Source organism: Tenebrio molitor, chromosome 4, assembly GCF_963966145.1.
Source record: "Tenebrio molitor chromosome 4, icTenMoli1.1, whole genome shotgun sequence".
Taxonomy (NCBI): Eukaryota; Metazoa; Arthropoda; class Insecta; order Coleoptera; family Tenebrionidae; genus Tenebrio; species Tenebrio molitor.
This window is the reverse complement of record NC_091049.1, coordinates 9,439,684-9,511,772: the sequence shown is the minus strand read 5'-3', so window position 1 is coordinate 9,511,772 and position 72,089 is coordinate 9,439,684. Positions and strand designations below refer to the sequence as shown.

The 72,089-nt window shown below is 36.6% G+C and overlaps 4 protein-coding genes, 1 long non-coding RNA gene and 1 pseudogene across 6 annotated transcripts; 1 reads left to right on the top strand and 5 right to left on the bottom strand.

Annotated features, from left to right (window-relative positions):
* Positions 1-1,198, top strand: part of LOC138129791 (uncharacterized) — a 4,713-nt pseudogene extending 3,515 nt beyond the window's left edge.
* Positions 1,199-11,790: 10,592 nt separating this feature from the next.
* LOC138129792 (uncharacterized) lies at positions 11,791-18,089 on the bottom strand. Its single transcript, XM_069046092.1, has 7 exons — positions 16,365-18,089; positions 15,782-16,233; positions 15,458-15,714; positions 15,145-15,341; positions 14,840-14,996; positions 14,641-14,780; positions 11,791-14,588 (listed from the first exon to the last, which is right to left on the bottom strand). The coding sequence occupies exons 1-7, from the start codon at positions 16,515-16,517 to the stop codon at positions 14,244-14,246; spliced, it is 1,701 nt and encodes a 566-aa protein (XP_068902193.1). The 5' UTR covers positions 16,518-18,089; the 3' UTR covers positions 11,791-14,243.
* Positions 18,090-22,302: 4,213 nt separating this feature from the next.
* Positions 22,303-23,030, bottom strand: LOC138129796 (uncharacterized). The gene is made up of 2 exons (XM_069046098.1): positions 22,730-23,030; positions 22,303-22,670 (listed from the first exon to the last, which is right to left on the bottom strand). The coding sequence occupies exons 1-2, from the start codon at positions 22,987-22,989 to the stop codon at positions 22,436-22,438; spliced, it is 495 nt and encodes a 164-aa protein (XP_068902199.1). The 5' UTR covers positions 22,990-23,030; the 3' UTR covers positions 22,303-22,435.
* A 5,464-nt stretch (positions 23,031-28,494) lies between these two features.
* LOC138128279 (luciferin 4-monooxygenase-like) lies at positions 28,495-29,963 on the bottom strand. The gene is made up of 3 exons (XM_069044469.1): positions 29,653-29,963; positions 29,291-29,608; positions 28,495-29,083 (listed from the first exon to the last, which is right to left on the bottom strand). Exons 1-3 carry the CDS (start codon positions 29,961-29,963, stop codon positions 28,495-28,497), a joined length of 1,218 nt encoding a protein of 405 aa, XP_068900570.1.
* A 51-nt stretch (positions 29,964-30,014) lies between these two features.
* LOC138129798 (uncharacterized) lies at positions 30,015-34,339 on the bottom strand. Its single transcript, XR_011159387.1, has 3 exons — positions 31,759-34,339; positions 30,183-30,308; positions 30,015-30,133 (listed from the first exon to the last, which is right to left on the bottom strand). It is a non-coding gene; the product is annotated as an uncharacterized lncRNA (long non-coding RNA).
* An 816-nt stretch (positions 34,340-35,155) lies between these two features.
* Positions 35,156-67,238, bottom strand: LOC138129794 (uncharacterized). Of its 2 annotated transcripts, none has more exons than XM_069046095.1 (6): positions 67,104-67,238; positions 37,043-37,168; positions 36,786-36,993; positions 36,418-36,736; positions 36,051-36,368; positions 35,156-35,905 (listed from the first exon to the last, which is right to left on the bottom strand). In XM_069046095.1, the coding sequence occupies exons 2-6, from the start codon at positions 37,151-37,153 to the stop codon at positions 35,263-35,265; spliced, it is 1,599 nt and encodes a 532-aa protein (XP_068902196.1). In that variant the 5' UTR covers positions 37,154-37,168; positions 67,104-67,238; the 3' UTR covers positions 35,156-35,262. The 2 variants fall into 2 exon arrangements, with proteins under 2 accessions (XP_068902196.1, XP_068902197.1); XM_069046096.1 differs by lacking the exon at positions 67,104-67,238 and adding an exon at positions 52,866-53,241.
* Positions 67,239-72,089: the final 4,851 nt, after the last annotated feature.

Sequence of the window (72,089 nt, the reverse complement as noted above, 5' to 3'; positions counted from 1 at the left end):
ATCTTGGTCCTGTACTGTGTGTGGATGGCACTTGGTCCAGACCTGCTCCTAATTGTGTTGCAGGTTAGTTAGTCTTAAAAAAATGTGTTGAAGAGAAACACTTTCAGCACTGATAAAGGGAATTTGTAAAGAATTATTTTTTAGTATGTGGTCAAAAATCCAATCTTAGTGCCGTATCAATCGCAACCGGAAAAACAGCATTTGAAGGAGAATTTCCTTGGTAAGTAGCTATTTATCTAACACGAGAAGAACCAGAAACAAACCTATTAATTTGCAGTGGAAGTTTAATAAGTGAAAGGATTACTTTGACAGGTGACTTTTTCAAATCTATCGATTATCAAGTCAATAGTAAAATTTTTTTAGCTGCGCACTGTGTCACACCTTATAGGGGGGGTAAAGTATTTCCCTTGCAGTTGGAAAATATTACCGCAATTTTTCCGATCCTCGGGACGTCCATCAAGCGCAGTTCTCTGAGGTTGAATTCTGTTAAACAATTTAAAAAAGTTCACTTTTGCATTTTTTGTTTTAGGTGGAAGATATTTTCGTTCCTGAGCAGTACAGTGGTAAGATCAAACATTATTTGGGAGATATTGCAATAATGGTGTCAAAAACAATCTTCAAGTTTTTACTCACGGTTCAACCAGTTTGTATTGACTGGACGATAACTTCGGACGACTTTTTGTACTTGAAAAAAGAATTTGGATATGTAAGTTCCATGCTTTTAATATTCAAATCAATGATCTTTTATAAATCTGCGTTGTTATAGGTTAACGGCTGGGGTTACACCGAGAAAGATGAAAAACTGTCAGATGTTCTAAAAACTACTACACTTCGTCGGGTTAGCCGCCAAAGTTGCGTTTCGCATCTTCCAAAAGGTTTTGAAATATATTTAACATATGACAAGCTGTGTGCTCTCTACAGAAATGGTAATAATAAATGCAAATAATAATTTTCGAATATTAACCAAATATATTTTAGAAACCTCTATCTCCCTCGGCGTTACTGGAGGAGGACTTGTCTTTCAACATGCCGACAACAGATTTTATATTGTTGGAATTTTGTCTCTTTTTACAAGAGGACCAACAGCCTTGTATACTAACATTAAAGTTTACCTTGACAACTTCCTGTTAGAAAAAATCGCTCGATATAACATTTTATAATTAGAATAATAATTTGAAATAAATAATGTTTTCTACGACCGCTAGTGTAAATAGCGAAAATCGCACCAACAACCCCTCTAGTAAACACTTCCTTACGTACAGTCGTTGACCAAAATAAAATAGGACAAAGTGTTATAGTCCATTCATTTTAAATCTTGGGTTTAGTCATAAAACTTGCCTGCTTTGACACTTGTCCGAAACTCAGTGAATCTAAAACTGTGTTCAGTACCGAGTGTCAACTACCAAACCTGACCATAGGAATTTAACATGAAAAATAGTTTTTGCGTGATTTCAGGTACATACTTCATTAAGAAATTGATTAAATTTAACATTTGTTAAATGGTCAAGTTATTAGAAACATTTTTATTCACATTTATCAAAATGTCGAAATATGTTTCTGTTTAAATTTACTACTAAAATCGCCCAATAATTTGATTATTAAAAATACCATCCCAAACATTAAATTTCTGAGGGCATTGCATTCTTGTAGTTAAATGTATCCGGGGATTTTCTTGAGACAAATATCGAGTGTTCTGGGTGGCTCATTATTTAACATACATTTGCATTCGTCGGTAAAACATCTGTTTTTAGGTACTATAAATATGTTCTGCTTACCTTATCTATACGACGGGTGCAGGTAATAATAAGACATCCCAAGCGTAGACAGAAAGTACATAATAATGGGGTTTTCCCGAATTTTAAAAATACAGGACCGGCCGGCCCTAAGCCACTAAACAATTACAGTCTTAGTTGTACCGTTCAAGAAATAACTTGTGTTGTGTAAAGTGAATTCAGTGCGTTAATTTTACTCAATATGTAATATTTGTTGCCAATACTGGTGAATCATCTAATGAATTTGATTCAAATGACGATTAATTTTCCATTTGTTTATGTAAGTATTTTATTATTTTATTTATTAATTTACTTTAAAGTATACATGTAATGGATACTTTATTAATTACTCTTATTTCTTTATTTAGTAAACTTATTTCTCAAATACAAAGTTTCCCAATACAAAATCAACAATCTCTTAACATTTTTTTGGTCACTGATCGCAAAATGTGTTTTAATTTTTTTTTATTTGCGGATACTTTAAGGTCTCTTTCTTTTGCTCGTCGATAAGATGGTGAAAGTACGACGTGGTACCAATTTTATGTGAACAGAGGGATTACTACTTTACAGTACCCACACAATGAAAACTTGCCGCTTTCGTAATTTACGGCGTTTTGAGTTTACAACTTTACCCAAGATTTAAAATGAATGGACTATACCTTAGACAGTTTCACAATTCAAAGATTTGTGTAGTGCACCGCCGTCTTGATCATTGACATATTTCACTATACATCTGTCTGGGCGAAGCTTTAGTGCCTGTGATCTCCACGGCGCCACTTTAGGGGGGAATGTCACTAAATAATCATAACCTCACAAACAAATGTTATGAATTCAGTGAAGTTGTCAAAATGCATTGTCAAAGACTCAAAGAGTGTCGCAGTTTAAAAGTAGCTTTAATAACAACAATTTTATTGATTTTGTTGATGCTAGTTCTGTGTGGTGTTTCTGGTTTTTAGCATTTTGCTGTTAGTGTTTATGAACTGGCTTTTTTATCATATTAGAACAACAACAAATTCCTATTTCTAGATTAATATTAAAATTATAATCTCATTCTTGGATTTGCAGTACCTACATTATTTCCTAAGCGGGTCATTTCAGATAAAGATGGGCCCACAACAAAACAATTACCTATATTTGCTTAATTAATCCGTGCCATTCTTGGTGGAAATGAGTGGAAAGGATATTTTACGTTTTGTACAGTTTTGAATATAATATCATTTTGGGCAAATTATTATTCTATGAATTTGCACTCGCCACTGACCGAGATATTTTCAAAAAACGCGGCGCCGAAACTTTGTCCCTCCCGCACAACCGAACCAGTGCGCAACATTTTGCTTTTGCCATTTAGAATATCCAAACTGTAATTACAATTAAAGTAATGTATCATTTATCACTGGACAACTACGCATGACTGCATGCATCATGCAGATACATGTGTGTGGACTGCATCTTGGACTGCATGTCAAAATTGTCACGATGCACATGACGATGTGATAGCATGACAGTTAGTTGCTAACAGCAACCCCCGAAATCAACCCTAAACGTCAGAATCATGAGAACATAGGATTTTTCGGTCTACGCCCAGGCCGCTATAGACACTCTGACTATCTAGCAGGTCGTGGTGTAGTGTAACTGGGACGTATGTGTCTCAGATTACAACTTGATTTAACTTGACAATTGATCTACAAAAAGTTAGGTTGTGTTTTTAGCACTGTATTTTTATTTATGTTTAATTTGGCAGCAATTGCACGTACTGATACCCCATCCCTTAATCTTGTGGTGATTACCGCTTTCTGTTCTGGCGTTAAGTTCGGTAAGATCAAAAGAGAACACGAGTGGAAGCATCGCGCTCAATCTGTACCCGTTCTGAAGAAGATGCAGACTTTTTGCGCCGCGTTGTGACCAGGGTTGAAAGTTGGGTCCATTTTTACAACCCAGAAACAAAACAGCAGTCGATGGAATGGACGCATCGTGGTTCTCCAAGACCAAAGAAATTTCGAGCGCAAAAATCAGCTAGAAAAGTTCTTGCTTCAGTTTTTTGGGATTTCCGTGGAGTAATTATGATAGATTATCAAGAAAAGGGCCAGACAATAACTGGACCATTACTAGCCAGCTTACGAGAGAAAATCGTGGAAAAAAGACGAGGCATGTTACCAAAAGGTGTGTTGTTTTTGCAGATTAATGCACCTGCACACACATTGCCATGAAATCAATTCGGAATCTAGGGTTCTAATTACTGGAACACCCACCCTGTTCTCCAGATCTAGCCCCTTCGGACTATCATCTGTTCGCTCAATTGAAAAAAGTCTAAAAGGACCTACATTTTTTTGCAAGGAAGACGTAATAGAAGCTGTGGAGGTATAGTTTGCAGAGCAAGAGAAAATATTTTTTTTAAAGGGTTAAAGGTATCAAAGGCTCGCTGTACTAAGTATATTAATTTAAGAGGAGACAACGTTCAATTATAAAATATTTTGCGTTTAAAATTTTTGTTGCTTCTATAGTAGGCTAAGAACATAATCGTATCAATACGCCCTCGTATTCCCGTTGCTGAAATTATAAGTGGTAAAATCGAAATTTTTTCCAAACACCAAATATTTCTGGCGTCTCTAGTGTTAAACGAATAAAAACTAGTATAAAGTTTGATATAAAGTTAAAAAATGAGTGATATAGTCCATTTTTTTTATTATAGTCCGATGAGCTTAGTCCGAATCAAGAAGTCGACATGACCTGCGTCTGATTTCGACATTTGACAGCATTGCATGGTGCTACCAATATTTGATATAGTATATAACGGTATTAGGCCGATATGGGTTATATAACAGACATGGTTGAGGTATTGTAAAATCGAGGCGGAGCCGAGGTTTTATAATCAACCGAGTCTGTTATATCCATATCGGCCGTATGTTGTTTTATAGTTTTCTTTATACCAATAATACTTAACATTTAACGATGATTTATTTGTAAGACTGACATTTCTCTTTACTTCAAAAATTAAATTTAGTTGTCATCTATGCCGTAACCGTAGCAACGGTAGCAAAAATAACGGCCTCGGTCTGATAATTTTGAATAACGGCCTAGTCTGTTATAGGTATCATATCAATCAAGCATTGAGTACTGATAAATCCTAATAACAGTATGGTATAAAGAAAACTGTTTATCAACTAATAGGTAAAATATATTAAAAGTTGTTGAAAACGACACTAAACAACTAGGTTTGAACTATCTTTCTTTCTTCCTAGATTTGTTTCGGCAATGCCACGTAAGATCAATGCCCTTACACGCTAATAAAAATTTGTTAATGTATTTTACACGGGAACGAGATAATAATGGTCCGCTTCTGCCAGTGGGTGCTGTTCAAGAAAGAGTTGCATAGCCTTTCCTTGTCATCATACGGCGGAAATTTCAAGCAAAATTAAACAAAATTATCACAAATGTAGTTACGACCTAACCTAAAAATTTGACGTCGCTAGTGGAATAAACGTACAATTCGCATCTTGCTCTAATCGCACATGTCAAAGCGAGGTGCATAGTGGGACGGACTTAATAAAATACGTACAAAAATCCAATAGCTTGTTTTACATTATGTTGAAAAGAGATATACTTTGTCCAGCGAGAGATTGGGTGATTTTAAATTGTATTAAATTAACCCAACACTACAAAATGCACTAGAATACATTAATTAAGGCATAATTTCAGGGCAAAAATGTTACTGCTTGAAGGATATATTTCAAATTTCACGTGCACTAGGTACTACTTCCTCTACGTAGAATTTAATGGTTTTTATGTCAACCAATAATCTCTCGTTGGACAAACTTTAGCAATATAACAGTTGCTCTGCTTATTAATTGATCCATCGGACTATAATTAAAAAATGGACTATAGTGATGCTGAACAATTACCGGATGAAATTTAAGAAGAGGCAAGGAGTGGGGAATTGAATTTATTGCCTGAGAAGTCTCGGAAACTTTATCAACAAGCCTACAGAAAATTCCTCGTTTTTGTGAAAAGCAGAAAGTCAAGCTATATTCAGAAGTTTTGCTGGTTGATTTTGCGGAACTATAAAAAAAAATGAGGTAATTGTTCACTTTAACTACTTCTGGAATTTTCGCGTTTTTTATGGCTAGACAGCCTCAGGACGTCCTCCTACATCGTTTCCCACAAGTCAAACCTTGTGCAAATGAAAATTTTCCTTACCCTTTAGTTATATTAAGACTTGGCGCGACCTTGACGCGACTTTGAAACACAACAAGACAGAAAAAAAAGGCATTTGCACAAGGTTTGAATGGTGGGACACGATCTAGGAGGACGCCCTGAGGCTGTCTAGCCAGAAAAAACGCGAAAATTTCAGAAGTAGTTAAAGTGAACAATTACCAAAAATGAAACCTTCTACTTCTACAAATGTCCAAAAACAAAAGTCAATGAAAAAGCGCAGAGAGAGAGAGAGAGCAATAAACCTTGGGCTGTCACTATCCACAAGTTTTTTTGAATTGACAGTAAAATAACTGACGAAAGTCCGTGGCCGTAACTGTACCTGGTGTTACAAGGAACGCCTCAACTTCGAAAACACTCTGTACACAGGGTGAAGGTTATGTAGATATTTGAACCTGTGATAGAACCCCACAAAAAGTAACGATTGACCCACTAATGTCTTATACAAATGTTGATATTTTTCGGAGAAAAAGGAACTCAAAGTTTTTCAAAAAAAGTTTGGAAGCCACTGAATTTTATGAAAAAATAGGTCAAAAACAATCACAGTAGACTTTTTTGGTTGTCATTTAATGCAAAATTAAGTCACTTTGACAAGAACATCAATCTTAACCTCGATTTATAATTAATTTGGTCGAGTCTGGAACCATTAAAGTCAAAAATGAAGTGACATCCTTCGAAATAACTTCCCTGCGGCCACTCGTGGATTCATTCCCAAGCACAATTGATAATTCGTGACCAGTTTGAAAAATAATCACTTATAATATCCCTAGTGCATTGATTATTTCCGGAAATTTTTTCGAATGCATTTCTAAAACGTATTAATTAGCCCGAGTGGAACACGAGTGCTAATTACGTTTTGGAAATGCATGAGAATAAAATTTCCGGATATTAATCAATGCACGAGGGCATATTCGGTAAGAAAATCGCAACGACACGGACATTATGCTTCTTAAATTATAAATTTTTAAATTGTACGACACTCATTAAAGACCAATAGAAAAATTAGTTCACGAGCCATAACCAAGACAACAATAAAATAAATGATTTTTATTGGCTGAAAAAATTTCCACTTATTAATTTCATGTTGGGTTAGCTAGGTGCAAAAAATTTTCAGGAAATCTCAATGTTGTTATAGAAACGACACCGAATTCTGTTTTTCTATTGGCTATTTTTAAGTGTCGTGCTATTTTCGACATAATTTGGACTACTCGTGGAATTATAAATGATAATAATTTTTCGATAATTTTAGGACCATGCTAAATTATCGGTGTAATTCGTTCCTAATTGGTCCAATGATTCAAAATACTACAAACTGATTGGTTGAAATTTTCTGAGTGGAATTGTCATTTATAGTGCCACGAGTAGTCCAAATTATGTCGATTATTTTTCAAACTGGTCACGAATTATCAATTGTGCTTGGGAATGAATCCACGAGTGCGTCAGCACGAGTGAGATTCCCAAGCACAATTGAATGAGTGAAAGGAGTTTGAAAAATAGTCTACATAATTTGGACTACGAGTTGTATTCGGAGGACTATTCCATGAACCAACTTTGGCAATTTGGCAGCAAATCGGAAGAAGAAATTAACGCAGAAATCGAAGAAAATGTTTCCAACAACTCAAAAAAGACACGTGAGTCCATTTGGAAGCAATTCCCAAGGCTGCATTCATTTGTTAAAAATTATCGCTGGGATCACTAGTGGTAGAGGTATTTTCATATTTGGTGGCGGAAACAAAAGATTGAGAAATGTCACAAAAATGTATTGTCAGTGTCAAATTTCTCATAAACGCCGTAAAAAGGAATGTCTAGGTAAATTTAAATTTTCGCTAAATAGATTGAAAAAACAAATTCTAAGGAAACCAATTTTTGTCAGTGCTTCAAAAGGAAAAGTTATTCTCATATAATCAAACGTATTACAAATTATTTCTCTAGTTCGACGATGAATAACTTTCTTATTGCCAATTTGCTGCATTTCTGTCGAAATCACGAACGTCTTTGAGAAATTTGACACTGACAATACAAATTTGTGACATTTCTCAGTCTTTTGTTTCCGCCACCAAATATGAAAATATCTCTATTACCGATACTATTTCCACGAGTGGGAATCTTGAGTGCAATTTTTTGAAACCATGGTAACAAATGTGTAAAATTGTGTTTTTATTGGTCTATTTTTAACAAATGACAGGTGAATGGAATAGTCGCTGTAATCATCTCCTACTTCCTCGAATTATCGGTTGTAATTCCACGAGAGCTCTGAAATGATCGATTTTTAACGCGAAAGATCTCCTAGGTAACAACGAGTGTCACTTTGACAGTATTCATTATTATGTCAAAGTGACACGAGTTATTACCTTTTGAGAGCTTGAGTGTTAAAACAGATCATTTCAAGATTACGATTGGTCGAAAACTATGATGAATGAAATAATCGCTGTAATTTTCTTCTCCTTCCTCGAATTTTGATAAACTCATTTTTGATCCACAGTAAAGTTTTTGTTGTTTGCAACTAAGTTACGGAGGTTGAGGCGTTACACAACAATAATGAAATAAATCTATTTTTTTTTTAATACACTCACCGGCACAAAAAAACGACTCATTATGATTTCTTTAATAAATGATCTTGAAATTATATTTGTGCTTATTTTTCTTTATTATACTTAAATTGGGATATTTTCAATCATCGGGAGTGCCATGGTCACCATGGCAACCGAATTGTTTTGTTTAAATAAATTGTGTTTTTGTCGGTTGATTTACGTGTTAAACGATTTAATGTAACAATACGAGATACTACATAATTCAAAATGCTGTTCAAATTTTGGTAATTTTTTATAACATAATTTTTTTTCTGAAAAATTACTTTTTTTCATTAAAATTTTATTTGCTGTGTTTAATGTTTTGTTTGTCGGATATTCTTTGGCAAAGAATAACTTAAATAACACTTATCAATACTACATGATATCAAAAAATGTTTCTAAGAGTAAGAATTATTTAATTACGTTAATAAAATTCAAAGTGAGTCGTTTTTTGTGCCGGTCAGTGTAGATTGTTTCATTACACAAAGGTCATTAGGAAGCTTATTAAGTAATAAATGCAATACTTAAAACTGTTACATGTAATCTTATGGAAAATATGTACACTCTACATGTTGAATGACAAATATTTTTTTCTATAACAAATGAACAAATAATGTCAGCAGTACAAATATTAAATTTGTTAGACATTGATATTTCCCGATTATTTTAAAGTTTCTTCCAATTCGGTTAGGAAGCTTTTAATTAACAAAAAAAAAAATTAAACATGACTACGTTTATTTGAGTTATAGGCTATGATTTTTTAATACCGGTTGTTGTCGGTTGTCGAAATTTTATATACCTAACTAATTATTGATAAGGTATATTTGAGAATTTAAAAAAATTTTTTTGTTAATAAATAAGGGCGTAACAGTTTTATTAGTTTTCTGAAATTAACTGTTAATTTACCTATAAAGTTTTTGCACTAAATGAATCTGTATCTGCTAGCGCATCAAACCCTGGTGGCACAATTACAAATTTTGACTTGGTTAGCTAAATAATTCGCATTTTTATTTAAACGCAAACCAGACGGGTGATTTATGGCCCAAATGCTATAATTTGCCAACAAAAGGGCCATTCACTAGTAGCAGCCCATTTTGACCGTCTTACTTACAGCTTTGCTATAAAAATGACAGTTTCCATTGTCACCTAAATTTACGACAGCACAAGTACAAGGTCATAAATAAAAATGATTTTGAAAGTTTAAATGTAAAACTGCGTTTAATTCAAAATCTAATTGATGTTTTTTTCGCTGATTTCGTAAATCATTATAGGAAGTGAATCTGGGTAGGTCAGTATAAAAATCAGAATTTGACTTTTTGGTTGAAATTTACATTTTATTTTTTTTTTTGCTTTGTTTGTAAATGAAAAATTATCAAAAAATTATGACATGTACCTTACTAATAGCCAGGTAAGTGTGAAAAATTTCGACAATTTTATTTAATTAGAAGTCCCGATTTCTCGCGTGCGCGTATACGATGCCCCACCCGGTATACAGGGTGTTTCTGAAATAAGTACATTAATTTTAACTGGTAATAGAACTCATCAAAAGGAACAACTTTTCTCTCTGACATTTTGGCGAAAAACGTTGCGTAGTGGCTTAAAAAAATAGGAAAGATTTTCCTAAAACCGTTCATATCTCCAAAACTAAGCTACCTAAAAACGTGAAACAACCAGATTCTTACGAAGTGGATTTTTTGCTATACGGGCAGATTTCTTTGAATTTCGATTTCTGCGTTAAAACACGTTTTCTGGATGAAAATGGACGTTTTTTTCATATTAGCGCTGATCTCAATTAGCCATTGCAGTATTTAGTGGCCTAGGGCTATTTTAGTGAAAAATCGCTCCAATTTTTTTTTGGAATTAAACATCGTTTTTCGACAAAATGGTAGATAGAAAAGTTGTTCCTTTTGACGAGTTCTATTACCAGTTAAAATTAATGTACTTATTTCTGTTACACGTTGTATGTATTAAACTACACAGTTTAGATGTTCTAAGATTTTTTTTTACGAGTAGTAACATCTTACAAGGACTATATCATTCATTACCTTATAAATCAATAAGAATCTTTGATTTTCTTTAGTTACCATATATTGCAGCGATTATTTTAGTAACCAGGACGATTTAGAATATACGAACCTTTGTACTCGTATATCCGAATATACCAACCTTCCTATTTTCGCTTCCCGCCTTAACTTAACAAAATTTTTTGCGCTAGCCATCACATTAACGTCACATCAAATTGCTCTGCTACTGAATGCGCCCAGTCGGTTTCGGGAACCTGTTACTTATTTTTTTATTTATTAATTTTTTTATTCATGATATAGTCTACACACAGAGAACAGTTTATTTCAAATAAATAAAATTAATTATTCACCAATAAATGATTTCTTTACCGGCGGCGAATTAAACTTTTATTTATAGGAACTAAACCATTTAATTGCATTACATTTGCTATTGACCACAAACGCTTAATTACAAATTTGGAGTTTTGCTTATTTGGAGTCACTTAAATTTGTTTGTGAGAATTAAAACATTGCGAACAAATTTCGATAGTTTTATTAGCCTCCAGTTGGCTTTACTGCGCACAACAAATGTATATTTTAATTTTCTTACCTTCTTTATTTATAAGAAGTTACAATTTATTTCTAGAAACTGCAAGTTTATTAGCATGTACTATCGCGGCCAAAATACTTTGGTCGTCAATGTGACATAAATGACATTCAATTGTAAAGCAAACTTTAGGATGTTTAACCTTATTTTTTACTACTGTCAAAATTATTTTAATCTATCAGTGTCATACGGGTGGGGTAAATCCCAGCTGCGGAGGCAGGGTTCAAAAGCAAAAGATCAACATGGTCACGGTTTAGACAACCTTCAGAAGCAAGTAAGTCGATTCTATATTTATCAAAAACTGAAGGTGCCATATTTTTGACAAGAATAATTTGAAATTGTCATGTATATTGACATTAATACTTGATTTACATTTGAAGTGTCAAAAAGTGACGACCAAAGTATTTTGGCCGCGATAGTACTCCAGCTTTACAGTTGCAGCAAAATGTGTGGATAGAACGTTCTATAGTTGTTTATTTCAGAGTATCAAAATAGTCTTCTGAAAAATTAATTATCGGCTGTTAGTTGTGAAGGATTTATTAATGGCAAATTTATTGTTTATTCTTGAAATTTACATATTTTATCTATAGGTGGTATGTAGGTACATATTTGGAAATTAAAAAAATATATTTTGCAAATATTTTTTTATTTAAGAAATACTTACGTACTGGTTTATGTATACATGGTAACATTGCAGTTCTAACTAAACTACTTAACTAACTATTCTAACTAGACTACTTAACTAAATTACGAACGGAAAAGCTTATAAAATTGCCGAAAAACCTTTACTGAATAATTTTTGCAATCATATGTGTTCCATCAATTCCTATATGAATGGATCGAGGAATAATTAAATGTTGTGGATTAAGTTTTATAATTCTTTTTCTATTTTGTTTAGTTGAAATCTCGATTTCAAATGCTGCCATGTGACTGTTAAAACCCACAGTGACACAACTGTCATAAACAATGTAAACGCTACCGCTCCAGTCTGTGACAACATTTCGAATTACACCAAAAATTGGTTCACTTACGTCATTTGTTTTATCGTGAAAAGCATAACCGATTTTATAGAATATTCCATTAATTTTAGCCCAACTAACTACATACAAGTCACTGATGCAGTCTGTAGGAAATGCATCGTTTAAGTTATAATTCTGTAAAGTACCAAGGAATTTGCCAGTTTCAAACGAATTTTCGATTCCCTTATTACTCAAAAGTCTATATGCCAATCGCAATTGTAACTTTAGTGATAACGTATATGGTAAATTTATTCTAGAGTTAACAATGTGGGCATTAACTTTCGACAATTTATGCATAGCCTCATAACGAATGGACGATAGATGTTTTAGAGGACCAACACATAGCATAGTTGAAGGATAGTGAACTAAAAAATGATACTTGGGTTTCAAGCCTTCTTGGAATAATTCTTGATAAAGACTGTTATGCTCGGCAATTAAACATTTTAAAAGGCTCAAATTAGAAGTTGTAATTGCAGGACTCGTAATTATGTCGACTATATCATATAACAACAAATATAGCCTCCAATGTTCGTCTCCTTCTGGGATTTTGTCACCTATTATTATTCCAAAGTAAGTTACAAGAGCAGCCATTTCTGAAGCCGACATTATTAAACAACCCTTAGTTAGATGATGGTCAGAAATTGCTGGTATAGGATTGCCTATGTCAACATTGCTGTTATATTGGAAGTATTTCAATCGGTGATTTAAGCAATTTAGTGAGATATATTTTTTTGATATCAGTTGTTTTATAATTTTCGCCATATCATATCTACAAATACCCTCATAAATGTCATGCATTAAGTCAAATGTGATATTTTCAACATTGTGATAGTTTTTTAAACTGTTAAAAATACAGGAACCTTGAACCCCAAATTCTTTGTTAACGACGTCAAGCTTATAATTTTGTTGATTCCTCAAAGTGGAATAATTTTCAAAAATGGCCACCTGAGTTTCAGCTTTGCTGCTTCGACATTTACGACAAAAATAATGGCTGCTAAAAGATTCAGTAAATCCGAGCAAAGAGTTAAGTCCCAGATTATCTCCTAATACAGCAAATAAACAAAAGTAAACTCGCAAATTACCTTCTGGAAGTTGTAAAGTAACACCATTCGATTCTAGAAACTGTAATTCCTCAAGTAATGAATTAAATGCCTTTCTATTTCCAAACATTGACCTATCAGAGCTGTACATTAATTGACAAAGAAAAATATTATTTAACGTTGAAGAAAAAGAAGGTGGAATGCCAGCAATTGTATAGTATAAGGCACCTATTTTATGTATACCAGCTTTAGAACCTAAAGGATTATTCGATTCAAAATCGTCATAGTACAGTAAAATCGGCAAAACAATTTTTTCACCAAAAGTGTGTTGTAGATTTTTCCACAAGCTCCCACAAAAAATGCTAGACAATTCCTGATCCTTATTTGATTCACTGACAATAAATGATTGAATGACGGTAAAAACGCCAGGAAGTTCCAAAAATTTTTTTAAGCATTTTCGCATAGGAATTACTTGCGCCTCACATTTTCTTGAGCTCATGATAATTGTATTTTCCGGATTTCTACGACTGTCCGGCATTTCACCAATAACAACAGACTTTGGCTGTATTAGGTATTTTTCAGATTCCATGTATTTAAAACGTTTATATTCTGTTTTAAAGTTTTCAAATACACTGAAGTTAAATATAAATATAAGGTTCCAATAAATTTTAAGAGACATCGAGTCAGATCTGTGTCTGTAAGTTGAACTGGTATATCTTTAGTGTTTATTTCATCAAAATCAGAAATGGCAGCATTATCATCTTTGTCATTTTGGGATACATTACTTCGATTACTTAAGTCACTGTCCACGCAAACGTTCCTTGTCTTAATATGGTTTGAGGCTACAACCAAATGATTACTGCTGTTCATATGTTTCTTCAAACTGAATACATTGGAAAATTTACGTAAACAATATTGATAACCACATAAATAATTTTGCTGCAAAGGATGTTGTACTTTCAGATGAAAAATAAAAATATTGCATTTCAAAAAGGTTTTTCGACATTTCGCAACATTGTGATCCTATACTGATTTTTGATTTTTAATTTGATTGTGGAGTTGGAAGATCTGGGGCAGTTTTTTATCACTTTTTAAATGAATATCGTAAATGATCCACTGGATAAGAAACCATATATGTTCAGCCTCCAACGGATATTGTAAGTCAAAAACTATAAAAGACTTGAAACATACGTCAACGGCTTTCAGCAGAGTTGGCACTGTATATAAAATGTCATGGATGTAGAGATGAACAGTCTGGATGTCGTAAAATGTTGGGCCGACGATGATGATGTATGGTTGGACGGTCATCCCAAAGCTGGCCATTTTAGTCCTTTTCGCCTCAATGGCATCGTGAATGTTACTTGGAGCCTGCAATTGCTATTACTAATATACTTGTTTCAATATAAACAGAATGATATACCTTAACGTGAAGAATGAAACCCTCCTGGGATTCTGCCACCGTAGGTTTCCAATAAGTTTTTCCTCCTTTCTTTACCACTTTGCTAGCATTGTTCGAAACTGTTTCGAACAACACTAAAAACTTAATGACATCTTCGGAATCTACAGAAATCATATCGCACTTTATTTATATAGAACGCGCCAAGATAATTATGAATTACCCTTTTTAAGCTTTCCGCCATTCAGCAATTCAAACAGTATGCCGTTGGTCGGCTTCTTGTTTTTTGATACTTCTAACACGCTTTCAAATGTTGATGGCCAATGTTCGAAAAGCATGCAAACTTTGTCTGTATATAGTTCTTCGAAATCACTTTCTATCTGAAAAAAACAAGGGAACCTAATTATGAAAACGTGTGTAGGGGTGCCCCATAATTATTCGTTTAAAAAATTTCAACGTTAGGTTTTGTTGCGCAAACTTGTGAAATAATGGGTTCCCTACCAGTTATTTTATAATTTAAAGCATTACCAGTAAATATCCCGTGGATAATTTTAAAATAGGCCAGTCGTCATAAATCGATGATATCGTAATGGGGTCGTTATTGGGGTTAGGAGAAGAAAACTTTTTTCTTAGTTGGAATGATTTTTTCCAGTGCGCTAAAACACTTTCAAATGGCTCGCAATTGTTTTTGAGCCAATCTGCGCTTCTCATTACATCATCCAAATCTACAATGTAATTCGTTTTATAAATATAGATAATGTTACCCCATTTCCACTCATTATGGTATAAGCCCCTTCCCCACGCGGAAATGGAGGTACCTAATATGCATAGGTCTACATACCAACATGAGATTCATCTCCACTTCCTCCATTATCGTCTTCAGAGGTATCCTTTTTGGATAGCATTTTGCATTTTCTTAAAAATTGTAACATGTTTCGATTTTTGTCTACCAGTTTACCTCTTGCTATGCCAGCTGTATTGGTTTTGGAGTACCTTTTAGGAACTGGAGCAGAGAAGTACACTTCTTTGCATTCTTTTGGAAATAATTCCACTATCGCATTGGCGACTTGTGACAATATGTCATTCGTGAGGCGGACGCTGGTGGAGAAAAATAATCATTGTAACACACCCACTGTTTACCACTTACGTAATTATAAGTACTAACTTTATATCGATATCAAAAAAGTTACAGATGACTATGTTCGTTAAATACCCTTGGCACTTAGGACTCAACCCTCTGTCATTGTATGACGCCATTATGGCTTGGCCAGTAACAGTTTTAGCAAGTAATTTCTTTAGGTCAAAATCCACCATGCACTGATGGAAAGTATTATCTCCAAGCTTCATTTTTTTAGGGAGAGGTTGATCTGATTGTTCATGTTCATTATTACTTTCTAGTATTAATATCTCAGCATTCAATATTGTGTTCGAGAGAGGTTGATTTGTTGCCGATTGAACATTTTCGGTATCGTTGTCAAATTCTATTTCAGCGTTCAATCTGTCATTGACATACTCGTAACTGTTTGCAGATAAATTTGATGTTGATGGTATGGTGATGGTGGAAACTTCTGAATCTGTAATGTCAGGTGTATCCTCTGACGGTCGCTGATAATCGCCCTGTTGAACAGGAACGTATTATTCTATAGTGCACGTGATCATGTGATTCACAAGAAAGATAAACACACAAAAATAGTAAGCATAATAAGTATACTCATTTAAACCAAAAAAATGAAACGAAATAAGCTTACATGTAACGGTTGTGCATTATGTATATTATGATGCCAATGTCTCTTTATTCTTAATCGTTCACCTATTGACGGTACAATTGTCGAAAATAATTCATCATTTCGTGTTAGTTGTTCCAACTCCTCTAGAGTAATTTGGTTTTCTACAATGAACATTTTTTATAATAATAAATTTTACATTAATAATGCTACGAGGTATCTACATATTTTCACATTTACTTAGTTCCTATATACAGAACATTCACACAGAAAGTGCATAAGGATAGATAAAGAGAGAATGATTAGTTCTTTATATTGAAAGTAAAAACTGTGCAAATAGACTCACTAATATACAATAACCATCAAAATTTTATAGAATATTATTGATGAGATAAAGAAGGAGAATTGATTATTCAATCCAGTATTTTTTTAATTCATAAATTTAGAAATTTAGAATGAGGTAATGTGTGTAATTAATACTTATTTATGTATAGTAAGATTACTCAATAATGGACCCAGTTATTTCAAAAAGTTTGCGACAATTAGTGGAAGTAACCAACTGGATATTAAATTTTTGGCAGAAATTAACTCTAATAAAATAAAATCTCACATGCTTAGCTTGGGGTTAACCATGTTTTAAAAGAGTGTGGAAATTACCCAGTTTAGTGACATTATGGAACAATTAGATATTTTGTTTATTTATTTTTAAAAAATTTCAAAAACTTTTGAACATGCAATGACCATTATAAAAATTGGATAACTTAGTCCTCAGAAATTAATATCAACAATGCGCGCCAAATTACACCCTGAACCTACATTTTTAGATAACTTCTGTGGCGCGAACGCCATAGTGCACAGACTTAGAGCGAGGAACAAAAATATGAAATTCATCTGTAGGAACGGGATGGGTGAGAACTGATAAGTGATAACTCTATCAGGATCAGGTGGTTACAAGCTGCTGCCCATTACTAAAGCTAAAAACGTGAAAATATGATAAAAATACTAAAATCCATTAGCCTTTGTGATTTAGTCTATTTTAATTTAGTACTGCCTTAGAAACAATCCTGCTGCAAGGTTCGATATGTAATGTTGCGCAATAATAGGTAAAGGTAGGTACTCACCTGTGAAGACTTGCACCAAATGTTCTAGGTTACACTTTTCAATAAGGAATCTAGCTAGGTCCCAATATTGCTTTTCCATTTTGATTATTTTTACTAAATTCCACAATTCACAAGAACACACTCACATTAGACGTTGGCACAGTCGAAATGCCAATATGCTAAATGCATTGTCATCCTTACAAAAATTTACTACAAAAGCACGTTCGTCGATACCCGATATCGGAAGAACGTAATTCTATTCTTATGAATAAAATTTAATAATGGTAACTAAATTGTTCTTTCATTTATATCCTTTTTGATTTGTTTGAAACAAAATCATTCCTCAGCTCATTCCCATAAAAAAATGTTATTAAACGCAAACAAATGTCTTACAGCATTCAAACAAATCTTTTTGATTTTCTTCACACAAGGAAGTATTAGTTGTGTATAATAACGATATTGCAAATAAATGGTTTGGTTGCAGGAAATTGTCGTAATTTTTTCTCATTTCTTCTAAGGAGTAAAGCTGTGTTCCGTATAAATTTTCTTAATATAGAGTAACAAATGGATGTGTGTGCAACTAAATAATACACCACAAGTAAAAACAGGAACGTTTATTAACGTAAAGCAGAAAATTTTTCTGTGTGTACCCGTTATCAACTCGAGGATGGAAAATTCTCATATACATACAGTATGAGTCAATTGTGGGGTATTTCTGAAATGGTTTTTGATGCATCCAAAAATACTAATTCCAGCATTCACTAGATATGTAATTAAAAAAAATTAAAACATTAATCCATGATTGCATTGCTTTGACTATTCAATTCACCTGTTATTTTTCAAATATTAACCAATAAAAGAGCAGATATGTACTTTCGTAGCCTAGCAACAGAAAATTCCAGCGAATATTCCACTCGTGAAAATATAACTGACTATTCCACTAGTGGTCGAGGTGAATATTTTAAACAAACCTTGATTATTATTTTTATTCAAAGAAATTATTACTTTCTTACGAAGTTAACTAAACAATGAAATCATGTGTAACATAGATTTGCGAACTAGCTTTGAAAATTTTTATTTTAATCATTGATTTGGTTCATTGAATAGTCTGTTGAATACAACTCGTAGTCAAAGATAGTAGAATATTTTTCCGATGGTATCACTTATGGTCATTACGCTTTTGAACACCATTCGTGCTACGCACTCATGGTGTTCATAAAGCGAATGACCATTCGTGATACCACCACAAAAATATTCGACAATCTTTGACTACTCGTGGTATTATAACTGAGAATTCTCAACTTTGCCTTGACAGTTTTGCTAAAACTTGGTTATGAACTCTTATGACTCTTATGAGTTATGACTCAAACAATGAGAAAGTTGACATGGTTTCTCATCTACGGGGTACGTATGTCGTAAAAATGCCATGGTCGCTGCAGATCTGTATTTACAGAAGTATCCAAATTGCAGCCACATTTCTATTTATTTAATTTTTTTACAAAATCAGTTAGCCCTTATTGTTGGAACAGTTGGATGTGCATAAATGAACAAGACAACAACGTAAAGGGGTTCTAGCAACGCCTTTAGATTTTTTTCTTGTGGGAAAGAGTCTACCAAACACCTGTACTTACGATTGATGAACTCAAAGAATTCGTGATGAGTGCATGGCCATAACGCCAGAGACATTACACAACGTTCAAAGATCCTTTTTAAATAGGGTTGACGCGTGTTTACTCCAAAATGGAATGCATGTTGAACAATTTTTACGTTAGTTTTCTTTTTACGTTGTCATTTTGCTGATTAAATTTCCCACATTGTCATTTTGACGTTTGTAGCCAAAAACGCAATTTTGATTCAATATATTATTTATATTAAACACAGTATCAAGCAGTAAGTGGAATTAGTATTTTTGGTTGCTTCTAAGAAAATTTCAGAAATACCCCACAATTGACTCATACTGTATAATATACCAAGGGAGTGTTTGTAGCAAGAAAATTACACGAGGGCGCCAGCCCGAGGGTAATTTTGAGCGACAAATACGAGTGTTGAATTGCAAGAAAAAAATTCTGGCGATATATATCTGTCCCTCCCGAGGTATATTCGGAAGAGATACGTCCGAAAAAACTTTTCCCTAGGTAAATTATATCGGAAATTTTCCCTAGCTTAATTAAATTGTGATTGGTTGCTATTCAAACAATTCGGAGTTGTGATTTGTCAATATAAATCATCTGACATTTGAGGGCGATTCTCTTCCGAATATAACTCGGGACACATATACAGGGTGTTTTCGAAGTTGAGGAGTTTCTTTTAACATGTGATGCGTTGTTCTAAAGAGTTTTAGCCAAAATCACCTTAGTAAAATGTGTATCGCAATGAAGATACAATAAGTTAATTTTTTTGAAAATTTTGAAACCGGTCCTGTTTAATTTTGCGCTGATTTGTTAGCAACTAAAATTGACAAAAAAAAATCAAATGAGCATGGACGTTAATTAAAAATACTGTCAGAATTGTCATCTAATCAGTCGGAATGGGTTATCATTACGAAAATAACGAGCTCACAGATATGTTGCTAAAGTATGGGCAATGCTAGCTGCGGCGTCCAGAGAGTACGCACAGCGATTTTCGGAAAGATTCCATCCTGGGCCACGTCAGTTTATTAATCTAGTACAGCGGAGAAATAGACAGGACCGGACTCAAAATTTTAGAAAACTATAAAAATATGCAATCAATTATCTCCGTTAATACAAACATTTTACTAAGACGATTTAGGCTGAAATTCTTAAGAATAATGTATAGTACCTCCTGTTACAAGGAACACCTCAACTTCGAAAACACCCTGTATATCGCCAGAAATTTTTTCTTGCAGTCCAACACTCGTGTTTGTCGCTCAAAATTACCCTCGGGCTGGCGCCCTCGTGTAATTTTCTTGCTACAAACACTCGTGTGTCAGGACTGCTCGAAAAAATTTCTGGCAATATATCTGTCCCTTGGTATATTATATACCGTGTGTATTATGAAAAACCTTTGGTGCTATAACTTCCTTATTTTTTATCCGATTTTAACAAATGATACGTCAAACAAAATCGCTTTAGAAACACTATAGCCCGACATGCTATGATTTTTTTTAACATTATATTTTTTGACAGACCGCAGCTAACTTTTTTTTTAAATTGCACTGTATATTTTTTTATCTTTATTTTGATAGACGTTTATCTTCTGAATACACAAACATTAAAATAAAAAATCAAAAATTTGTTTTTAATAAAAAAAATAGAATTTCCAAAAATCAAGTAACCATAACTTTACTATAGCAAATGTTTGAAATTACCTCCATTTGTTCACATACTGCTACGATTCTTTTTATTAAATCATCTCTGTTATCGGCCGGAGTCAAATAGACATTGTTTTGAATGTCCATAGCTGTCTTAGTCACTTTGCAAAATTAGAATGCACTTTTATTACTGTTTAATGTGACTGCTTGATTTAAAAAAAATACATCATTTTTAGTTTCTTCTTTTTGTTTCTATGCATGAGCATGGTTGTTTACATTTTCATATTTAAAATAAAAATCTCTATAAAACTGAGTAAAAAATGTTATTAGTGCCATTTGAAAAAAAAAAAGTTGACTATCATTTGTCAAAAACAGAATTCAAGAACAAATAATGGATTAATTCAAATTGTAGCCTATTTAAAACGATTTTGTTTGACACATCATTTATTAAAATCGAATAAAAAAATAAGGAAGTTATGGCACCAAAGGTTTTCCATAATACACCCGGTATGAGAATCGCCCGAAAAATCTGTTCCCTAGGTAAATTATATCAGAAATTTTCCCTAGGGAAAATTGTCGCTTTATTAAATTGTTATTGGTTGCTATTCAAATAATTCTGAGTTGTGACATTTAAGGGCGATTCTCGATTATACTCGACGTGTTACCTGAAACACCACTCGATCTACGATCTCGTGGTGTTTCCAGGCAACACGTCTCGTATACCTAATCGAGAATTTTCAATCCTCAATCAAGTTGTATTATATGTATAATATATTATTATTTTCAGTCACTTCTCACTGTATTTTGGTGGTTTTATTTCTCGTAATGTTCTAAACATCTTCCGTCAAATTCCTAAAAATACAAATTTCGACATTATCTGTTATCGAAATATTGCGATGTTTTTTTTTATCTACTCTAGTATCTAGTCGGTCGCTTTTTTGTAAATTTTTGACAGGTTTTCCTTCCTCATAACGATTATAAATAGTGCTTCTATTATAATTCCCGGTTAGATATTTTTTTATAGCAAACTTTGTCAATTTGTCATAGAAAATGATAACGCAGGAAATTGACCAACATTAGTAAACATTCTTTAAAATAATGTTTATACGGTTTTTGAATATTCGCATTTCCCTTTGAGTGCGATAAGGTAGTTAAGACTGATTTTTTGCAATCTTATTGATCTCATGCACACAGGGTGAAAGAGTGACTTTTTACAGGAAAGATCTAATCCTGGAAGAACAATTTTAAGTGCATTTCTGTACCATGGATCCAAGATGAAGGAAATTACAGTAGAATTAAATAATGAAAACTTTCAAACTTCAATTGATACCTACTCATACCGGGTGTTCATTTAATGTTCAAAGTGGATCCATTTTTCCAATGCCTCACATGTTACAATTTGTGAATAGTGAATTTATTTGTATTTTTTATCATATGTGGATTATCAGCATCAATTGCCAACAAAATAAGACATTTAAAGATTTAACACAGGTCAAGTAAAATTTTGTTATGCTGATTTGGAACATTGTACTCAACATCCAATTAGTTAAATGTCGATTTAGAAAAGACATTGAAGAATCGGGAAAAGTAATTCAGTTTTAGTATAGTTTATTTGTAAAAATTACAAATGTTATGTATGGATATCTGTATGTTGATTATTATTCTTTTACATATCTACGTATTTTAAAAGATTTGAAACTACCAAAAGAAAAATAGAGCAATAATCAATTAAACTGAATACAAAATTGTTGATTTATCTTTCCGTGTTTTGGATAAGCGATCAAACCTTGTCCTTCACACATCACTCCTTTGTCAACATCCATAGCCAAATTAGTGCAGGGATTGACAACTGTAGAGTCACAAGAGTCGATCCGCCATTGCTGATTAGCACGACCATGCTTCTCAAAGGTGATCAAACGGGCGCAACTCTTTGCACCACCCTCAATATCCAAAACTTTTCTGAAATCAATATGACACAAGTTACGAAAATGAATGTTTCTGTTTGCGAAACTCCTTACCCATTGGCGACGTTCACGATCAAGAAGTTGCCGTTTTGAGTGCATTCCAGCCACCACAGTTGTGTTGGGCATCCTGTGTAAGTCTGGAGCTTCACCTGATATTGGCTCGCGTCAAGCACCATACACGTTTGAGGATTCACGATAACGACACGGTTTCTGGGCTGAGGAACGCATTTTTGGTAGATCTGAGCTATCACTGTGCACTTCTCGATGCGGCGATAGTGAGGGTGGCAGCAGCAACTTGATGGACAAGAACTCATTTTGGTTGCGATTAGCTTTGACGGAAATGCGTTATTGGGCTATCTTTTATACTACTTGCAGCGGTTTTACCAGAGATAACGATATCTGTGCGGGAATTTCGGGTGTGACCTTTACACACTTTTGGTTAATTATAGGATTTGATCAAGGGGATTTGGTTGAAACGTTATCATATCTGCAGCTAAATTTTTTGAATGAATCAGCATGGTGTTTACGTTATTGTGATAACAAATGATTCAATATTTTTTAGTCATTGATAAGACGCATCTACGTAATTATGTGATATTCAAGAAGTGCTTTTTGAAAAACTATTGTTTTGTTGCCAAACTGTAATTTTTATTATTCAAATTTTAGTTTACCAAGTGCTGTTATAGTGCACATGTCAAAACCAAATTAGCGAGGGTAACACAAAAATTTGGTGGATAATTTACCTTTGAGAAAAAGCTTATATTAATAACATAATTACATAAACATTTTTGTTTTACAATACAAAAATTTCCGATAATATTGCGGAATCTGGAAAAGTGCCCCGAATGCTTGCAGCGTTTCCACGTTGAATGGCAAGGGAAATCCTCTCGAAAAGGAATTTCTTTGATTTTGAATCGCCTGATTCTGCGATAAGTCGGTTTCCGATGAAATTAATGAAATCGATGGCTTCTTTGCACCAAGGGCCTAAGGTTTCAAATGCTAAACCTTTAAACACGTAGTTTGACGAAATGATTGAGAATGGTTTTAATGACTGCAAATGGTGTGTGTTATTATGACTTCGCTGGAGATAAGATTTGATGTTACGTAGTGATCTCTTGGTGAATGATCGTATTGAAGTATTCGTATAGACAATGAATCATTTGTCTATTAATAGTTATTTAAACCTTAAGGGAGGTAAGTAATATTAACCAGTCTAGGAACTGTTTGCTCCCGAGCGATAGAGAGAGCTAGCAATAGAGTCCTAGACTGGTATATATTTACCTCCCGAATTGTTTATAATATTTTTTCTACTCTCAAAGTTATTTTGAATTGCATAGATTCTTTTTGATTAATTTATTTTAATATTTGAATAAAATATTAATATGCCTGTTGCCAGTTGCTTTCATCACACAAAGCGTGAATATTAAAAGCGTCGTATCAAAAGTTTGTAAAATGAATTTGAACAAGCTGCGCTACGTTTCGCCTCGCCAGTACAACTTTGCGTAATCCCTCGCTCACACATAAACACGATTCAGCTGGTTCTCTGTTATTGAAAGCGAACCAGCTGAATCGTGTTTATATGTGAGTGGGGTATTACGCAAAGTTGTACTGGTCGACTTGTCCGGTACTATTTCGTCCGGACACTGGTAATAACACAATCTACTCGTTTATTCCGTACGTCCTTACTATAGTTCATTTCCGAAATATATGCAGTGACGTCACGCCTGAATCAAGAAGCCGACGTGTCGTTCGTCCGTATTTGACATTTGACAGCATGACATAATGAGTTGTTTATGTTACCCCCATTGTCAAAAAATTATAGTATTTTTTGTTCGACACTATCAGAATTTGAGAATTTTCTCCTATAGTTTGTCTCTATTCAAAATTTCCACCACCTGTTGAATTATGTTGGCAAAATAAAAATATTTCTAAATTGGGGATTCTTAATAACCACAGATGGCAATATAATTATTTCACAAACATGTTTCGAAAACATTAAAATTAGTTCATAAGTTTATTTTGCTTTTAAAATTTGATTTTCTACCTACTTACTTGCTGCATTTTAAAAAAGGTTTTCGTTCTTTTGCTTTATTATAAAATTTTAAGTTGTAAAAACGGAAATTGACAGATAACTTAACACAGGCCCGGACTGGCCACAGGGCAGATCGGGCAAATGCTGACTCGATCGATTGGCCATTGATTTTTCTGCTATTTAAAAAAAATAAGGAAGAAAGGAATTTCCGCGGATATTTCCAAGCCAGATGATCGACTCAAATTACGGAAAGCAGAAAAATTCCTGCCAGTCGAACGTGCAGATTTGTTATCATGTAAACAATATGATACGAATTCTTTAGCGGTGCGAATATTTCCGCGTTGGTGTGGGCGTGAGGGATCCTTTAGTGTTTTTAGTTTTGGGCCGCCTCGCCGGTACGTTCTAAAAGCTTTCTTCGTTTTTTGTTTTGCTATAGTGTAGACACAAAAAAAATAGTGTTATATTATAAACTTTAAAAAGATATCGTTCCGTGTGCGCGCAACAACTAAGTGAGTGAGTACTGAGTAAGTATTAATTGAGTAACTTATCCTACATTTATCTACTAGTATGTTTGTCAAAGCATTATTTTCTTTTAAATAAATTAATATAGTTCACAACACACACCATGAATACATAAATACTTTTTTTGTTTAAGGGACTTGTATCTAGTGACTAGAGTTGAATAATGAACAACAAAAAAAGTGCAAAGGGGGGGCAGAGAAAATCAGATTAAAGAAACAAAAACTTTTGGAAGCCAGTGGTCAAAAATGTGTCACGTTGATAAGTGTTTTCAAGTGTTCGTCGTCTTCGTCTACATTTACATCTGATTCAGTGGCGGAGGTGGTAACTGAAGTAATTAATATTAACAGTTTGTCTCAAGATCAAGAACTGTCATGTACTGGGCAACAGTTACATGATCATATTGAAATTGAACAAGAGAATGTGAACACACACCATGCGCATACCCCTGCCCTTGATCCTCCTCATCCTTCTGCAAGCGAGCAACAAACTGAACAAGATGACAGCCATTTAGATTTAGATGTTTCGTTTGATTATTTTAAGCATCCTAAAAAAGGACAACTCGATTTTTTTTTAAATATCATCCAAAGCAAGACATTAGTGATCCTGTGTTACAAAGGGCCATATATCGCAAAGATGGGTCCAAACGCAAGTGGCTGACCTTTAGTGAGGAACAAGGTGCCCTGACATATGCAATAATAAACTTCAATCTGGTGAACTGGATGAGTTAAGTAGACACTTGTTACAATTTGATAAAACAGCTACAGGCTACAGGTGAAAATTTGCGGACTGAATTGAAAAATTTAGCATTGCATTGGGATAAACTTAAAACTACTGAGTTAGAACATTATAAAATCTTAATAGAAGGAAATAATACTGAAGGTAATGACAAAATGTCTTTAGAAAACCAAGAAGAAGAAATGTAGCATGTGAGACACGCCGTACATGCAAAAATTGCGCAGTTTGCTGCTTCAAAATTTTGCATAGATTCAACCTGTTGACCAATGCCTACACTTTAATTGGACTAGCATTCAAATTTCTGCTTACGTTATCATTGAGTCAAGTTGCTTGTGAAAAATCCTTTTCTACCCTAAAAAATATAAAAAATCGCATGAGGAGCACCTTATCTTCCGATTGCTTAAATTCTTTCATGTTAATGGCGGTAGAAAAGGATCTGTTGATGAATTTAGATTGCGACGAAATTATTGATAAAGTAGCTGAAAGCAGTGAACTTCTTCAGAAGTCATTGACTAACTAACTTGAATTATTAAAAATGACAGTAAATATGATACAAAATTTACATTTTTTGTAGTTATTTTGTTGCTTTCTTGTGGAGATTCAGAGGGCCGATTGTCTATAAAATGCCCGGGCCGGTTTCAGGTCCCAGTCCGGGCCTGACTTAACAAATACAATCTGACGCATTTTTCACCAAACAGTGTTGCCGGTTGTATTGCCAACGTAGAATGCAGTGTTGGTGGAAATTTAGAATTGAGACAGACTTTATGTGAACGGATTTTGATAAATGTGACAACTTGTCAAAACGAAACGTCAAGTTAATTTTAAAGATTTTAAGCGATTTGGAGCCTTTAAGGGGCTCGTCGAACAAAAAAAGCTTGTACATATTCAACTCGTTCTTGTGTAAATTGGACTTTTTTTGGCACTCGTGGGCCTTTAAAACGCTCGTTTCACTCGCGTGTAAATCTGGCTCACTCATACCAAAAAAAGCCCAATTTAAACACGAACTCGTTAAATAAATAACTATTTTCTAAAGTCCATTCAAAAATCAAAAAACCACCACCTGTTGCTTTAGGTTAGTAAAATTTAAAAAACTCTAGGTAATTATTTTTTCATACTATGTTGGTAACAACAAATTATAAAATTTATTTGATTCAAAATAAAACGTAATTGCTTTGAATTTTGTTCAAATTGTTTTATTATTGCTCAGCAGGTTTTATTTATTTATTAGTTCTTATTATTTTTACGTAAGCATGCCCAGAAAAGAATTCACACGAACCCCCGTTAAATTTGATAATTTGACTCTTACAATTAAAATTCTCACCAAATTTTACACTAGACAGCGTTGCCGATAGTAATTATGGAGGAAAATTTATTATGGCCGGTTGCACCGCACTTTTAATCCAGTGATTAACGTTAAGTATTATTTAGGTCAGGTTTATTCACCTTCAAGTAATTTATCCGGCCAGTAGTTACCTACTATGATTTAGAATCTGCTATTGGTAGATCCATGGTAATTACCGTTCAATTAAAGTTACTTGAAGGTGAATAAGCCGGGCCTTAATTTGACAAGTTTGTTTGCACCGCACTTTAAATAACCTTTAGGCCCAGTTTATTCACCTTCAAGTAACATTATTTGAAGGGTAATTACCATGGATCTACCAATAGCAGATTCTAAATCATAGCAACCACTGCCCAGATAAATTTATTTCAAGGTAAATAAACCGGGCCTTAATCTTTGTTTATTAAAGTAGCCAAAATCGGCGAATTAACCCTTAATAGCTATTTATGCACCAAGGGCGTTACAACGATGATTACGCCCGGAGAACGATGAATCCATTGAGGGCTTTAGCCCGAGAGATGGGTATCGTTCGATGGGCGTAATCATTCGGTGACGCCGTGGTGCATACAAGATTTTATTTTTCACTAGGTATACGTGTTCTTAAAAAAAAGAATGGCATCTTTGCAATTATGAATTGATGAGGGCGTTATGAATTCATTACGCCCGCTTATGTTTAAATATTAATTTTAAATCTCGTCTTAGTTAATACATGATTAACGAAAATGCGATGCAACCAGCTATAATTTAGTACCTAACTCTAGTTCGTCATTACAAAAGTGAATTGATTATTATAGGTAAAGTAAATAATGACCAAAATCTGAAAAGAGGTTCTTAAATGGGATTGAGCAAGGTCAATTTTAAACTAAATATACATATTTCTCCATATTTAATGCAAACGCATGTTTCCTCAATTATTCGTTTGTGAAGGATTAGGTACTAAAATTCACGTAAGTATCGACCATTTTAGTTACACCGCTTAGAACAGATTTGCATTTTCTCTAAGTCACTTCGGTTCCAATTATCGTGTATTTCTAACTAATCAATTAAATAACTTCACGCTTAAAATGCAAGGTGGATTTGCAAAATATTAAATGGAAACAACAGTGATAAACTTTTATTCATGTAGGTATGTCCAATAAATGTCACAATTCAAAATACCGTTCCCCTTTCGTTAAAAAACTTCACCTTGTTCTATTCGTTTTGTATGAATTCGTCTTGCACGTATTTCGTCAACTCACAACGGGATATTTTCCCCATACTGTTTCTAGGGATGACGTCGACGAACCTGACCCCTCCGTGGAGCCTCTTCTCGACGCTGACGAATGTGGCGACAAAGTCGCAGACTTGCCCCTCCGTCAAAGTGACATCCTCTCTCTTCACGATGAAACCTACCGGGACCTCACCGAACCTGCGATCCATTTTACCGACCACCGCGGCGTCTTCAATCTGCGGATGCTTGACGAGGATGGTCTCGAGCTCGACCGGAGACACTTGGTAGGATTTGTACTTGATGATATCTTTGCTCCTGCCCACGACGTAAATGGTGCCGGCGAGGTCGTAGTAGCCGATGTCTCCAGAGTGGATGAATCCCTCCGCGTCGATGGCCTCTTTCGTTTTTTGGGGATCGTTCAGGTAGCCTTTGGTGACGGCGCCGCCGATGCAGATTTCGCCGGTCTGGCCGGCTGGGAGCTTGCGACCAGTTTCCGGGTGTGTTATTTTGACGCGGAAGCCGCAACTCACTCTACCGCTGCCTTCTTTCCTATTTCGGAAGTGTGGACGGCTAAAGCAGTTTCTGTCATTCCGTACATCACATGCAATTTTTGCAAACTCAGTCTGAAAATTGCATTTCAACCGGCAGATGTTAATTTGACTTGTCATATTTAAATGAGGAGAGCAGTGTGACCAACCAAAATGAGAAGCAATGTTTGATATGATAAGTGACAGATAAAGTAACAATTCAAATGTATTACAACAAGTAAGTACTCACCGGCTCCACACTGTTTTCGAGTCTTCTTCTAAAAGTTGGGATCCCCCAGTCCACACCTGCTTCACCGAAGACAAATCGTACTGATCGATCAGAGGATTGTTTGCTATAAAATTGATCAAGGTGGGTACCAACATCAGTTGTTCCATTTTATATTTTTGGATGGTTTGCAAAAAAATCGTCGGCTCGAAGTGGTCAAAAATAGCGAGGGTGGCGCCCGAGAAGAGGGCGGCGTTCGTGATCACCACTCCATAAACATGAAGCATCGGAAGAACTGCAGGAACGACTTCTTTCTGTTTCATGTAGAGCACATCGGGATCTCTGGAACGATTCAAATGAGATTTCGACCGATCTCCAACACTGACCCTGACCTAGCATGAACTAAATTTGTTCGCAACATCTTGTAGGTGAACATCACACCTTTTGGCAAACCAGTTGTCCCAGAAGAATTTAAGATCAAGGCCACTTGATCTTCTAAATCTACATCTTCTTCAACTTGAAAAGATACCGAGTTTTTGATCAGATCTGAATATTGCAAAATCTCATTTTCTTGGTCGACGGCATCATCAAAGGAAATAATCGTCTTGACAAAAGTGAACTCGTTCACCACTTTGAGAACGTTCTTTTGAGATTTGTCGGTACAAAACACGACAGTCGGTTTGGATAATGCGAACATATTTCGTAATTCATCTGAAATTGAACAATTGGAAAGTATCACCACCAAAGTGACACGACTCCAACGATATTGTCTTTTTTGACCCCCAAAAGTCGAAGACTGGCCGCCAGATTTTTCGCCAGTTGGCACAACTGACCGTGAGTCAGTGATGTACCGGATCTTATGTCGATCTAAAGAATGATGCCACCTCCAGACCAATTGTCCAAATGATTTTCTTACCAGAGCTGTGATGTCACGATAGGTGTTGCAAGCCTCCAGAAGTAGTTTAACGGGAGATTCACGGGGAATTCCCGATTCGTCGGGGGGACCCTCCAGCACTTTGGGTTCCATAACAAACTGGCAAATCTATTTAAGCACGCAAAATACTGATGAGTGATGACAGGTTGAACTTCTTTGAAAACTTTGACAAGTAATGGAAATCGCCCTCGACCACACACAAGGACAAAGTAAAAAAATGTGTTTTATCATCTTTCATTTTTGAAAAATTCAATATTTTGGTCACCCGAAAAGTCAAATACAAATGTCGTACGGGAGGTATTTTCCGGCACTCCAACTAATCATGCTCCGCCATCATGCCCGAAATTTGTTGTCGTGCCGGAAAATTCACCTCCCATACTTTGATGTAAATAACTGTTCTTGCATCTGGATCCGAACAAAATGTAAGCACACTTCTTTATTTTTTTATTTTATTACTATGTCATCCGCATTTGTAGTGTAGGTCAAGAAGCCATAAGATTTATCGTCAACATATTGACGTTGGATACAGTACAAAGAACTTTTTTCATGGGACCAATCCGTACAACCCGGACTAGTGAACGCAGGCCCCTTAATAAATTCGTTCGGTGCTTCAACAATTTCTTTCAGAAACGAGTCGAAGCAGAGATTTTGTTGTCTGTCGATTTTGGTGCACCAATCTTATATAATAGTAGTGATTAATGCATCCGTTGAGGTCAAATTCATTACATTATTGATAACTCGTGGAGTTCTGTTGAGAATTTAAATTTATTAATATCGAAGGTCGTTTTTTGGTTTGTTTTGTACAACAAAAATGGTTTATCAGTTTTTGCCTCACAGCAACTGTGTTTAGCAAATGAACAAAAACATGAATAATGATAACGGAAATGAATTATACAGTATGGTGATAAAGTAAGGAAGAAAATTTATAATTGCGTTATTTAATGTTTTCAAGCAAAACGCCCGCACAGGTCGATTTTATTTTCAAAAATGCTATCTTGTGACATGCAATTTGTTTAAATGGCGTCATTGGTTTTTGCGCAATGACGTCATTACCAATTTTGTTAAATGACAACCCTCTCTTTTTTCTTCACTTTTTGTTAGACACTTCTACTATCTAAACGATGAATGAAAAAAATTGCTACCTTACATGACAATTTTTTCGAGAAAATGACAAATTTTACTTCAAAAATTTAATTTAATTTTTAATGCAAAAATTTTAATTGACTTCAAACAAAAACACACAAATATCTAAGGTCACTTAAACAAATTGCATGGCATTTTTCGAAGTAAAATTGACCTGTCCGAGCGTTTTGCTTGAAAACATTAAGGGCCAGTTTATAGAAACAGAATTAAATGTTTAATTCTAATTAAATTTTATGTGTTCAGTTAACCTCGCATTTGATTACAATTAACTTGATTTCGCTTCTGTAAACTGGCCCTAAATAACGCAATTATAAATTTTCTTCCTTACTTTATCACCACACTGTATATTATGTTATGACCAAGAGCTTTTTCAAAAATGAATATAAACTGAAATCTGGATTATCTGAGAAATTACCTTAACTGCAGACGTGTAACACTTTCACTTTCTTTCTGGTGGTAAAAATGTAATTTTGTCGTCTTGCCGATTGTCTACGTATATTTATCATCAATATTATTGAATTACAGTTAAATTTACAAATCCGATAGCACATTTAGTGCTTAATTAACCTAATTATTTTTTATTGATTATTGGATGCAGTAATTATTTATATTATGTTATAGTTATTTACAGCATAGTCAGAAAAATCTCACATTACTGAAGAGTATTTAAAGCTCCGAGACAAGCAAGAGATTTTACTGACGTGTTTTGTATTAAATTTTTCCGGAAATCGTAAAAAAGACAAAATTTACAAATTTTAGAAAAAATTTTTACAAATTCAACAAAAAAACAAGTTTGTCAATTTTGTTGGCAACTATAGTTACAACGTAAAAAACATCGAAAAAAATTATTTTGCGTCTTGTAAAGTCTTTACAGTACTAGTCCGGAAAATTGAATTTTCCTGCGCGTAAATAAGCAGGAAAATGTTTTTTCCGGAAAAATTATTTGTTAACAGATAACTACAATATTTGTTGAAAAAGTTTTCAAACCTAGGGAACCTTTCCGTAGCGCACCTAGATCCAACTTAAGTAATTTATGGTATTCTATAATAAAAGCAAAATAGAAAAGGAAATACAGACAAAAATAAGAAACAAAGCCAGAGAAGAGAGGGCAGAAGAGAGAAGAGTGAAAATGGGGTTTCAGAAATTAATAGTGAATCAGGAATGGAAATGGGACAGAGAAAAGAACGTTTTGAAAAAGATCGCGGGCCTGGAAAATTATAAAATAAACTAGATGATGGAAGTGTGAATGGAACGACCCGCGCAAGAAATGAGGACACGAGAACGGTTGACAAGAAGAAAAAGACAGGAAGACAAAAATTAGGCACCTGGAACGAAAAAACAGAAGCGGCGACATGGATTGTTAGAAGTACATACGTGGAAGGCAAGCTCTTTATAAAATTATAAAATAGAGTTGCTAGCAATACAGGAAACAAAACAAACAGAAATGTTTGTAAGAGAAATGGGAGAACACTAATTTTTTTAATAGCGGAAACGAAAACAGAAAGCGAGGAGTAGGATTTTTAGTAAGTAAGAAATTACAAAGCAAAATAATAGACTTTAAGGCCGTAACAAACACATTATGCAAAAGAAGACTAAGAAGGAGGTACAGGAAGATAAGTATTATAAATGTTCATTGTCCTACAGAAGAGAAAGAATATGAGGAGAAAGAAAAATTTTACGAAGAGATCGAGAAAGTCTATAATGAAATCCCAAAATGCGATGTTAAAATAATAATTGGAGATTTTGGCGCAAAGATAGGGAAAGAAGAAATATATAAACCAGTCATTAAAAGGCATAGTAAACATAATCAAAGTAATGAAAATGAAAACATGCTCATAGAATTTGCAACAGAGAGAAATATGCGGATAGCAAGCAAATATTTCCACCATAAAAGTACGAAGGCAACAGATATTTTGTAAAAATTAAGGACAGCTAGCTAATGGGAGGAATGGAGGAAAGCCTGAAAAGATGGGTTGACTATTTTGGAGAAGTATATGGAATCGGGGAAAAAGAAACATTACAAACAGAAGAAGAAGAAAGTTTAGCTACAGAAAGCCATAAAGAACCACCGAGAAAAGAGGAAACTAAAGAAATCATTAAAAAATTCAAAAATACCCAAGACAGAACGGAGTAACGACAGAAATGCTAAAAGTAGGGGGGCAATACCTGAAAGAAAATACAGTTAAGTTAATAGAGAAAGCCTGGGATGAGGATACACTTCTGTTCACTGAAAAAGCATACACGTACATTTTGCTTGTGTAAATCATTTTTATCAGTACCTGATGTCACCGTCAGTGGCAGATAATTGGAATAATTCGATTTCAGTCAGTAAAAGTGTACTTACTTAATGCCCTCTCTAATGTTACTATTATCAAGATTATAAGTAAATATTATACTGTATTTTCAAGATTTATTGTGGGATCCTTTAAGTCTCTTCTTACCAGATAACTTAACATTGGTAAACATGGAAACAAATTACAAAGTAAATTTACACAGCCAAAAAAATTGCAAAAATCCCTCTCAAGGCTTGTTATGCTTTTTCCGTGAACAGAAGTGTACAATACCCGAAAAATGGAAAGAAACCCTAATATGTCCTTTGCATAGAGTTCAAGCAAGCATACGACACAATAAAAAGAGAAAAAGTGTATGATGCGATGACAGACATGGGTATATGTATAAAAAAAACTTATAAGGCTGGTAAGAATGACTCTAAAAGAGTCAGAATAAAAAGTATAAAGTATTGACCAAAGTTAAAAGAGACCAAAGACAAGGGGATTCACTATCAAGAGTGCTGTTTAATATACTCGTAACATTGGATTCAACATAAAAAGAAAAAAGTGAAATACGGGTGAATAGTTTGACACATAACCAGTTAGTACAGGTGAAGAATGACATATGCCGACGACATTGTAATCCTTACGAGAACTAAAAAAAAAAGAGTGTGTGCTTAAGACCGCACGACAGAAGTGAAAACTTCGAGGAAAACTTCTATGATGCTCGTTACTGATTTTAAGTAGGTAATATGTACCTATTCTATAAAAAATATATCATTATGGATGACTTGGAGGAATAAGGAGCAAGGCATAAATACATAATTAATATTATTTAAAACCAATGCTGTTTTTAAATAAACATCAAAAATCTGTATTTTTCAATAGAAACTGCTTTTAGAGGTACACCCTAGCAAAATTTGTGTGGTTAGGTTTGGATGTTTCAGTTTTATTTTCTTGACGATGATATTGAACACAACATAAGTTTACAACACAGGGTATTTCACGAGTAATAATGAGCCTGACGGAATAATAAATTCAAGCCACAATACATTTTCAAAAAAAACCGGACATTTTAATTTCAGTAGCCAGCTTTTTTCGGAAATATAGTGTGGGTTGCATTTTAAATTACGTCAGGCTCATTATCACTTGTGAAATATCCTGTATATTTATATACAGTTACTCCTGCAGCTCTGCACTGAGATCAGTCAGGTCACAACACAACGTACAATGAAAATTTAAAATTGCCAAATGACGTACAGTTGATTGTTTTCCGCTCGCTCCGCTAAAAAACTCGACTCCCTTGATTTTAGCTAACCGTGTCGTGTTGCGACGGATTTTCGCTGAGCTGCGAACGATTTTAGCCTGTGCTGCGAACGATTTTACCGTGTCGCAGGAAACTAATTCACTGCGCGGGAATAAAATGTATGTGGCGTGCCTAAAGAAGTTTTCACTACAAAAATGAACTAGTTCAAGCACTAAAATCATTAGAAAAGGTAGCAAAAAAGAAGGGATTAAGAATAAACGAAAGAAAAACAAAGCTTATTAAATTAAAACCACAGTGATAAACTTTTATTCATGTAGGTATGTCCAATAAATGTCACAATTCAAAATACCGTTCCCCTTTCGTTAAAAAACTTCACCTTGTTCTATTCGTTTTGTATGAATTCGTCTTGTACACGTTTCGTTAACTCACAACGGGATATTTTCCCCAGACTGTTTCTAGGGATGACGTCGACGAACCTGACCCCTCCGTGGAGCCTCTTCTCGACGCTGACGAATGTGGCGACAAAGTCGCAGACTTGCCCCTCCGTCAAAGTGACATCCTCTCTCTTCACGATGAAACCTACCGGGACCTCACCGAACCTGCGATCCGCTTTACTGACCACCGCCGCGTCTTGAATCTGCGGATGCTTGACGAGTATGGCCTCGAGTTCGACCGCAGACACTTGGTACGACTTGTACTTGATGATCTCTTTGCTCCTGCCCACGACGTAGATGGTGCCGGCGTGATCGTAGTAGCCGATGTCTCCAGAGTGGATGAATCCCTCGGCGTCGATGGCCTCTTTCGTCTTTAGGGGGTCGTTTAAGTAGCCTTTGGTGACGGTGCCGCCGATGCAGATTTCGCCGCTCTGGCCGGCCGGGAGATTGCGACCCGTTTTCGGGTCCGTTATTTTGACGCGGAAACCGCAAGTCACTCTACCGCAGCCTCCTTTCCGATTGTCGGAAGTGTGGACGGCTATCGCCCCTTCTGTCATTCCGTATATCACGTGGAATTTTTGCAAATTCAGTCTGAAAAATACTATTCAACTGACAGATGTCAATTTGGCACGCCATATTTACATGACGCGAGCAGTGTGACCAACCAAGCAATGTTTGATATACGACAAGTGACAGATTAAGTGACAATTCAAATGTATTACAAGTACGAACTCACCGGGCCCAGACTGTTTTCGAGTCCTTTTCGAAAAGTTGGGATCCCCCAGTCCACACCTGCTTCACCGAAGACAAATCGTACTGATCAAGCAGAGGACTGTTTGCTAGAAAATTGATCAAGGTGGGTACCAACATCAGTTGTTCCATTTTATATTTTTGGATGGTTTGCAAAAAAATCGTCGGCTCGAAATGATCAAGAATCGCGAGAGTGGCGCCCGAGTAGACGGCGGCGTTCGTGATCAGCACTCCATAAATATGAAACATCGGGAGAACTACAGGAACGACTTCTTTCTGTTTCATGTAAAGGAAATCGGGATCTCTGGAACGATTCAAATGAAATTTTGACCGATCTCCAACAGTTCCCTGACCTAGCATGAACTAAAATTGTTCGTAACATCTTGTAGGTGAACATTACACCTTTCGGGAAACCAGTTGTCCCGGAAGAATTCAAGGTCAAGGCCACTTGATCTTCTAAATCTACATCTTCTTCAACTTGAAAAGATACCGACTTTTTGATCAGATCCGAATATAGCAAAATCTCATTTTGTTGGTCGACGGCATCATCAAAGGAAATAACCGCCTTGACAAAAGAGAACTCGTTCACCACTTTGAGAACATTCTTTTGAGATTTATCGGTACAAAACACGACAATGGGTTTGGATAATGCGAACATACTTCGTAATTCGTCTGAAATTGAACAATTAGAAAGTGTCACCACCAACGCAACGAAACAAACACTCCGTAAATGCCGGATTGATCAGGTGCAAAGGAGCTGCCAAGAATAACCCCGTCAGATAGGCGATTACTAACTTGTGCGAGTTTTCTGACACCATTCCGACGATGTCGTCCTTTTTGACCCCTAAAAGTCGAAGACTCGCTGCCAGATTTTTCGCCAGTTGGCACAACTGACCGTAAGTCAGTGATACACCGGATCTTATGTCGATCTAAAAATTGACGCCACTACCAGACCAATTGTCCAAATGATTCTCTTACCAGAGCTGTGTTGTCACGATAGATGTTGCAAGCCTCCAGAAGTAGTTTAACGGGAGATTCACGGGGAATTCCCGATTCGTCGGGGGGACCTTCCAGCACCTTGGGCTCCATGACAGACTGGTAAACCTATTTAAGCACACAAAGTACTGATTGATGACATAATCTTCGGACAAAATAGTCCCCTTGAGTCGACCAGGTCAACTTTGCGGGTACTATTTCAATAATAATAATAATGTCAATATTTTTATATAAATATAAATAGTACTGTTATAAAAAATCGTCGCATGGTACTTGTCGGGTACTATTTTGTACTAAGATACAGTGAGGGTGAAAAGTATCGCAACAATTCGATAAATCATAAACTAGTGAGTTTTGAAAATAGTACAAAAACAGTTCGATTTTTAATTTCTATTTCACGTTTATTCACATAACACTTTTTATACAGGCTTGTCAAAATAATGACGTTATCATCTATTTTTTTAAATAGCAACCTTTTAGCATTTTGATAGGTCTTTAAACTGTCAACATAACAGTATAAAAATTTTAACATTTAAAAAAAACTTGAGAAAAAGATTGTTGAAAATGATTTTTTTTTTATAGTTATTTAATAAACTAGTTTGTTAATGAAGGCGATTAATAATCGAAATTGTTTAAAGCACGAACGAGTGTAGCGAGTGAGTGCCTTTAATAGTTGAGATTATTAATCGCCCATCAACAAACGAGTTGATTACAAAATTTTTTCGTTGACCGCAAACTTTTTTTTTGTGACAAAATTTCAAATTAAAGCCACATCAAAACCAATTTCATCTTTTTCGATAAAGATGAAACCTTATAAAATACCTTCATCCTTTTTTTGTCCTCAGGGTAGGCCATTTTTAAATTTTTCAACACTTTCTATTCACTTTTCCACAAAGAATGTCAGAAGACGTCAACTCCATTCACATTCAATTTCACGTAATAATCTCGGTTGCTAAGAAAACCTAGTTACCTTTGAAAAATATGACATGCGAATTATAACCAAAAAGGTCGGCTTTTGAAAAAGTGAATTCGTAATTATGCAGTTATGGAGCTATAAAATATAGAAAACCCTGCTGCACTACCTGCTGCAGTGTTGGTAAGTGCAAACAATGCATGTTCGAGGTTGTTTATACATACATCAAAATATCATCAAAACGTCAAAATCGCAAAAATCGTTAATCAATGAAAAATAGTGTATTAATGAGGTCCATTAATACACTATATTTTAGACAAAATAATTTATTAATATTGAAATTAACAAGCGGTCAACAGAAAAATTGAATTTCGCAGCCGTTGCCTTGACGACGGCCGTAAAAGTAAAAGTCATTTTTATATTTATTTATTATCACAATTACAACATATTGTAACGGTCTCTCGTTAGAACCTAATTAAACAAAATGAAAAATAAAACACAACGTAGGATCCATAAATATTTCTTTTCTCATTTTTTTTTGTTTCGTATTTTTCCGCAAAAATTTAATCCGAGGGAATGCGGCAACCAACAATACACCAAATGAGGGAGGAAAGTTTCATCGAGGAAAAATCAAGGAAGTGTAAACGTTTCAATTTCTATCTGCATATTTCCGGTGAAATCTTACAAAATCTGGATTGGTTACAGTTAAAGTTTGATTTTGTGTCAGGAACGGCCACTATTAGTACAGAATTTTCATCCTGTTTGAAATTTCCGCCAATTTCAAATGAGACAGCCGCATGAGAAGGAGTCGATAAGAAAGATCCCCATTATCGATCTATCCACTATATAAAACATTCACATGTGAATTAGGTTAATTTTGGTTAATTTTTCACCGATCAAAACGAGAAATATCACGTAACATTTCCCGAATGTCATCAACAGACATTTTGGTTTATTTGTGTCTTTGCAAGGCTTCTGATATTTCCACGATTAAAATAACCTAAAAAGGAGCAGATGATACAACCTAGCATAACAGAACTTAACATTTATCTTCCACAATAAATAAATTCCAATAAATAGGTAAGCCAGTACAACATTATCCGACACGGTTTTCACATTCTTCTTGTTACATCAGTCTCAAAGTCACTGTAACATTTTTCATAATGCCGTTTCGATTTTTCAGGTTTCAAATGCGACACTGCACAATTTATAATATTTTTTTAACTCTGGATGAGTACACGGAACTTAAAACATTGTAATTTTCTTCGGACATTTTTGCAATTTTTCTCAAAGTGAATTGTTTTATTTATGTCGTTTCCATAGCGACATGGCGACATGTAGGCCGACTTTATTTTTATTGACAATAAAGGAAATTTTACTTATTCATTTTATAATTACAAATTTTCGGGTTGTACACAAAATGTTGCGTACACCTTGGCTACGAAATCCTTTGACGATCTCGAGATTGTGTTGCCTCGGCCGCAAAGCGGCCTTGGCTACAATTTTTCTCTCGGTTCGTCAAAGTACATTTCGCATCGTTGATATACAAATAACTATTTTAAGCACCCTTAATGAAAATAGTATGTATATTGTGTTATAAGGATTAAAAGTGGTACTTTTTTTGACGAGCAATTTGTTTGCATAGCGAGGCGAAGCGAAGCGTAGCCGAGCCACTGCAATAATTGCAAGTCAAAAAAAGTCACTTTTAATCCCAATAACACATACTATTTTTGCTCCAACCAAGTAAAGGACCCGTATCATGAGAAGTGCGAAACTCATAGGCACATTTAAATAAAGCCAACGTTTTATTGAAATATTCGTGTAACCAAAGAGGCAATTTTGGCTTTTGTTTTGTTTACTTGTTGAGTTGTTGTTTTCAAATCAACGTCAAACTGTTAGCAAGCAAGTAAAAATTTACCCTGAACAAAAATGTTTGAAGAATTATCCAGTACACAGTACACCACCAGACGTGGCTGAAACTGCACAACACGTTGTTTCAAACCTATTATCAGGAAAGTCACGGGAAATTTACGAGTGTGGTCACAACCTTTTTTGACATGGTGCAATGAAAAACAAGTCAAATCCTATTCGGAAAGTGTTTTATTAGCATATTTTGCCAATTTATCGATCAAAATGAAAGCGTCCACGCTTTGTCTCAATATTCAATGGTCAAGACGACACTCAATCTAAAAAATGGAATAAATATAGAAAAAATGCCAAAATTACGTGCATTTTTAAAAAGGCAGAATGATGGTTATACACCGAAGAAATCAAGGGTTCTAACAAAAAAACAGGTCGATCAATTCTTGAATTTGGCTCCGGCCAATAAATACTTGATGAAGATACATAATTATGTCTCTAAACTTAAGAAATGATAATTATAGCTTGTTTTAATGTTAGGAGTTGCGGGTGCCTGTCGTTGTGACGAATTGGTTCATTTGAAAATTGATGACATTGAAGATGTTAAGTCAGCTTGAACCTAGTACCAGTAACAGTACAAAAGAACCGATTGCTCCAGAAATGATCCAAGAGCCAAGTACCACGATGACCTATACCGATATTAACAATACCAGTGAAAATCTTCATGCTGTTGACAAATCGAGTTTGATTAATTTTTTCCAAAGTTATTTGAACTGTACTTTTCATATTACATAATATTAAAAATTAGTAATTTTAGTTAGTTCATTTTATAATTTTTAAGTCTAGTATTAAAAGTACTTTTAATACTAGGAGGTAAAAGTGTTGCCTTAGTAACACGTAACTTTTTTCTACAGTTACGAAAACATCAACTTTAGTGACCAAAAACGGTATTAAAAGTGACCACTTTTAAGACGGTTGTAGAAAAAGGTAATTTTACGTACTCCCATGTGAGCAATAAGTAACTCTTTTTCGGACGCACTTTTCAAGGCATGGACCGTGGCGCCATCTATTGGTCTATTTAGTAAGTTAACAACGAAACCGACGAAACCGAGTAAACCGACTGAAAATCAAGGAATATTTGACAGTTAAATTTACCTAACCAAATTGTTTTATTTGCAAGTTTTGTATCGTTTACTTCTGGTAGTGGTTATGTGGTGAAAAAGTAAGAAAATGAACGTTGACGGAGTGGATAGCGACAGTGAAATTGACGAAGCGATGACTGATACGCTTTCGGACATTGCAGACGAAGCAAGCGCTGCAAAACAACACTTGCTTCCGAAAAAATCTGGAGACCTGTATAACATTGAAAATGTCGACCATAAAGTCGAAAAATATAATGTGCACCTGGGCCAAAAAGAGCACTTTTTGGCTTTGATACACAAATAACTATTTTCAAAATCGGAATAAAAAATATACCAAGATATTTGAAAAAACAAAGTTGACTATCAGCTGATTTTGAATGACTTTTTGAAAAAAAAAAATCTACGTTGTGCTTATAGTGTTTTTATAGCTATTAAGGCAACAAGTGTTTTATAGACGATTTAAAAGTTGAGGTCGTAGTTTAAATCAGAGCAACCGCAGGGAGCGAGGATTTAATAGACCGTGTGATGAACCAAGTGGGTAATTCAAAATTCCCACCAAGCGGCCATCTCGTTTTTTTTTTCTACCAACATACGCAATGAAAATAAAACCCGCGAAATTCAAAAATGGCCAAGAGCGCGTGATCGTACCCCGTTAATTTCCTTACGTTGTGTTTTTTTTTATACAAATTAAATATTACCAGATTCGTTCCAACAGGGTTTGGGAACCACACAGAAGAGTGCAAATAAAACAACACAATAATTAAAACCAGCTATTTATTCAAAGTTATGATGTTTGTTAACGCCGGGATTAATGAATAATAAACGTCTCGGGAGAGGGCACCCAAGTCTCCCCAAATGTGAGAAGACTACTCATTTAGAACTCTAGGAAAATGGTGAGCTGTGGCCATTCCCCTAGACCTCCGAATGAGGCTCCGCTAAAAACCTCTCCTGAAAATACGAACAAATCCGAAGTGACGACGTGAACGGGACAGTTATTGTAAGTTGAGCAAACCTGATTTCATAAACAACACAATTCAAAATTCAGAAAAAAAACAGAAGGGTCATGTACATTACAAACAAAACAGTCACTTCGAGCGGGCACTAGACGAGAACTTTAGCATCCTTTTTCTCTTTTCCAAGTTAATTTACAATGTACGACAGATACGCTATTGAAGGAGTGAGTGGCTTGTGTGTGGTCCGGTGGTCTGTGGTACCCTATCCTTATAACTTTAACATTTCCCGCCTACCCGTGATTTAGTGTGCTAAAGGAAAAGGTCCTAGCTGCTTTACATTAAGTCAACAAATTTAGCTACTCTAAGTTCAGCGGTTGAGTTGAATATGACTATTTCAAAGGAAAAACAAACGACGCTTGTCAAGTACCACAACTTAGGGAACAGATCACCATTCCGGAAGTTTTGTGCCAAGGAACTCGGATTCAACCGTGGAGGGAGAAAAGACTGGAGATTTCCTATGCTTCCCATGTTAAAAATCCGTACCCTCTAAAAGCACGTGCAACAACCTTTTATGACCCAGTCCACAATGCGCTAGATAAAGAAGCACAATGCGTGTGGAAGGAAGGCGAAGGAAGCCATTGGCCTAGCATCTATATTCAGAAACCTTTTATGACTCTGTAGTTTTCGCGGACTGGTACACGTATTTGAATTAGTGCCATCTCCAGTCTTTTCTCCCTCCACGGATTCAACTTACACCATGAGCGACGTTGGGGACCAGCATTCCGCAAGCCCCGCCAAGCGTTATGGTTTTCGGATCTCTCTTGGGGCGCAACATGTTAAACGAGGGGTCGTGGGGTCGTGTTCAACGATGGGATGTTAGAAGAAACTAAACCCCTCAAACAGAGAGACACCCCCGCCCCCAAGCGGTCGCCGACGGTACCGACACCGGTACTACCATAGCTTTATATTAGTGTTAGAAAATAATATATTAAAGAACGAGTTTTAGAAAGGGTTGATTTAGCGCACGAGTCCCAGGTGTAGAAAACGACCCGTAGGGGAGTTTTCTATGGGAAGAGTGCGCCAATGGCCTTATAAAACGAGTTTTTTATGCTATTTTTTAGAATTTGCACCCTTGTTTTAATTTTTAAATAAAAAAATTAAATTTTCAAATTCTAGGGAATTTTGTATTAATTGGTAATTCAAGGTAACAGATGCAACTACATCTGCAACAGATGTTAGAAAGTAGAGTTTGAACATTAATATCGGAAGTTTTTTGGTGTAAATGACAATAATACACTGAAATATTGATAAAAATGTCACAAAGAGTACATATATTTTTTGAATAGAATTGGAAGTAACTTTCACCAGACGATTATTGTATGTTGCATTATTCTCGCCCTATTTAAATTATTGTTCGTCAGTTTTATTTATGCTACCTGCTTATAGAATTCATGATTTCCAATGTATACAGAATAGGGCAATGCGTAGTATACTTAGATGTAATAGATAAACCCCAATTGCACTTATGTTAAATGTGTTAAGCTTGATGACGACAAGGCAAACGATTATGTACAATACACTTTTCAGTATTTGTAAAATAAAAAATAAGATTCTACGTCAGTATTTGTATAGTAAAATTATGTTTATTAGTGAACGCCAAAATTATAATTTAAGAAATTGCAGGGACTTTGACATAAGAGTACATATACAGGGTGATTTACGAGAAATAATGAGCCCGACGGAATAGAAAATGCAACCCGCAATTCATCAGGAGAAAAACCCGGACATTTACCGCTTCGATGTCCGGCTTTTTGTTGCAATGTATTGTGGGTTGCATTTTCTATTCCGTCGGACTCATTATTCCTCGTAAATCACCCTGTATATTATGAAGGACTAAGAATGTACAATAACAAGTTGTCCATAGAAATTAAAAATTGTACAATTATTTTAAAATTTAAGCAGTTATTATACGTGCCTATGTGAGGGAAAATTTTTGAAATGAATTAATGTATTATGTTATTATTTTTGTGGGGGTTGTGGTGAATGTTGTTTGTATATAGCTGATTAGCTAACAAAGATATATTATTACAAATTGTATTGTTGTATTCTGACAGTTCTGTGCCATAAAAGGGTGCACTAAAAGTTTTATGGCACGATTCCGTCAGTTTCACTAAACGGCAATTTTGACAACGATTTTTAGTTCAAAAAGTGCCTACTTTTTACATGATCGTAGATAACAGTTATTTATGATATAAGTGTTAAAAGTAAGATTTTAATTTGAAAGAACAAAAGATTTCGGAACGAGCGCAGCGAGTGAAGAAACCCTTCGAACAAAATAAAATCACTTTTAACACGAATATCATACACTATTTTTCCCATAAACAGTACAAACACCATCAAAAAATGGGTTATGTTAAAAGAGCACGGAGTCATGGAGTGTTGCCTATTTTCAATACCGTCCCTCAATTGTAGGTAGGTAGAGCTTATTATTCAGGTATTCATGGGTCTTTCTGTGCTGCCTGTCAAAACGTCATTGTGACAAACGACTTGTCATTACTTTTAACACTAGTGGAAAAAAATTTAATGCATGTACGCCGTGTTAAAAATTGACTGTTTACTAGTGTTTGTAGAAAAAAATGATTTATTCCAGTTTTCGTTTTATTTAAATTGAGCCATAAATAACGGAGATATGACGTGCGGTGGTTTTTTAGATACCGACCTCTAAATTTTTGCCCCAATCCCCCCATGTATTCTTAAACACTAGATAAATTTAAAATATTACAGGTACCGTGCCTTCAAATGAATTCGGAATTAGAGTTGGCTCTGATTTTATTATGAAGTTGGTAACATGGAATTTTTAAAGGCACAGCAGTGACCTTGGACAGCACAATACACGTGTTTAAACGTCTATTACTATTACCAACCGTTAATAGACAAAATATATAGGTAAATCACAGCTTACTCTAATTCGGAATTTATTTGAAGGCACGGTACTTGAAACATTACATTTAATGTGTATGTGTGTACCGGGTGTAGAATGGATTTTGGTACTACGGCGGCCAAAAAATTTTAGCCGTCACTTTCTGTCATTTCGAAAAAAAAATTGTAATCCATACTTTACTGTCACTGGGCCGTATGATTTTCCTTTCATTAAAGTTAAAGAACGTCGTTAAATTGTTTTGTCTCTGTCTAACAGAGTGCTTGACATATACGCTCACTTTGTCTAATCAATGATTTAGCTAATGAAAGGCTTAACGAATGGGAAATCATACGGCCCATTATGATTACCGTCTTGATTATGATTGGATTTTTTGGGTGGTAAATTTCAAAATTGGAAATTATTTTGTCATTTTCTACTACACAGAAAACGCTCAGGTTATCTATGTACGATTGCTCTAATTTTGTTCATTCATGTCAATATGCATGTCAAAATGACAAGAATTTAAAGTGGGGTTACGGTTCCTAAAGATTTATTTACACTTTATGTGAATGTCAAGATAGTGACGGCTAAAACTTTTTGGCCGCCATGGTACTATTGCGGGCAAAAAAAGTGGGACATTAATGTCATTGTCTTGACTTTTAATGTGAAATGACCCTTATCTGTTTCTAACCCTACTTTGAATCGATTGACGTTGTCATTAAGTATTGTTGGTTGTAGGCAATGTAGGGAATGATTGTAAGTAAGCACGTAGTGAATATTTATTTACTTAATGCAAAGTCCCAATCAAAATCTACCTTTATCAAAAGAAGAGGGCATTTGGAAAAGGAAATAGGAGTAGGTATAAAATAAATTTTTAAACTGTCAGCTAGAATAGCGTCAAATTTCTATGACAATAATCAAAGCCAAAATGAACTCATCAAATAAACTACTATTTTCACTTATAATTACACGAGAGCTTTTTTTTTGATGAAGTAAACTTGACATTTCAATGAGAATTTTAGTGCCTGGCAATTTAACGAAAAAAACTGCCTCTGAGTCCGTACAACGAGTAATTTTTTCTGGCAGTTTTTTAAGTTTAATTGCCAGACAACAAAACTCGAATTATAAATGGCAAGTTTACTTCGACACACAAAAAAAGCTTGAGTGTAATTCGGTAAGACAATTTAATGAATACGTAAATCACTATGATGCAGACCTACTAGAATCAGTGCTTTCAAAAGTTAGGTTCCGTTTTGTCGCTGGAAAAGTTAGGGCAAACTTTTTTCGCTGTCATAATGACAAAATCACCGCTGCTTATGGGATTTTTAGTGTATGAATTAAATTGTCACCGTAAAAACAGTGAAAAAAAAAACATCCAAGGAAACTTTTTGACAACTATTTTTGATCTATCAAAAAATGACACACTTTGCGACTTGATAATGATGCATAAATGTCGCGTTTTTGACGGTTGTAGAATAAACTTTTCAAATCGTACAATGAATGCCGTGTACGAGTGCATCGACCGGTAAATTCAAGATTTTCTGAACGATACCTATGTGTCAGGGTATAATAGCCTGGCGCATTGATGGTCAGTTTAATGCAGTAGCTTGCCTTGACATCTTGCAAAATGTTACGCTTCCTTCTGTGGAACAATTATATCTTTTAATTTCATATTTCAACAGGATAATTGTCCTATCCACACCGCTCGAGTAATACCACAGTGGTGTCAAAATAACAATATTGCAATTACCTTGGGCGTCGTATAGTCCTGATTTGACCCCATAGAAAATGTTTGGGGTTTAATTGTCAATAAAATTTATAAAAGGAACTTTAAACCTGCAAATGCTGAAGAATTCAGAATGCGTGGGAAGAGTTGAGCGAAGACCAAAATTATTGGCGAAAGATTATAGGATCTATGCCCAGGAGATTGAATGCGGTGCTAGAGGCGAATGTGGCCATGACAAAATATTAAAACCTCTTTTTATATATTTGTATTTATTTTTAGGTTTGTTTTAATTAAATTTCTGTTAGCTTCAAACACTAGTTACTGTTGAATTATTTGTTTTGTGAAGGTCATTTGGTTTTTTTAATCTTTAATTTATTATGTATAACTTACATAATAATTAATAAGACAGGAATTTGTGTCCTGAGGGACCGGTCATTATTCTTTTAAATGCCGTCAATGTATCCTTTAACCTAATCTCAACATTACTCGTTCACACTGCTAAAATTTTGCAAAATGGTTGTTATGTACTTGATTTTGAATGTGTACGCGAAAGTTTTGAAAGCATGTGTGCCCACATGTAGTAGCTGAAACCTTTATCAAAGTGAAAAAGTACTTTTTAGAATTTGCGCCTCTAATAGGTCTATTATTGTATTCAATTTGGAGTCGTTTATGGCTATCTATTAAAACACTCGTGGTTTGATAGATCTCTAAGAAAATTTTTATCAATATTTCAGTGTATTCTTGTCATTTACACCAAAAAACTTCCAATATTAATGTGCAAACTCTACTTTTTAACAATTGTTGCAGATGTAGTTTCATCCGTTACCTTGGATTACCAACTAATACAATAGTCCCTAGAATTTGTAAATTCAATTTTTTTATTTAAAAATTAAAACAAGGGTGCAAATTCTAAAAAATAACATAAAAAAACTCGTTTTATAAGGGCATTGGTGCACTCGTCCCATACAAAACTCCCCTACGGCTCGTTTTCTACACTTGGGACTCGTGCGCCAAATCAACCCTTATAAAACTCGTTCTTTAATATACAGTGAGCTAGGATGTGTGATTTTTGTTGGGTTCTCCAAAAGGAAGATGATAGCCCGCATAAGAGCAAAAAATAAATTTGTTTTGTACTGGATTGTACTGGTACTTAATCGTCCTTTCTGTGTTTTTTCACTAAAATTATTATTGGTTTTTAAGTTTTTTTACTGTTTTAATAGAAATACCGACGCTTTACCGAAAAACCATCTGCAATTTTCCCGTCGGCGGAAACCGAAAGGTAAACAAACCAGCGCCATGTTTCATTATCTTGACAAGCCAGAGCGCACGGAAATGCAGTCACTTTGATGCGCAGTACGTTTGAAGATCGCGACGTCTTATTGCAAGGAAGAATAAGAGTCAATTGTTTCGCGCGACGCAGATAGTTGCAAGTTCGGGGGTTGCGAGAAAAATATCTAAACATCTGTACCCGTTAGTGGTATTGTAGGGTTCTATTTTGTAATAGGTGTCAGTTTTCGATTCGGTATTCGTCGGTACAGTTCGATTCGAAGAAAAGAATCGATGAATCGAATCTTTTACGGATGATGAATCGAGTCGTTCGGTACAGTGGACTGATTCGTTCGTTTTGAACGAATCGTTCGCGAACGACACATCTCTAATCTAAACGGAAACAAGGAGGTCGGTCGGCGACCGCCGAGCGGGCAAGACGTGTCGCCGGTCACCGGCGTACACTGGGAAAAATTACCGAAAAGCTGGCCAAAAGACGAAAGAATCAAAATAATTTATTGAAAATTGAGAAATATGGGTTTTCGAGAGCGCTGGTTACGAATTTGTTCTTAGTTTTTCCAAAAACAAAATGGCGATTCGAAATATTACCAAGTTTATCAATTTTTATGAAATCTAGTAATGGGGCTGTTTTTAGGTCACTGATTACAAATTTGGTATTAGTCTTTCAAAAAAAAAATGGCGGATCCAAAATGGTGATTATAATATAACGTTCAGAGTTTCAGTTAAACTTGGTTTAATGAGCCTGAAAAATGCAATCTCGTGAGATAAACAGCTTTGTTTCCGTCCATAACCGTAACAAAGAAATTTTAATTATGAAAAAAATACACGATCAAATGCATCTGCAAACATTTTCGCTTTTTGCACTTCATCACCATTTCCGAAGAAAAATTACAAAAAAAAAGAAAAAGCGCAGGTGGGCGCAGCTAATTTTTGCATAATATTGTATATACAGGAAGGTTTAATAAACAATAAGAGAGTGGGCATATGTAGGATTTTTTTGTATGTCACTTTTCATTCAAGATTTTTGAATGAGATTTGCGAAAAATACAGCTACATTCATCTTTACACTAATAATTACAGGTTTGCAATTAATAAATATTTTGTGGTACATTTCATTCTACCTACATTCTTTGGGGAAGATGATCCATTTTGTTGCACTTTATTAACGTAATTTCTGACGAAATAAGAAGCGAAACAATTAACAGCACGTTTGACGCTCAGAAACACGGAGCATTTATTCGTTTCAATGTGCAATGTGTTCTAGGTCAAAATAGTTATTTGTATATCAAGGATGCGAAATCGTACTTTGACGAACCGAGAGAAAAATTGTCGTCAAGGCCGCTTTGCGGCCGAGACAAGACAATCTCAAGGTCGTCAAAGGATTTCGTAGCCAAGGTGTACACAACATTTTGTGTGCAACCCGAAAATTTGTAATTATAAAATAAACAAGTAAAACTTCCTTCACTGTCAAGAAAAATAAAGTCGGCAGTTGGCCTACATGTCGCCATGTCGCTATGGAAACGACATAAATAGAACAACTCACTTTGAGAAAAATTGCAAAAATGTCCGAAGAAAATTACGATGTTTCAGTCCCGTGTACTAATCGAGAGTTAAAAAAAATATTATAAATTGTGCAGTGTCGCATTTGAAACTTGAAAAATCGAAACGGCAAAATGAAAAAAGTTACAGTGACTTTGTGACTGATGTAACAAGAAGAATGTGAAAACCGTGTCGGATAATGTTGTACTGGCTTACCTATTTATTGGAATTTATTTATTGTGGAAGGTAAATGTTAAGTTCTGTTATGCTAGGTTGTATCATCTGCTCCTTTTTAGGTTATTTTAATCGTGGAAATATCAGGAGCCGTGCAAAGACACAAATAAACCAAAATGTCTGTTGGTGACATTCGGGAAATGTTACGAGATATTTCCCTTTTTGATCGGTGAAAAATTAACCAAAATTAACCTAATTCACATGTGTATGTTTCATATAGATGATAGATCGATAATGGGGATCTTTCTTATCGACTCCTCAACCTCATGCGGCTGTCTCATTTGAAATTGGCGGAAATTTCAAACCGGATGAAAATTCTGTACCTACTAATAGTGGCTGTTCCTGACACAAAATCAAACTTTAACTGTAACCAATCCAGATTTTGTAAGTTTCCACCGGAAATATGCAGATAGATATGTTGTAATTGTAATAATAAATAAATATAAAAATGACTTTTACGGCCGTCGTCAAGGCAACGGCTGCGAAATTAAATTTCGCGGCCTGTTGTATGCACGCGAAGTTCTCATTTCGCGTACGGTTGCACACAAAATAAGTTTTCACAAAAACTGCTCAAAATGTTCTCCATTGTGGTCCAGACAGAATCAAACTCGCCTCTCATAATTTCAAAAACCCATATGAAGTTGTCAATTTGTTTAGCAGTTTAGGGTAATGCGTGGGTTTTATTTCTTGCAACACACAAAGGGAAACAAATTAATATCCTTCTTAAAAATTTTCTGATAAGTGCCATAACACAATTTAACTTGCTGTCTTAAACACCTTATGGAAGTTGAGGGATGTTCCTTGATAATTTGTCGAACATTTTGCACCATTTCTAAAATTTGAACTAAGGACTGATCTGATTTCTTCTTAATGATGGATTATGATTTGCTAAAATTAGGCACTATAATTTTAAGACATTGATAAACTTGTTCATAACCAATACCATCAGGTTCGGACATCTGGCTTGAAATTCTTCCGTGTAAGGGGGTACAAAGTAAGGCCAGTCTTCACTTTCTTGTTTCACCCTCTTTCGAAAATAATCTAATAAAAATGCCTTCTCTTTAATGGTAAAACCCATTTTACAACTTATTCTGGGATAATTATTGTTTACAATTTCAATAAACGTCTGTAAACTTTGCCGAAATCAAGGATTTGTTTTTTAGGTTAAATCACTTAAATTGTCAACAACGACAACCTTGAATTTTGAAATGTGACATTTCAACGAAGCATCTCCGTACCAGTGGCGTCGCGTTTGGCAATATAATAAAGCTGATAATAATTTACTTACTCTTACAAATGTAAAATGTTGCTCTTGTTTATCTTATAAATTGTTTCCCTTATCTTATAATAATAATAAAATTCACAATTATAATTCCAACGTCTAAAATTCATAAGGTATCATTTTTTATTAAGTAGCGTTTGAGACCATAAATTGTCTACGGCCATGTTTTGACCGCATTTGCATATGATTTTGCTACGACGTGACCGATAATTTGCAACGCTTGCTCTGATTTGGGTTCTTTATGATCACATTGTATGGTCCCGTTGAAGACGTTAGTCCTGTTTTGGTAGTATGGTCCCGTTGAAGGCTACGGCCCTGTTTTGGTAATATGGTCCTGTTGAAGACGTCGGTGCTGTTTTGGCAGTAGAATGGTCCTGTTTTGGTGCTGTTGAAGCCGTTTGGTCCTGTTTTGGCAGCGTTTTGGTCCGTTGAAGCCGTTGGCCTGCTTCGGTCCTGTTTTGGCATGTTTTGATCTATTTTGGTCCCGTGGGAGCCGTTGGCAATGTTTTGGCCTGTTTGGTCTCGTTTGGTCTTATTGAAGAATTTTGGTACGTCCTGGGGATTCCCAGGCAACCGGTCCCTCCAGTTCTGCCAGTACCGTTGGTGCCGATCCCTGAAAACGTCAAGGAATTTCCGAGGCAACCGGCCTTTCTAGAAGCGCCGTTTTCACCGATCAGCACGGTAAGAGTTTCGAAGGATTGACACCTCTTCAAGGCTCAAGGGTTAAGGTCGGCAGATAAGTCGCCTGTTTTTTTATTTTAGTCGGTTTAAGTTATCGTTAAGGGATAAGCGCAGTTACGTCGCGAAAAGGACACGCTAATTCCGCATTCTCAAATTAAAGCTCACTCATTTTGTATCCATTCTCAAGTTAGGAGTTCTCTCATTTTGTATGTAGTTTTCAATTTCAGATATCAGAGTATAAGCAATTTTTTTAATTCAAGTTTCACAATTTAATTTCTGTAAAACTCTTCAATAGTAATGTAATGTCGATTCACGGCACGGAATATTTATTATGTTTCACCAACGTGTTCCACAAATCACGAACACGCAAAAGAATTGTGAAATTAGTTCATTCATAATCATAATTCTTAAGTAAACTTCGTTAAGTTCATGGTTACCTGTAAAAGTTCATTTAATTACATATTTTTAATATCAATATTTTAATTTTAATATTAATAATCAAATTTATTCTGTACAATTAATCAAGAAGCATTAAATTTCAAATTAATTCATTGTATCACGTCATTTTTTAATTAAAGCAAATCTTTTAATTTTCAAACAAAAGTCAGATTTTCATTTTTTTCCGGTGTCGAGAATTCAGAGCTCTTGTTCCGGTAACTGAACAAGAACACAACAGCTCCAAAAAACTAGTTTCCTGGCGCCCATTTACCGAATAAGGTTCTCGATTATAAAAGTTAACGACAACGGTTGCGCCAATATTTCCATCTCACTTAATTTGGAGTCTATGCAAGTTGTTGCAATCTGTTGGACACGATACAAACATCCCGTAAAATTTTGTATACTTCTGTCTTTGTCACACTCACGGCATTTGTCGATAATGCCCTCTCTTTTAATTTGGAGTCTCAAAAATGAACAATGAGTTGTCGCTACCTTATTTATCATCGAGAACCTTATTACCGAACCCACACCAGAGCCCCGAATAAAACCTGAAAGCCCTGTCAAAACGAAACGTCAAGCTAATTTTAAAGATTTGTATTTAATTTGTTCGTGTGTCAATTGGGCTTTTTGGCACTCGTAGGCCTTTAAAACCCTTGTTTCACTCGCGTTTTAAACCGGCCCACTCGTGCCAAAAAACCTCATTTTACACACGAACTTGTTAAATAAACTACTATTTTTAAATGTCGGGCAGTGTTATTGATAATAAGCCTACGTAAACGAAGAACTGTGTTGACGGGATTCGCAATTCGATAAATTAAAAAACGACTTACCACTGGGGCTGGACGTGCGAATTGTGTTGGTGTGTGTAGCGCGGTGGAAGTAACTTTGTGTTCGAATGGTGACTATCTTAGTTCAAAATTTTTGTTGTTCTGCTAGATCCCCCCGAGAGGGGGGTCGTTTTCGTGAACCAAAAACGGGCCAATGACAAATCGCGACAGTAGAGTGTAACGATTTTAGAATTAATAGACATGACGAACTAAATTGTACCTAATGTAAAAAAAAAAAAAAATGAAGATCAAAGTCGAATACAGGTCGACCAGAACAGCTTGGCGAGTGACGCAATGGACTGAAATCCCTCCCACTAGCGGAGCGCACTATCCTTGTCTTACAGAGACTCGCTCGTTTCCTCTTGTGCGCATCTCATCCGCCAAGCTATTCTGGTCAAGCTGTACATACATAAAGTCCATTCAAAAATCAAAAAACCACCATCTGTTGCTTTAGGTTGGTAAAATTTAAAAAACTCTAGGTAGTTATTTTTTCTTGCACTGTTTGTAACTATAAATTATGACATTTGATTCAAAATAAAATTCAATTGCTTGGAATTTCGTTCAAATTGTGTTATTATTGCTCAGTACGATTCAGTTATTTATTAATTTTTATTATTTTTGCTTAAACATGCCCAGTAAAACAAAACACTTAATAAATACTTAACCTCAAAATTACAATTCTTACCAAATTTTACACTAGACAGCGTTGCCGATAGTAATTATTTAGGAAAATGCGACGTTGGTGGTTTTTTGATTTTTGAATGGACTATATACAGGGTGATCCAATTTTTTTTTAAATGCTCTAGCAACTTTATTTCTTGTCCGATTTCAATAAGCGATATATCAAATAAAAAGGCGTTTAAGGGACTATGAACTGACTTTAAAGAAGCAGTTTAAGTGGGGTGATACTTAACTTTCTTATTTTAAATTGTGACATACGTTTTTCATTATTTATTTTTTAAAGTAACTATTTTTCTAAACATTGCTGTATAAAAATTTTATTTGTTTTTTGAAAAGTTTTGAAGAAATAAAAATGTTTAATAAATAATAATTCAGACATTTTAATGAAAAAGCGAATAAAATCAATTTGACAAGGACACGCTGTTTCCGTACCTCGAATGGAGTTTAGATCTGACATGTAGCATGTAGCTGACAGGTCTCACAAAGCAACTTGATTTTATTTGATATATGGCTCATTGAAATCGGACAAGAAATAAAGTTGCTAGAGTATTTAAAAAAAAGATTGGATCACCTGTATGTATTTCTTTAAGAAATTTATAATAAATGAAATTTTACTAAATCTAAACGATTAGGTGAAAAACTAGATGGTGGTGACCCTTGAGTCATTTATGGGTAGAGGTTGGGGCGTGAAATAAGGGGTGACTCTACAAGGTGACCAAAAGAAAACAAATCAGAGCAGGCGTTGCAAATTATTATTGGTGATATCGTAGCGGAATTCTATGCAAATAAGCGTTCAATGCATGGGCGTAGGCAATTTGTGGTCTTTATAATAAATCATATCTCATGAATTTTAGACGTTGGAATTATAATTGTGCATTTTATTATTATTATTATCTGATAATGAGGAATATTCATAAAAATGACAAGAACAACATTTTACATTCGTAAGAATGTGTAATTTACCAGTTTTATTGCCAAAGGCGACACTACTGGTAAGGTCAGTTTTAAAGTAATGCTGTGCTGTGTTAACCTAGAAAACAACTTTTCGATTTCGGCAACTCAATTTGAGTTATGGCACCTGTCAGAAAATTCATTTCCATAAAGTCCTCGTCTAGAAATAGTCAATTTTGACTTAAATTGTAAATCATTTCACAATAGGACAGCAAACCGTTTTATAACTACCATAATACCCTCTAACTTTATTGCCCCTTTGTTGTGCAGTGCCGACTCAAGGAAGAGCAAACATCAAGTAAAGTAACAGCCCCTATTTATTTATGGAATTATTTATGGTAGTTATAAGACGATTTTCTCTCCTATTGTAAAATGATTTACAATTGAAGTCAAAATTGACTATTTTTCGACGAGGACTTTATAACATTCGTATTTTGTAAGAAATGAAACCCCCAGATTATTCCAAACGAATAATCACCATAACTGAATTTTTGTCAATGAATTTCACCTGAGTGCTTGAGAAATGTTTTTGAAAATATGAAGAGACACTACACCACTGTTGAAGACATTTCGAACAGTTTTTGTGAAAACATATTTTTTCTACTTTGCGTTCGTACTGATGCTATTACGATACTGTTTTGCGTATCGTAATAGGAAAAGGCGTGATATAATAATAATACTAAAAATAGTGAAATTCAATTTTTTAATTTTGACGGATACTGTGGTGTCCAAGGAGTATAGAAGTATAGGGAGGGGACATACGCAAGCTTATGGGCGCGGTAAATTGAAGCGGTGAGGGACAAGGAAACGGGTGCAATTTTATGCAACCCGTGAGGTACGCCCCAGTTAACACTACTAAAGATGTTGGGAATTAACAATAAAACTGCAGGAAAATAATACACTATATATTTTTTTGCATCACAAATGTATTCAGAGTATGAGAAACTAGAAAACCACACTAAATATCACAATGCAAGTGATTTCATTTACTTTCTTGCAATTCGAGCAAAGTCATATTCGAGCAGCTGATTTCGAGCAATTGCATTCGAGTAATTTATAATACCCAGATTCATTTGTGGCATCTAAAGTTCCGATCAAATCATGTTACAAAATGGTATCAGTGGAGTTAAACGAAGGGCCCGTTTGTGCTTAGAACAAAATGGTGAACATTTCCAGCGCATGTTGTAACATTGTTTAATAAAATAAACATTACCATTGTAATTTTTCTCTTAATCCCTCGAATCCTTAATTCGCCATTTTCTGTTTTACAATTGTCATTAAATGTGAAGTTTGTCGCGATAGTTCAAAACTAGACGTGCCTTAACAGTTCCAGTGCCAACTTTAACAACCAATACAATGAATCGCACGATATTAAGGTTCAGATGCTCTATTTTTGGTTGCATATACCTATTTCAATGTAAATGGAAATTTTTGCCAACTAGGTAACAGCGCTATACAGGTGATTCACGTAGCCCGTTCGTTAGAATCTTTCTGATTTCCCAAAATCATATTAGTACGAAAATTGGTAAATGGTAACCGGCTATAATCGACTGCTGCAAGTTCAAACAAATTATTTTCAGAATGGCGACATTTTCGGAAATACCGAAAATCGACACCATCTTTGTATTTTTAAATAGAAAGGCCCCATTTTAATTTCCAATTTGGATTCTACGTTAAATTTTGAGTTTAGCACGTTCTTTTGTCAACACTTATCTGTCATCGTTTTTAATTAATGGCATCATTTTCGCAAAAAAGCGGGATTGCAGGGTTTCATTAAAAAATCTATAACTCCTGAACCATTGAAAATAAATAATTGATTCTTTTTTATTGAATTCTTAAAGGTTTGGCCGATCTTTTGCGACACTAGAGATAAGTTTCTTTATATTTCATACGCCTACTGAAATTTTTCAAAGTAGATACCTAATTAAAAAATGTCGAAAACTTCATATTTTTCAATTGCAACTATCATTTCTTTTTATTCAATAAATAGTAGATAACAATAACAACATTTTGCGTACTAAAACTAAGATAAACACTGTCGACTGTCACAAAGAAAACGGCCCACACATTGAGCGTTGTATTTTTTGTTTTGTTTTTGATAATTTGCTTATTTTTTACGCTGTGACTAGTATTCATACGAATCCCGGTTTTATGCAAGTATTCCGGTATCCCGGCTGGCGACGCAGTACTTGTTTTCACGTAATTGTCTGTTGAAACTAGATCGGAAATACCTAATTGATTTCTAAGACAATTTAGTGATAACAATTATTACTTAACCAGCTGACCCGACAGACGTTGTCTTGTCCAAATTTCAATACCTAAATTTGTTTGTGATCGTTTTGTGAATTAGTGAAAAGCTAGTGGAAATGTGTAAACAAAGTAAAAATGAGGAATTTTACATGGGATATGAGTTCTATCGGCAGTACGCTACACTGCTGATTTGCTGGAAATGTGTGATGTCTCTGGAATATGATCGAGTTGGAACCATGCGGTTTTGTTCCAGAATTTAAGTCACAATTTAATTAAGTCTGTAACAAGACGACCGATAGGGGACGCTGTCCAACGACGTATTCCCCACCGCCCGCGCACTAAGACCGCCATCTTGGTTGCGCTCTTTTCTGTCTGGGCCGTTGAAGAAGTTACACGTGACAGTTTAATGAGCAGTTTGTAATTTAACACAAAAGTGTACGCATTCTTACAATAAACTCGTTAAAACGTTACACTGGCGCTCCAACTCGGGCTCGAACTGTGAAGAACCGTTTTCAACAAACACGTGAGTTTTGCGAAGAACCGTTGGAAGAAAAGGCCGTCGTTCTCAAGCACCAGTCGGGATTGGTCTGAGAAGTCGCGCTTAGAAGAACAGAAGCACCCCAGAGAGTGAAAATCCAGACTGCGAAAGAAGAGCAGAAAAACCGTCGTCCTTCAGCGCTGAGCGAAGTTGGCCTTGGGAGACGCGCACGACCAAAGAAGATAAGGGTTTTGCACTTCAACCAGGAACATTTTGTGAATGAGCAACGAACCACACGCATACGGCTTGAGGTCAGGTACGCAACCAACAACGAGAATGCCAGGAAACGCCACATCGGGAAACCTCGTGATGAGTCCGAAGCAGTTTGAGAGACTGTTGGCCAGTCTGAAGACCGGATCAGGCCCGACGCTCCCGACTACAAGTGGGAATCTTGCTGACTGCAAAAGTAGGTTCGCAGGAGCCAGAGGGGAATCTGTTGCAGCCTTCATCGACGCCGTGACGATATACAAAGACTGCGTCGGTGTCTCCGACTTGAATGCGTTGAAAGGGCTGGCGATGCTGTTGGACGGAGCGGCGGCGACTTGGTGGCAGGGAACCAAGGCCACCGTGGACACCTGGGAGACCGCGATCAACGCGCTGCGGCGAAGCTTTGGTGAGGTCAAACCAAATTACAAAATTTTTAGGGAGCTGTTTTCCCGGCAACAGAAAGACACGGAGGCTACAGACATGTTCGTAAACAGTGCGAGGGCGCTGCTGTCGAAACTATCCCCCACGCCTCCCCTTCACGAGATCCACCAGATCGACATGATCTATGGGCTTCTCAGCAGCAAAATCCGAAGGTTGGTTCCCCGAGACGAACTTAACAACTTCGAGACGTTTATCGCGAAGACGCGAGGAGCTGAGGACGCCCTGAAGGAGGAAGAAATCCCAGAGATCGAAAAAGGAACCAAGACCCGCCCGAAGTGTTCATACTGTGGAGCCCATGGACACACAGAGAAGGAGTGTCGGAAGCTCGCGCGGAGTCAGGAAGCCACCCCAGCACGTCAAGCGACCACGACGCGAACAAATCCAGGGCAAATTTGTTTTGGCTGTCGCCAACTGGGACACGTGCGCTCGCAGTGCCCGAACGAACGCCAACGGAGGAACTCGACCACCGCCGAGATACTGACTGCAGGTCTGGGTGATGTCTGCAGAGCGTTCATGCCGGTAACAATCGCCGGAAAAGAAGGACTCGCTTACGTGGACTCGGGTGCTAGCCGTAGTATAGCCGGACACAACCTATACGGGCATCTGAAGCGGATAAAAGCGCCGTTCACTAGGTTGACGCAAGAGTTGACGATGGCAGATGGAGAACCTGTGGAGATGGCCACCGAAGTCTATAAAGTACAGGTAGAAGTGAACGATCGAATAGTACACACTTCTGTTACAGCCATACCTGAACACAGCCGAGGCAAGACTCTGCTGGGTATGGACTTCATCAAAGCGGCTGACGTTATCTTGGACTTCCCAAGGATGCAGTGGCGTTTCAGAGGCCAGCCAAATTGGGGCCCCTTAGTTAGTGAAAAGGAAGTCTCCCTGGCGGCAAGCACCGTCCAATTAGAGCCATTGCGAGATGACGAGGGTACGGAGCTGGACAAAGTTCAGAAAGACCAACTGGTTCGACTGCTTGATTCCCACAAAGAAGTATTCGAGGAGAGTGATGAACCCACACCATACGCGGAACACCGCATAACTTTGACCGACGATCGCCCCATAGCCACTACCCCGTATCGCATGTCCCCTCAGCGGCGGGCAGTCCTTGAGGTGGAGATCCAGAGAATGGTTGAAAAAAATGTCATCGAAGAGTGCGAATCTCCATATGCAGCCCCAGTGGTAATGGTCCCAAAGAAGGACGGCAGTTTCCGCGTGTGCGTAGACTTTCGAAAGCTGAACTCGGTGACGGTGCCAAACTGTTACCCGCTACCGCGAATTGACGACGTGTTGCACGCTGCTCAACAGAACTTTTACATGAGCACGTTGGACCTTAAGAGTGGATTTTGGCAAGTCCCCGTAAGACCAGAAGACCGCGATAAAACCGCATTTGTCACGCCGTTCGGACTCTATCGGTTTTTGAGGATGCCGTTTGGATTGCGTAACTCGCCAGCGACCTTCCAACGGCTAATCGACAGGTTTAAAGTGGGGTTACCTAACGTGTTTCTGGTAGTGTACATGGACGACATCATTGTACTCTCACCGACGCTTGACAGACACTTAGAGGACTTGGAGGAAGTGTTCACCCGTTTAAGACTATTCAAACTCGGCGCGAACCGGAGGAAGTGCGTGTTCGCGTGTGCAGAAGTTAAATTTCTCGGACATATCATAAAGAAGGGAGGGATATCAGCTGACCCGGATAAAGTTTCCGCCATTTTGCACATGGAGGCACCAAGGAATGTGAGGCAGTTGCTGTCTTTTCTTCAGACGTGCAGCTGGTTTAGAAGATTCGTACCAGGATTCTCAGATGTCGCCAAACCTCTGACGGAGTTGACCAAGAAGACGGCAGTGTGGACCTGGGGAACGGCACAGGAGGACGCGTTCGCAAAGTTAAAGGATTTACTCAGTGCGGCGCCCATACTACGTCAGGCAGATTCCAGCCTGTCGTACACCTTGAGAACGGATGCCAGCTCCTACGCATTGGGGGCATGTCTACTACAGGGGGAGGGCCCGGACGAGAGACCCGTGGAATACGCGAGCCGGTTGTTAACACCAGCTGAGAAGAACTACACAACAACAGAGAGAGAGGCTCTGGCGATTGTCTTCGGAGTACAAAAATTTCGAGGCTACTTAGAAGGCGCAAGAGTGATAGTGGCCTCCGACCACCAGCCCCTGAAGTGGTTAATGTCACTGAGATCACCATTTGGTAGGTTAGCACGTTGGGCTCTTTTGTTGCAGTCATTTGATTTGCGCGTCGACTATATCCCTGGAAGAAGAAATGTGGTAGCTGACATGTTATCTCGTCCCCCGATCGCCGATCTTGACGCAAGTTCCAAGTTGGAAGCCTGCTTTGCGTCCATCAATATCCCCACAGTCTCAGCAACAGAACTGCGAAACGAGCAGTCGAAAGACGAAACACTTAAGAAAATTGTACTATGCTTCGAAGACGGTGCCGACGAGGGTCTGGCGCGTTGGACCGACCGCGGTTATGTCATGTCCGGTGGTATCCTCTACCGCTACGTTCCTGATTCCGAAACGGAAGAACCGCAACTGGTGGTACCACAGCAACTGGTTCCTGCGGTCCTGAAGGAGTTCCACGATTCCACCCGGGCCGGCCATCCAGGCGTGGAAAGGACCATCGAGAAAGTCAGCAGACACTACTTCTGGTCCACGCTGAGGCATGATGTTCGAAAACATGTCCGGCAGTGCGCAGATTGTCAGAGGTACAAATTCTCCAATATGAAACCCACTGGACTTTTACAGACCCCTACGTTAGCCCGACGTTTCGAGACTCTAGCGATCGATCTCTACGGTCCATTACCCGTTACCTCTGATGGAAAGAGGTGGGTCTTCGCAATAGAAGATACCGCCACACGTTGGATGGAGTTGTTCCCATTAGCCAAGGCCACAGCTGAGGCCTGCGCCAAATGTCTAGTCGACGAAGTGATCCTGCGATATGGGACACCCCGCAAGGTCATCAGCGATAACGGCTCGCAATTTGTGAGCGAGATCATGCAGCAAACGGCCTACTGTTTGGGGATTGAGCAGATCCTGACCCCTGTGTATTACCCGGCCGCCAACCCGGAGGAGAGAAGAAACCGCGAGTTGACGGTGCAGCTAGCAATAGCGGTAGAAAAGACACACGACCGGTGGAGCCTTGCGCTACCTTCGGTGAGGTTCGCCATGAATAGTACCGTACACGCGGCGCTCGGAAAGACACCAGCATTCCTCTGCTTCGGCCGCGAGCTGAGAACCCCCCTGGAGGCCCACCACGATCTGCGTGCCGTCCTCGATAACGAGAACTTCGTCCCGGAGATAACTCCGCACCTGAGGACGATGACTGACATCTTAAAGGACGTTCGCGAAACGTACGAGCGGCAGCAGGACAAGGTCAAGAAGTACGCCGACCTGCGAAGAAGACCTAGTCCACCCTTCGAAGTCGGCGATCGAGTCCTCGTCGACGTGCACGCCCTAAGCAGGGCCTCCCACTCGTATACCAGCAAGTTCGCACCACGACGTGACGGCCCCTACGTCGTCATAGAAAAGAAGGGCCCTGTCGCCTACGTGGTGGCTGCGGTAGATGACCCGGAGCGTCCCCTGGGTAAATACCACGTCTCGGCACTGAGACCTTTTGTGTCATCCGTAGGTGAAAGCCACTCCGAACCTGTTGCGCCTCTCCGACGACGAGGTCGCCCCCGGAAAGCGCAGCCCGATGACCGCCCCGAAGACGAAACAACGCCGAACCAACCACGCTCTCCTCCACGCCATATCCGAGGAGTTCGTCGAGGCCGTCGAGGTGCTGCTCGACCACGAGAAGTCCAAACATAAGCCGAGCGTGCCCAGTTGGATCCCACCTGAGGGCAGCTAGTGGAATCCAAAGGGGGAGTGTAACAAGACGACCGATAGGGGACGCTGTCCAACGACGTATTCCCCACCGCCCGCGCACTAAGACCGCCATCTTGGTTGCGCTCTCTTCTGTCTGGGCCGTTGAAGAAGTTACACGTGACAGTTTAATGAGCAGTTTGTAATTTAACACAAAAGTGTACGCATTCTTACAATAAACTCGTTAAAACGTTACAAGTCAGAATTTCATGTCCAAACTAATTATTTATTTTCTTCCATTAAATTTGAAATCACAATGAATCTCAAGCAGTTTTATTCGGTGATTCAAAATGATTGTGAATAAGTATTGCTACTATGTACGAAAATTTATGTAGCAACTGTCTGAATGAGATGGAGTTGACATTTGTATGATAAGCGTGCATTTGATTTTTTTAACTCCATTACACATTGATTTGACAACTTTCAAAATTGCGCGACTATGAACTGTCAAAGAAATGTCAACTCTATCCTACCCACACAGTTGCCACATAAATTTTCGTACATAGTTGCCATACTTAGCCACAATTATTTTGAATCACCCAATATTTACATATCGATTTCGATTGCAAGATCGATGTTCAAGTAAACAATCCGATTGGTTTGATTCCCAATTTCACAATCAGCTGTCAAATGACATTTGTACACGTAGACAAATAAATTGGAATAGAAATAAAACAACTACATTTGTCGGACAGATCGCTAAACAAATCTCAAATCTTCCAGATTTTTTTTCAATTGAAAACAAAAAACAAGTATCAAGCAAATATGTACAGTGGCGGCCATTAATTTGGAAACACCGGCCTAATCTAGTTTACTGGATATTTCTAATATTTGATAGTGTAAACGTTATCTCATGAACTCATGTCACCCATGTCATCGTTGAGCGCATTCAACAGACTGTCAAAGTGACAAACAATTTACAATAGAAAAATCTTGGTGTTTCCAAATTAATGGCCGCCACTGACTCTTATTGTCAGTTATGATCGAGCGTGCATACAAAAATTATAATTTTTGAAATTTGTCCCAATTTTCCGACTCTCCTTTGTAATTGTTCCAAATTTTTTTCCGAAAATTTATCCAAAACCCTAACAAAAAGCACTTTCAGTTTTTCCCGAATTATTTTTAGTTTTTAATTTAGTTTTTCCATTAGCCAAATCGTTCCAGCCGTTCCCATAGAAAAAAGCACTTTCAGTTTTTCTCGAATTTTCTAATTTTCCGGGCAATTTTTCCAATCTTTTTTTTTGCATAAAAACCTGATTCGGACTATCACGAACATTTGAAAAAAAGAATTAGCCAAATCGTTCTCAAGTGATGCGCTTACAAAGGAACATCATTTAATTTTTATTATACTGGGTGCCCCAAAATTCGCGGAACAACTCAATGAGGTAATGTTAATTCATGTTAGAAAATAACGAAAAAAATAATTACAAAATTCTATACCTCTTAGATTTGAAGATATGGGGGCCCAAAGCTTTGATCTCATTTATTTTAAATAATAAAAAAGATTTTGACTATTTGTCTTTTACTAGCCAGTGGCCTAATAATTTTGAACGATTGTGATCAGGTTTGCAATTATTTTCTCCATTATTTCCAGCATTTCCAAGTAGTAATTTTATGTTCGTTTTACCTCAAATAGCGTACGGCAACATGGCTTTGATTTTTCCCTCTCATTTCCAAGGATACAACAAAAATGAAATATTTGCAGACTATTGGGATGCATAGAATGTTTTTAAATGTTGCCACATTTAGTGTAACGAATAGGTCCATATCTTCTACAAAAAAGAAGATTGATTTTTTAAACATTTTTACCTGATCTCTTAATGACTACTTAACAACGTACTACTACGTTACCTCATTGAGTTGTTCCGCGAATTTTGGGGCACCCAGTATTGAAGATGCAAGTCTTACTGCAATGTAGGTAATTCTCTCGCCACAGCAGCCAACGACCAATTTTCTTCTAGCTTTGCAATAGCCCTAGCTCTCTGAATCGAAGTGAGATGTAGCATTTAAAAAAAATAGTTTCAATAATTTTTTTTAACGCTAGTGTCAAACTTTGACATTTTAGGACGCCTATGATGTAAAGTAAAAATTAAACTATAAAAAAAAACGTTCACTTTTGGATGGCCGCGATAGTACAACTTTAAAGAAAATACGGAAATGTTCAAATAAATGGATTTGTTCGGAATGTAAGACCACTAATGCCCGGTTTCTGGAACGGCGCAATAACTAACTGGCAGGTTAAATCAAGCGTTGCTATAGAAACGCTAGAACGTAACCAATCACATTAGTGTAGCAAATATATTTTCTTCTTTCTGCTTTTGCTACTTGTCAGGATATTATTATAATTCAAACACTGAATTAAAACAATAACTTTAATAAAATAACGAATAATTTCAATACATTCCAACTACAACTCTCAATTCTCTACTCTGTCACTGCTTAACTCTTGACTCTTAACTTCTAAACTCTTAACTCTTGACTCCTACTCCCTGCTAGCTTACCCCTTTCTTACTTTTATATTCGCACTTCCACATTTCATTCAACCACTCACATTCATTCTAGCTTCAACGACCAAATTCACTAATCCAATAACAATCAAATGTTTAAACCTAAAAACAATCCGTTAAAGCCAACCGACTTTCCTAACCGACAACTTTTCTGTTAAAACTAATTCGTTCCGATCAATCTATTAGCATTCACTCATAACCAAATACACTTTCTACATTTCCTTATGACTAACGGATTTTAACGAATTTACATCGACGGTTGAAAAATTACAACATAAGGTACAGTGGCGAGCACGGAATTTCGCACACATTGGACATTTCACTGACATAATTTTATTAAAATGAGATACTGGCGGCAGTTTCGTGACAGTTTAGGTGAAACATCAGTCATGATCACATATATCATGATTGATTATAATGACCATAAAGCGAAATTCCGTGCTCCCCACTGTACATGATTTTTGTGTTTATCGGAGAGTTAACTAACTGGCCCGATAAAATTGTTTCCAGAAACCGGGCCTAAGACGTGCACAATAATTATTAATACCAAAGTATACTTGCTCCAAGAGATACACCGTGTAACAGAAATAAGTAAATTAATTTTAACTGGTAATAAAACTCATGAATAACTCTAAATATTTTTTTTTCGTAAACGTTCTCGTTAATGAGTTAAAACTTAAAATTTGTAACGAAGTTACTTAGGAAACGCTCCCGGTGGCGGAAAAATTCCGTTCTTTCTCCGAGCCGGGCCAGAAAATTAGCGCGGAGCCGGCTACCTCAACCGTGTCCACCGAATCCGCCCCGGAACCCGTGTTTCTTCCGGCCGACAATACCCGGACTCCGCGCTGAACAGAGCTCCCCCACCGCCACAGCCGCGAGTCAACGGCCGCGCGCAGCCATCCAGGCAATAAAAGGCCCGCGCAGAGCCTGCAGAATTCCATTCATTCCAATTCCATTCCGAGCACCTTCCGACTCCGATCCCAAGTCCGACCGTCCACCTGACTCCTAGCACCAGCTCCGAACCGACTCCGCTTCCGACCCCCGACTTCCGACCCGTTCGCTCCCCTAGTGACCGAACCAGGTCATCCCCTGTTTCCGGCCCGTTCGCTCCCCTAGTGAGCGAACCAGGTCATCCCGCTCATCCTGTGTTTCCGGCCCGTTCGCTCCCCTAGTGAGCGAACCAGGTCATCCCCTGTTTCCGGCCCGTTCGCTCCCCTAGTGAGCGAACCAGGTCATCCCGTTCATCCCCTGTTTCCGGCCCGTTCGCTCCCCTAGTGAGCGAACCAGGTCATCCCGCTCATCCCTTGTCTCCGGCCCGTTCGCTCCCCTAGTGAGCGAACCAGGCCTCCCCCCCGGATCCCGTCACACCCCCGCAGCCCCGTCACACCCCGACCGGTTTTCTCGCTACGCCGCCAAGAGGAAGTTCCAGGGCCGACCGACGTAAGTACGAACACTCCCTTATCTTCCTTGCCGCCGAGGACATCCCCCAGGTCACGGGCACCATCCCCGGAGGATCTCGCCTTCACCAAGTGGTCCCCCTTGTACATAGTGTAAATAAAGGTTTTGCGACGACTGTTTGTTTGTTTCCCCCCTTACCCCGCGCCCTGACAGCTGACCCCTGGACGCCGTCACTCCGCAGAGCTACCCCGGCCGTGTGGCGTCCCACCACAGCCGAAAAAAGGGACTGGCGCTCGAGGCATACCGCGACCGACCGGCGTCAAATTGCATCCCGTGACGTCACCACCGGAAGTGATCGTCACAAATTGTTTAAAACTTTTAAAAGATTTCCGCCACTGGAGACCAGAAGTGACTATAAATGTGAGGACCGTTTCTAAGCATTTTTACGAAATCAAAATACTTCCCATTATTAGAACTTGTTTACACAAACGCCTCGTTAATTTATGGGGGAAAATGTAATAGTTATTTGTATCACAAGGCCAGAAACTGCACGTTTGCGAGCATGAGTGCGGTTTGCAATACGAGTCGATAGACGAGTATTGTAAGTACGAATGCTCGCAAATCAGTTTCTGGACGTGTGATACACAAAATTTTTCGTGCCGACTTCTGCGGATTTTTGTTAAATGGAAGTTAAAGCACTTGTTTTAATAATTGGTATTAGGGACTTTTTTGTGTTGGCAACACTTTACATTTAAACATTTAAATTTTAAAATCAACATCGCTCTTGTTTCCTGACATTTATTGAATTTAATTAATTTGTTTTGTTTTTGACATTTTCCTGAAACATTTGTTGTAATAAATACATCAGCCCATATTCAAGAAGTGGCTCTAAACGTAATTTTAATTAATTAATTTTAGTTAAATAATGCTTCTTTGCAGTTTGTACGTTGTTATAAATAGAAAAACATTTTTAACGAGCCATCCACAGAACAAACATTGACGTTTGATAGAATTCTGATAACAAATGCCAACCGAAACCGATGACAACTCAAAATCCCTACTTTTAGCCGGACTAGGCCGGCAATGCATGTGTTTCTGGACGATTTCGAGATCTGTAATTTACCAAATTCCGGCCGGCGGCACGAAAACAAAATTGCCGATTTGGAAAAAATGATACATAGAAAAATTGTCCATCATGACTAGTTCTGTTACTGGTTAAAATTAATGTATGTACTTATTTCTGTTACATCCTGTATATGTCTTGCCCCAGGCAATGTTTTCTTTTTCTTTTATTGAAATCCGAGGTGTAATCCACGCGCCAGACTAAGTCAAACGGTCAATTGTTTTTTCAGCGGTGACGCATTTATTCTACTTACGACTTACCTGGTTAATTTGGTCAGCTGGATTCAAAACTCTTTGCCGCGTGCTATTCTTACAGAGTCGGAGTCAGAACTAGGTATTAGTGCAAGTCAGAATATGTCTAGATTTCTTTCTCTGAAGTCCAAGATGCAAAGTACCTGTACATGTGTATCCAGCTAATTGTCTAATTATTTCTTAAACGTCACATAGACATAACGAGTTTAACCAAGTGATTTACAACTGGAATTGTTTTTTTTTTGTCTGCAGACAGAGCCGCGTTGTCAGTATTTATTCAATTGTATGACAAGTGGGTGAAAAGGTGAGATGTGAATATTTTTGGAAATTATTGTGTGTGCAGTGGGTGAAAAGCGGAGAAGTGAATATTTTCGGAAATGAACAATGGCAATGTTTCGACCGTGGGAAACCTAGCCCAGTACAAGTAGATTATCTGAATTCATTGTTGCTCTCTAAATAAAAATTAAAAAGCCGGCTCTGTCTTCTAACCTTGCCTCCCAGTTAGTCAGTGATGGAATGATAGAAACAACAACGATATTTAAAAAAGTCAACTGGTCGTTCGCACAGCCTGAGGCTACGCAGTGCCAAATTCCTTGCGATCGAAAAAAAAAAATCGAGATTGCCATGATTCTTCATTACAATGGTAATTGTCATTATTAATTATTGACTATTAAAATTTGCTATTACAATATGTTCACTTAAGAGCAACAAATTTTCACTGTTAAGTGTTTCTTCAGCAATGGAGAAAGGCTTGGTCCTATTCGACACCTCGAGTTTTGGAGGAATTTCAACAAAATTTTCCGGACTTTCAGACACTTAACCAACAACTTGCCCAGAAAGTCTACAAATGCGTAAACATGTTTTTGGAAACAGGTAGTGTTCTGTGCAAAAAGGCAGTAGGCGACCCACAAGAAGATCAGCTAAAAATATTGAAGAGGGTGAACAAAGAATTATTGCAGAGATTAAACCAAGAAACTAACCAATCATCGGTGCACACGAGTTTCCGTCAGCATAATATTTTTATACCTGGGCTTGGACATAGGCCCTTTAATCCTGCACACGAATTCCCGTCAAGGTAAAAATGTACGCCAATTTCTAGACTCGAATTCCCGTCAGAAAAAAATCTCGGTTATTGAAAGCACTGTAACGAAAGTAAGATTCAATGATGAATCTTCTATGTTCTGAAGTAAAAATAAAACCATTTTTGCTTTAAAATTTGGTTAATAGTGACAGTTGTTTGACGTTTATTAGCTGACTTATAAAGATACGAAAAATCTGACACTGTCAAAGTCACAGCCGCCCCTTATCTAAATATATAATTGTTGATCACACGGTATTTGTAACTTTTTAAAATTTTAGACTTTTTTTTTTGGTCCACGTAATGGTAAACAACAATGGTACCTGGCGACGGCTAGAGGGGTAGGTAAGTAAGGGATTGAACCGCCCTTTTACCCTTGACGGGAACTCGAGTTATGGATTATAAGTTATAACAGTTGATAATTACCTGACTGGAATTCTTGCATTACTTTATGAGAAGAAATAAGTCAGACGGGAATTCGAGTGGGCCCCCAATCATTTGGTACAGTTCAGCTTATCCTCAAAAAAGATTTATACTTTTTTCTCTATCGTGTGTCCTTAACAATAAGAGCCCCCACAACACAACAACCTCTCTGGATAATATTGATTGATCGATGATCGTTGGATCTTGATGTTGGCTCGATTTATAAACAAACAAGCGCCGTGCGCGTGCTCTGTGCTCACCGTTGGCGTTAAATAAAGGTGCGGGAGTTTTAAATCTCATTGTTTCATTGCACTAGCTGAGAAAATTCTTTTACAACCGACAAGTTACACAAAATTCTTTATGAAAATCAAGATTTCAACATTCTCAAAATCACTAACCTAACTTTTAAGACTGACATCTTTTGTAAGTACGTTTTGCAATAATGTACAAGTTTCTTGATTAAACCTTATTTATTCACTTCAGCTTTCAATATCTCACATTCAGACACGAATTTGTTACAATTTGAGGTAGGAATGTCAAATGATTTAGCTAGTTTACTTCACAGCCGCTCATCAGCGGAGATAATAACTTCACGGACGCTGGTCGGCTCATTAGATACTATGACAATGAAGTGACACTTTAGCATTATCAATGCAGCAGTATAATGTCATAATTTACGGATGTTTGAAGAAAAAAATGTTTTATGCTGTTTCAACATCACACAAAAACACGAATAGTACAGAGTGTCTATAAAAGAACATATATCAAGAGTCCTGTGGAACTCGAATATATTTGATTTTTGCCGCTTTGTGGCATATTGTGGTACCAAATAGGAAAACAGAGGTTATGTAACTTAATTAATGACAGGTTTTTTGATTTTTACAATAAAAGCAATTAAACGCCTTCGTGAGGCAGCAATCCATACTCCAACCTTTATAGGATGTAATCGGGTTTCTAAAAATGCATGTGGACTTTCTGAATTCGATATTCTATAGTTTTGTGCTTTGTCAAAAAAAAAAAAACAAAACTGATGTCTAATAATAATCTGCAAGCAAAGTTAAAAAATTAAATTGTTTAATTAAAATTCATTATTAGGAACCTGTCATCATTCAAATTGTTCAAAAACCAATTGCATTATTCTAAGCGCCTCTCAGAACCACCTGGTCGAAGTTCTTGAAGTGTTGTGATTTTGTGTGAATATAAGTTCAGGTTTTTTCTAACGGTACATCAGCCTGAAGTGATAACTTCCTGAGGGATTTTTTTGAGCTTTGTTCCATTCGTTGGAGTAAATCTTCAACAATTTCTTCAGTCACTGGCGCTCTTCCTACACATTTACCTTTTTCAACGGTTGCTACAAATCTATCCACAATTCTTCTAATGTGTGGAATTAATTTGCTTTCACGATGTTGTCATTTGGAAATTTTGTGAAAAATTCTTGCTTGCAAGCGTCTATATAGTAAACCCACTCTCCATTCTGCAGGGTACCATTTCGGTAATACGACATCACAATGCCTAAGGTGTTTTGCTCTAGCGATAAACCCATTGCGGTTTACTAAAAAGATTGCTTATTACGAGTACTTATTGTAAACGTATGAAAATAAATGTTTTACCTTCGCTACTTCCTAACTTGTTTTTGGTATTCACAGTTCACACTTATGCGGAAAAACGTTTAACTCTTGATAAAGACTGAAAATCACAAGCAAAACAACTAAGACACCGAACTCACAAACTGACGCTAAGATTTAATTATTAATAATTTGACATCTAATTTGCAAGCTTCAACTATTCGACATATAATGCATTCATTTTTGTAATGACGAACCAACTGGAACATTTTTTTTTGTTAGATTTTTTTACAAAATAAATGAAAATTCGACAGTTGGTAATGATTTAAATTGTCATATTATTGTCTTATTGTCACTGCCAAAATGAATGAATTTCCAAAACGGAGTAAAGCATCAATAAGCAAGCAGACGAAGCAACACATTTTACAGGCTTTCAACAAAATAAAAGAAATTACTCATGGAGAAACGTAAATACGTAAAGTGCAAAATTGTAGAAGCAGTGGCGGATGTTTTTTCGGTAAATCCAAATCTAAAATAAAACTCTCTGTTTGGGTGTTTGTTTAAAATGAATATTACCCGTAACTTAACAATAGTATATTGAAGAAAAGCAAGTAAATTAGGTTACAACGTCTCGCACGGAGAGCTAAAGTAATATTGAGTTGACAAAAACTTGTCGGGGGTGCAGGTACCTAGACCATCCCTGTGTAAGGACAAGTGGGGGTGCGAGTACCTGCCATTTTAACGTGAACACTCTCCCTAAGTGCCGTACAGGCTTCAGTCCCAGAAGTATGTACAAAATTTTAAATGAAGAACAAGAACAAGGCTTATGGGAAACTTTAGCATCCATGACATATCCCCAATTATTGTTAATTTGGTTGAAGATTCCGATTCGGACTTAGAAAACAGCGATGATGACGAGGATGAGTAGCAAAATGCAAAATTATTTCATTGTTACGTTCAACTGCCTTTTCGTATTTGTTTAGTGCAACTTTGCTTTTTTTTCAGAATAAACAAATTTAATTTCACTATGCTTTGATTGGGATCAGTTTTGACAGAACAAATGACGTGACCCATAACCTAACTTTTTAAAAGCCCAAATTCGCGGTAAAAAGATGCGTTCACAAGACAAAAGTTACTAGATTTAGTAACTCTAGTTCGTCATTACAAAAGTGAATTCATTATAGTTCGAAGTTCGGCCAAAAAAAATATAGAGCCGCACAATTCCACAGGACTCTTGATACGAGTATATGTACTTTATGGACACTTTGTATAATATTGTATTCATTTTCTAAACGAATGGGGTTGGCCATGAGTTTTTGACATATTTCACACAGTATAGTAAATCTGACAATATAAACTGTCATCAACTGTCAGATATCAAGTAAAAATTTTCTTCAACACGATGTCGAAAGTTGTGTCTCAAGAAACCATCAAGTGCAGCATCTTGAAATGCTACGAAAACATGAAGTAGGATAGGCCTGATTTGAGCTATGATCATCTAGTAACAAGGATAACACCTAACAGATATTTTGAACGTAAACGTAACTATAATCTGTTTCAAAATCAACAATCCACCACCTGTTGAATTATGTTGGCAGAAAAAAAGAAATTCCTAGAATAAGTTTCATTTTTCTGGGTTGGCCCAACCTTCCGCCAAAATTTGACCTTCAGTGTGTCACAAATATCAAATTATAAAAATGCCTCGAAAAACAAGGAATCTTTTAACCGGTAAATTAAAGCGAGCGTTCATTAAGTGCTGCGAAGAATTTAAAAAACACGATGAACTACGACCAAAACGACTGTCAACAGTTTTATTTCATAACCCCACGTTTTTCTGACACTTTCAAACACACTAAAAACAAAAGTTGGCGACGTTGTCGATTGTATTTTCGAGGTAGAATGCAGTGTGGGTGGATTTTTGATTTGGAA

Bases quoted from the DNA above. Each gene is read 5' to 3' on its own strand.
- LOC138129792 (XM_069046092.1), bottom strand. From the start codon at position 16,517: ATGTTCATTGTAGAAAACCAAATTACTCTAGAGGAGTTGGAACAACTA. The intron at 15,715-15,781 runs GTTAGTACTTAT...TTTCTCCACCAG, and splicing joins TTTTTTGATATCGATATAAA to CGTCCGCCTCACGAATGACA. The intron at 14,997-15,144 runs GTAATGCTTTAA...TGTTTTTTTCAG, and splicing joins TATCCACGGGATATTTACTG to ATAGAAAGTGATTTCGAAGA.
- LOC138129796 (XM_069046098.1), bottom strand. From the start codon at position 22,989: ATGAGTTCTTGTCCATCAAGTTGCTGCTGCCACCCTCACTATCGCCGC. The intron at 22,671-22,729 runs GTAAGGAGTTTC...TATTGATTTCAG, and splicing joins ATCGTGAACGTCGCCAATGG to AAAAGTTTTGGATATTGAGG.
- LOC138128279 (XM_069044469.1), bottom strand. From the start codon at position 29,963: ATGTTCGCATTATCCAAACCGACTGTCGTGTTTTGTACCGACAAATCT. The intron at 29,609-29,652 runs GTCAGTGTTGGA...GAATCGTTCCAG, and splicing joins TTAGTTCATGCTAGGTCAGG to AGATCCCGATGTGCTCTACA. The intron at 29,084-29,290 runs GTGAGTACTTAC...AAACTGCTTTAG, and splicing joins TCGAAAACAGTGTGGAGCCG to CCGTCCACACTTCCGAAATA.
- LOC138129794 (XM_069046095.1), bottom strand. From the start codon at position 37,153: ATGGAGCCCAAGGTGCTGGAAGGTCCCCCCGACGAATCGGGAATTCCC. The intron at 36,994-37,042 runs GTAAGAGAATCA...GTCAATTTTTAG, and splicing joins ATCGTGACAACACAGCTCTG to ATCGACATAAGATCCGGTGT. The intron at 35,906-36,050 runs GTGAGTTCGTAC...AGTATTTTTCAG, and splicing joins TCGAAAACAGTCTGGGCCCG to ACTGAATTTGCAAAAATTCC.